The sequence below is a fragment of the Opisthocomus hoazin genome, chromosome 6 (genome assembly GCF_030867145.1).
Source record: "Opisthocomus hoazin isolate bOpiHoa1 chromosome 6, bOpiHoa1.hap1, whole genome shotgun sequence".
NCBI classification, from domain to species: Eukaryota; Metazoa; Chordata; class Aves; order Opisthocomiformes; family Opisthocomidae; genus Opisthocomus; species Opisthocomus hoazin.
The window spans coordinates 31,872,605-31,932,306 of record NC_134419.1 but is presented as its reverse complement, the minus strand read 5'-3'; the positions used below and the strand labels follow the sequence as shown (position 1 = coordinate 31,932,306).

Sequence of the window (59,702 nt, the reverse complement as noted above, 5' to 3'; positions counted from 1 at the left end):
TTCGCCGGGCATCTGGTGCGGGCAGAGGCCGGAGGGAGGGCTGCGGGGCTGCGGTGCGGTGGGAGCGGGGCCGGAGCAACCCTGGGCATCGCTCCGGCCCGGCTGGAGGAGGAGCCGCTCCCTTTCCCTTTTCCCCCTTTCCCCCTTTTTCTTTCCCCCTTTCCCCCTTTTTCTTTCCCCCTTTCCCCCTTTTTCTTTCCCCCTTTCCCCCTTTTTCTTTTCCCCTTTCCCCCCTTTTTTTTCCCCTTTCCCCCCTTTTTTCCCGTTTTCCCTTTCCTCCCTTCCCCCTCCCCTCCCCTCCCAGCGGGGGGCGGCAGGGCCTGCGGAGAGGACGAGGAAAGGGGGGTCCCCAAGCACCCGGGTTCGAGCCCGGTGCCTCCCCGCTGGGGGGTGAGGGGGGTGTCTGTGTGCGTGGGGCGGGGACAGGCGGGCGCGCGGCCGTCGCCCCCTCCCCCCTCCGCAGCCCCCGGTGCGGACAGCCCGGAAGTGAGGTCACGGCTCGTGCTGGCGCGGGGCCGGGGCGTGCGGGCAGCCGGAGCAGCCTCCGCATCCCCCGCCCGGCGCCATGGGCCTCCCGCCCCGCCGGCGCCTGGCCGGCTGCCTCCTGCTGCTGCTGCTGGGGGGCGGCTCGGGGGGCCGGGGGGGGCCGCGGGGCGAGGAGCCGGGCCCCGGGCCGGGGGGGGGGGCGTGGGGCAGGGCTAGGGCCAGGTACGAAGCCGCCAAGAGGCAGCTGGGCGCTGTGGGCGCTCTCTCGCAGCGGTACTGGCAGTACCTGGCGTGCAGGGTCTGGCGGGAGGGCTGCGAGCAGCAGCAGCAGGAGGAGGAGGAGGAGGAAGAAGAGCCCCCTCCCAGGCCAGGTAAGCCCCTTCCTCCTTTCTCTCCTTCTGCCATGCCAAGCCCGACCACCTTGCTGCCCCCAGCCCGGGGCTCGGTGCCCCCAGCCCCTGCCGACGCTGCCCCGAGCATCCCCCTCCTGGCTCGGCGTGCTCCGGCCAGCCACGAACGCGTGTCTCCGTGCCCGACCGCTGCCCAGAGGTCCTTGTTCCCCATCCCGCGTGAGACCCCCTGCACCGGGGAGGGGGCTGCCCGGAGCCGGGCACAGTGGAGCATCCACACAAAACACTAAAAAGACCCTTGCTGGGCCATCTCTGCTCAGACCGTTGGTTTTTCCAGGCTGGAGCTTCCCTCTGGTGGGCCAGGAGTACCTGGAGATCCTCTCTGCCTGGTACTGCAGCTTCAGCAAGTGCTGCACGACTGGAGACTGCAGGATAGTCAACAACGTCACAGGTGGGTGCCAGGCTCTGCTTGGGAGGCTCGTCTCGCTGCCTCTCCTGTTAGCTCTTTCCTTCTTTGTTTGTGGGTTTCTTTTAATTTAAAAAACATGTTTTAGCAAGTGATGTAAGTAAAGGGTGTTTCTGAGCAGGGTGCCGAGCTGGTGGGAAGGCGAGGGGCTGAGCTAAGTCCTGTGTCCCATTATTCCTTTGTAGTTCTGAGACCACAAGAGAGTTTGCTCCTTGCTGTACGGTTTGCCGCGAGCCCTGCCTTCATCCAGTAGATCCCAGGCATGCGCAGTGGGATCCAAACAGGCCCAGTATCCAGGAGGGTGCGCTGGGACCTGCGTGTAAGCCCCACGCAGGTGTCACGGTGTTCTGGCATCTGCACTCTCTGCTGGGAGCCTGCGAGGGCCTGTGGGCTTCAGTGCCCTCCGCAGCCATCGGACACCTCCTCCACTTCCCAAAGGAGAAGAGGAGTCAGCAGAAGATCCGTGCCTTTCTGCGGGGAGGGTACAGGCAGCCTGCCTGGTTAACCCTGTGCCTTTCGTGCCACTTCAGACCCTGCTCAGACAGGCAGCCCCTCCAGCACAGCTGCTGGAGCTCCAGGCCGGCCACGTTATCTCTCTGCAGCTGGGCTTGCAGCTGAGCTCTTGCTCCCTCTCCTGCAGGGCTGGAAGCAGACCTCCACGGGCAGCTCCATGGGCAGCACTTGGCCAAAGAAATCGTCGTCCAGGCGGTGCGAGGGTTCCTGCAGAGCCCACGGCCACAGAAGGCTCTGGTCCTCTCCTTCCATGGCTGGTCTGGCACAGGCAAGAACTTTGTGGCCCGGATGCTGGCCAGTCACCTGTACCAGGACGGGCCAAAGAGCCAGTGTGTCAGGGTGTTCATCTCGCTCTTCCACTTCCCCCATCACAAATACGTGGACTCGTACGAGGTGAGAGCCAGTGACCTGGGGTTGCAGTGGGGATGGGCCGGCGTGCTGGGCCTGGCTGGGGTGGGACTCACAGCAGCCTGGACAGGGCTGCATGTCGGATTTCTGGATAGAACGGCGTTGATGACACACCGGTGGTGTGGCTGCTGCTGAGCAGTGCTTGCACAGCCCCAAGGCTGTCTCCTTCTCCCACTCTGCCCGCCGGTCAGTAGGCTGGGGGTGCGCAAGAAGTTGGGGGAGACGCGCCGGGCAGCTGACCCCAGCTGACCAAGGGGACATCCCCTGCCATTTACCGTCGTGCTCAGCAATAAAAACCAAGCAGAGGGGGCGCTCTGGGGCAGGAAACCATGGCTCATAGACTGGCTGGGCATCAGTGCTAGGTGCGAGTCATAGCCGTGGCATCGCTTGCATTCGTTTCTTTCTTCTTCCTCTCCCCTTTGCTTTTTAAACTATATTTATCTCGACCCAGGTGTTTACTTGCTTTTGCTCTTTGTGTGCTCTGTCCTGTCCTGCCGGGTGGGTGGGAGGGAGCGAGCATGCGGCTGCGCCAGGGCTGACCCACCGCACCCAGGCTCAGCCCCTGCGCCATGGTCTGGGGCAGCAGCTGCTGCTGGGCTCTCACAGCCCTCCCTGCTGCTCCGCAGGCTCAGCTGAAGAAGCAGATCAGCGAGACTGTGCAGCTCTGCAAGCAGTCCCTGTTCATCTTCGACGAGGCAGAGAAACTTCATTTCAGCCTCCTGGACGCCCTCAAGCCCTTCATGGCTCATAGTGCTGATGAGGGCCAGGCAGATTACCGGAGATCCATCTTCCTCTTCCTCAGGTGATTGCTGGGCCCCTAAAGGGATGGGGAGGAACAGGATGATGGAGTCTGTCCCCTGGGGTGTGCGATGCGAGGGGCTCGGGCTGCAGGGGAGGGGACACAGATGTCTGCCTCCTCCAAGAGGTCGCCTGCATGGTTGGTTTCGTTTATCGATTTTGGGCGTCCTCACTGGGTGTGGGGCATTTGCCGGAGGAGCTGAGGTCCAGCTCAGCTGGGGCACCTGAGCCAGCGTCGGGCTTTGAGACAAGGAAGCCGTGAGAGTCGGAGCTGGCGTGGCGTCGCCCTGCCCAGCTGAGCAGGGAGATCTCATGCTCCAGGGAGCAAACCTGCGGCCGCAGCTCCTGGTGGGAAGTCCCTGTGCGATGTGGCACTGTTATGTGGGAGCGGGAGGCGGGGAGTCCCCGCTGCCTGGCTGGGGCTGCAGGCCGAGGTGCCGTCCGTCTGCGAGGGCTGGTCCCGGCGTCGGCTCACCCCATGGTTTAGTGATGGCGGGTTAGTTGTTTTCTCACCCAGGGGGAGAAAGGTTTGTGGCATGTGAGCACCCCAGTGCTGTCCCTGACCCAGGGACACATCTGGGGGGAGAAGTGGGACGTCTCAAAACCGAGGTGGGCGGTAGGAACATGTCTGAATTAGCCGGGGAGAAATGCTGCAGTGGTGGCTTTTCAGTCTTGCCTCCCCTCCGTTTGGGGTCCAGAGCCTCCGATGCTGGAGGAGAGACGGGTGCAGGATCTGTGTCTCCCAGTGCCTCTCTGCTTCCCCCCCTACACAAGCCCTGCAGCCAGCTGGCTCCCAGTATTGCCAGAGGTGGAGGGTGCTGCTGGCTCCTGGTCCTGCCCTGGGAGAGGAAGCAGCTGCCCTGGGGCCTGGGCTGGCGAGACAGAAGCTGGCTGTAAAGATGCCCGTAGCAAGGGGCTCTTTGGAAAGAAAGCTGGTTCCTCCACACGCTGGTATTCCAGATGCTGATCCTACACAGCAAATCCTTCGCAGCTAACGGAATTGTCTGTAGGGGAGGCTGCTGGCAACTCTCAGCAGTTCATCTCTGGGGGCACGGTTGAATGACTTCCCTTCTGTGTCCACAGCAACCTTGGTGGCAGCGCCATCAATGAGGTGGCCCTGGACTTCTGGCGAGCCGGCCGGGCACGGGAGGAGATCTCCATGGAGTTCCTGGAGCAGCGGCTGCGGCTGGAGCTGCAGGAGCCTGCAGGTGAGCACTGGGCCAGCTTGCGGGATGCCATGGGCAGGCTGCCCGCAAACCTCCCATCAAGGCCTTGCCCATGCAGTCCCATCCACCCCGCGCTGCGGAACAAGCCTTCGTTCCAACCCCCCCCGGGGTTAATTGCAGCGTGAGCCCCTTCCTTCGTCTGCATTAGCGCAGCCCCACAAGCACGGCTGCGGCAGCTGCGAGTCCTTCTGGCTCTGAAAATGGCCAGGGTGCGAGAGGCAGCCTGACGCCGCAGGGAAGCACCAAGGCTTCTCTGGGGCCTGGGGCTCCTCTTGGCCCAAGGTGGGCAAGCCGTGGTGACGTTCCGTGGCCAGGCTGAGCACTGGGCAGCTCTTTCCCTCCACGTGTGGCTGGATGAGCCAGGACAGCCCCCCCTGAGAGACAAGCCTCGCCTTGCAGAGGGATGCCAACTAGCAGAGGAAACTCCTGAAGTTTGTTTTGTCTTGTTTATTGCTACAGAGAATGGTTATGCCCGCAGCCACCTCCTCGAAGAGAACCTCATCGATTTCTTCGTGCCGTTCCTGCCCCTGGAGTACCACCACGTGAAGCTCTGTGCGCGGGATGCCTTCCTGGCCCGCGGACTTCCCTACACCGAGGCGGCCCTCGACGAGGTGGCCAGGATGATGGTGTTTGTCCCCAAAGAGGAGAAGCTGTTCTCTGCACAGGGCTGTAAATCTGTATCCCAGCGCATCAATTACTTCCTCCCTTGAGCACCAGGTGGGACCACACCTGTGGTGAAGGTGGTTCTGCACCCCAGGAGTTGCTCTCCTTGCCCAGGTCAGGCAAGCAGACGGCCCGGCCATGCACTTGCGCAGGGACAGAGACTTCACCCCTCGGCACTGCGAGGGCCGCTTCCAGGGAGGAGGTGCACCCTGCCCAGTCTTGCTCCTGGGATGCGGGGACAGCCCGCACCTGGGGGCCTTCAAGGGCTGTCTGGTGTTGTAAAGCCCCTTCTTCCAGCAGGCAGTGACCTGGCGTGGTGATGTCAAGACGCTTTGTTTCACGTGAGTGGCGAGGGCCGAGTCCTTGGTTTGTTACCTTGGACAGGCTGGTCCTGCCCAGACAGCCCAGCAGAAGTCGCGTCCTCCCGCCTCTCCTCTGTCACTTTGCAAGATTGCACAGAACTGTTTTGCTGGAGCTGAGGCTTTTTTTTTTTTCCTCTGTCGCTCTCCTGCATTCACAGTGTGCCCGTTGCCCAGGGACGCGCATGCCAGGGTCGTGGGTTGTGCAGGGAGGCCCTCGCGTCGGGAAAGTGACGGCATGCTCTCCTTTGGAGGTGGCGAATCCATGGCCCCTTGCTTTGGCGTGTCCCCCTCTCGCCGGAGCTTTCCGTTGTGTGGAAGCAGCTGCGGGGATGAGGTGGGCTTCTGCTGAGAGAGTTGTTCTGAGCGGTTTGGTGAAGAGCCCGTTTGCTCCATGGCAGAATGAAAAGGGGGAGACCGATTCCCCTTTGAGGGCAAAGGGCAGCTGAGGAGGATGGTGGCTGAAAGAACAGGCTGTGACTGAATTCGGGTTTGCAGGGATGCAGTACGCTTGGGGTTTTGGTTTTGTGGTTGTTTTTTTTTTTCTCTCTGTGTTGCACGCTGTGGTTTTTTGGCCGGTATCAGCATTACTACACCATGGGGCTGTTTGCTGTCTGGGTGCTTGCCAGGTGATAAGTGTGTTACAGCAGGACCAAAAAAATTTCAACAGCGTTGCGGGAATTGCTTTGTGACCTCCAGGTCAAAACTCCCTTCCAACACCACCGGGCCGGGACGACGAGGTGAGCCAGCGCGCGCCAAGGACAGGGCTGAGCTCCCTGGCCGCCCCGCCAGCGGACCTTTGAGCTGTTCTAAGCCTGGAACCTCTCTGCAGCGCCGGTGACGAGCAGCACGACCTCTGGGGAAAGACTGACCAGACACACTCTGCCACTTGCGCAGACTTTGAGTTTGCGTCTCCCACCGGGCGCGCCGGCTCCGTTATCTGACGAGGCTTCATAGTCCAAGGCGGGGAGACGAGCCAGCCGCTTTCTTCCCACTCAGCTGATGTGAAGTGAGCTTAAACTCGCCTGCTGCCTGCAGATTAGACCTGTGCCAGCGTGCGCTGCTACCGGGCGGTTCTTAACACGGGTTTGTGGTTCATCTCCTTCTTAACCGCAAGCATCGAGCCTCAGGCTGCAGCCTGGGACGGCGCAGAGGGCGATGTGCCCGGGGACGCCAGACACAGCTCGCGTTCTCTTCCATAACCTGGGCGGAAAGTTGAAAAAGCTGGTAGTTAGTTGCTTTGGTATAAGCCAGGATAACCTATGATGTTTTTTCAGAAGAAGATAAGACTTTTCCGCTGTGCAGGTCACCCTGTCACTGATTGAGGGCAGCTGTCAGCCTGATGCTGCAAGACCCTGCGCTCTGCCAGGTCACATGCGTGTGTGTTTGAGAATTGAGCATTTGCTTATGCAGCCCCGGCAGCAAGAACCGCTCTCCTCTGACTGCTGCCCGGCAGCGTGAAGTTTGATTTTAAAGGCATAAATAAAGATACTGCTTTTCTTTGCAATCTGGCAGAATTACAAAATTCCTCTTTTTTAAAAGGGTTATAAATCATCTTGTTTTTTCTACCCAAAATAACAAACTTGCAGTTAGTATTCAGCAGCTTCAAATATTCCTTAAGAACAAAAGGCAGCACGTACTCCAGGTGTTTTTGCCAATAAAATATTGCAACCTTTATTTAAAACAAAATGCAAATTGGCAAAACTTTGTGGAACGACAGGCAAAGAGGCCCTTCAAAGGGCCTTATTTACATCAAGTTTAACACTGTTCGCAGTTCACAGTCAGACGATAGTGAGAGAATTAAATTAGAAAAACAACCAAAATATATTACAATAACAATTAAAAACAAAAACAGTTGACAACACTGGTAGAGTGATTGGTGATTAACGTGTTTCGTTTTAACCCATTCCTGCCCTCGAGGAGTTCCCTACTGACACAGACAGGGCCGAGCCCGTCGGGCTTTACCTCCTGTGCAGAACGGGACGTTTGGCAGCACGGCCTCCTTTGGTGCAGACCTTTCCGACCGTGTGGGCATCGCATGTGACTCAGCGTCCCGACCTCTGTTTCCCATGCCCAGGGAAGGGGCTGAAGGTTTCATTCCACACTGCAGGCTCGTTAGTGCTCCTCACGGCCGGCGATGCCCAAGAGCACCAAGCAGAACGCGGCGCGGCCGCAGGTGCAGCGGCACCAGCTCCAGGGTTGGGATTTCTTTACTCCACGCCTGCCCAGCGCAACCCGTCATGCCTGCTTGCGCGCCCGCCGCCTCGGCGGGAGGGGTAGCGCAGCGGTTTTGATGCAGCTTTGCCCCGCGCTGTGGGGTTTGGTTCCTGCTGCCCGCAGAGCGGCGTGCCATAACACTCTTGCACGAGCAAACCCGACAGGGTGTCAGCATGCGCGTGTGTGACAGCGCCTCGCTGACACAGGGCCAGCGGTGGTCAGGATGAGTGTCCTGTGTAGGGAGCACGGGACCAGAGCCCCCCCCCTTCCCCTCTGCTCTGCAGCAGCAGCGCTGCTCCACTCCTGCTTTCCCAGGGGCTAAATTTGATGTGGTCCCAAGACCCAGACTCTTAATCCAGCTTCACCCCTGTCCGCACTAATGAAAAACTATGGATTAACTCAAGGTGCTGCCAGCCGAGTGCACCTCTTCTGGGGTTAAAGAGGGTGCCCAGTGCACGGAGAGCACTCCCCACAGCAGCTCACTCGCGTGAGCGCATGCTTTGTGCTTGGCATTACCAGGCCCCACGTGATGCCATCCCCTGTTGCGAAGATGACGACTTTATGCCCTAGCCCATCCTAGCGCAAGTGAGCGAGGCCGGCTGCGACTGCATCCTTACTGCACAGGGCCTCCTGACAGCGTTCAGGAAAGGAAACCCAAGAGGAGTTCATGCCTGGTCTTCACCCCACACAGAGGAGCAAGAAGTGCTCTTCACTGGGACAAGCAATGGGGCTCCACCATCCCTGCGTGACTTCAAATGTACTGTGCAAGGCTGAAAGAAGCAGAGAAGCTGCTACAGCAGAGACCTTGAAGGCTGAAGAGAAAGCCAGACCTAGCAAAAGGGAGAAGGAGGAAGAACAACCGCACGGTGAGTCACAGCAGAACCCACTTCCCCAGACAACATCCTTTCGCTGTCCTGCCAGAGGGCAGGGGAGATGTCCAGTTTGGGAATAAAACACTGCTGGGCAGCGGAAGCAATTCTGCAGCCTCCTGTTTAGGGGGGAAAAAACCTCAGTGTTGAGTCCGCACTGCCTCTGCCCCCATCCACCCACCTAAGACGAGAGGCAAGAGCAGAGCAAACGCTCTCTGTAGGAGTCACGATGGGCAAATCCCCGAATTCCACTGTTCTGTGGTTTTCCACCACAGGAGGGGGCACAGTTGAATGGGCTTCCGTGTTGCCCAGAGAGGCTGTGGAGTCTCCATCCTCGAAGACACTCAGAAGCCGTCAGGACATGGTCCTGGGCAGCTGGCTCCAGGTGGTTGGACCAGCCGACCACCTCCAAGGTCCCTCCCAGCCTCAGCCCTTCTGCGACGCTGTGGAAGCGGACAGCTGCTTCGGCCTCGTTACTGCCCACAGCCCATCCCCTCTGCCGTGGGGAGGAGAAACTGGGCGGCAGCTGAGAGGAACTGGGGATGACCAGGGGAGGGGAACCAATCCTTTGTGGGGGCACAGATTGTTTCTTTGGAAGGGTCAGAAAGGGCTGAAAGAGGGGAGTTTGAGTAGTTAGAAATTCCAGGAATTGCTTGCTATTCTATCACTTTTGCTGGAGCTGTTCTGGAAGACTGGCATTCAGGAAAAGAAAAAGGCTTTTTTCAAAATACTCAACAGAACTGGACTAAGATGCTTATAATTTTCTGGTTAAAGTACCTTTCCCCTGAGAACCACTTCAGTTTCAGTCCGTTTTTCCTAGGCCGAGCAGTAGTACAACGATGGAACGACGCAGTTGTCTGCCAGGGCAAACAAGACCTGCCTTTCTGACGCAAAGAAAGCTCCCTCACCTTTCCACCCCTTCTGACTGTTTTAAAAGGCCACGTGAAGCAACACCCCGAGCCGCCTCCCCTCTGCAGGTCACCCTTCCCGAGGCAGCCAGCTCAGTGTGATGCGTGCCGTCAGTAAAGATGACTGAAAGAGATAAGGTAAGCCAGGGAAGCCCTCGGTAAAGTCTAGAAGTGAATGATTTGGGACTCTGCCTTCGGGTCGAGCGTGGCTGTGGTAGAGCAGCGGCCGAGCGGGGGGCTGCAGGGGAGCCTGGGCAAGCTGCGGAACTGGACAGTGGGCTTGGTCCTGCCGAGTCAGCACGAGTCACCCTCACTGTGCTCTGATTTGTCTCCACTTTGGTGCCACCTCCCTGGAGTAAAACTGACTCGTAGGAGTAATGAATTCACTTTAGTGCCTGTTGGTTGGTGTGGAGGGGCTGGGTCCCCCCCATTACATTTACAGTGTAGTTCACGTGGTCCGTTCTACCTTGGCACACTGCTCTACCGGTGCGCGTTCATGCATCGTGACACAACCTTGTTTACCACAGACCAATAATAAAATGAGGATTCCCACACCCCAGCCCATTTTTAAAGATTTTCTGGCTCCTGTCTCGCTATGCTCCGCGAAAAAAACAGGGACGTGCGCCAAGACAACCCAGCCTACTTGCAGGCACCACCGGGGCAATGCTGCTGGGCCCATCTTCTAAATGCACTCCTGTGCCCCAGCTCAAACCTAAATGCTCAAACTAAAAGCAGCACAGTCACACTTTAAAAACAGTTTTAAAAGCATTTTAGCCAAAAAGAAAAGATTTATGGTGCAAAGCAAGCAGGATCCTCTGTCGTCACCAGCAGTGTGAAGTGAGCAGCAGCATGCAGGGTAACGTGTATTTGGAGCCAGGTTTCAGGCCCGTTTTCTTCCTCTCGCAAACTAGCGGTTAGTTGAGGTCTTCCTACTTGCCAGTACATTTACACCTCAGGGAGCTGTGCGTATGCACAGAAGACGGGCTTTGTGAGGCCACAACAGCCTACAAACAGCACCAGGACCAAGCAAGACAACCTCAGCCACACGACTGCTTTCGTTTGGGGATTGTCTGTAGGCGACAGAGACCACAACCCAGCTGCAGCTCCCCAAGGTGGAGCCATAATATCTGTCGTCATGTCTCGGTTCCCTACGCCACAGCATGAGATTCTGGTCTAGCCTTTAAAATACAGGAATAAATTAAAAAAAAATAAAAGATGGCTGCAATTCCCCTGTGTGCTGACGTACCTAGTCACCTTCACATGCAGGGAAGCTGAAAGCCTGCGAGACCGGTAAGCACCAGAACAAATCCCGGGAAGCCACCAGTGTGAAGCGTTAGCGTCAGACCAGGAGTAGGGACTGGTCCAGGGAGCCCTGCAGCAGCGAGGGTGCAGGGCGGGCAGGCGAGGCTGCACTTCCTGGCTCTCCAGCTGGCCCCGCGGGCATGGTGACTGCTAAAGGAATGTGGAGAAGTGCCAGGGGTGGCAGAGGCTCTGCCTTGCCTACCATGGGTCCTCAAGGTGATGAAACTGAACTGGGGAGTCAACGCGGTAACAAGATAGAAACAATCTAGAGCTTAAAAAAAAAAAACCAACACAAAACCGAAAACCAACCCGCCCACCCCCAATAACAACACTGGCAAGTTGTGCAAGAGCCCCAAACTACTCACAAAAGACCATCAAGCAGCACCCGTGGCAGACCACTAGAACTGGGTATCAACGGAGTGCAGGCTGTGTGGCGGGGAAGGGGGTATTCCAGTGGTAAGTCTGCTCAGCATCCCTGACGCTTCCGATACAACGAAGATGAGAACATGTGGTGGATGAGGTGGACAGGAGGGAAAAGGGGTAGGTTCATATATTAACTAATCTTGCAGTTCTCCTTACAGCAGCAACAGCGCTGTGGAAGTAAGCCATCTGGGCTAGTGCATCCACCTCCAGCAGCTCTGAATACTGTCAGTGCATTAGACCTTTCCCACAACCGCACGCGACCTCCCCCTTCAGAGCTCCTCCAGCTCAGCCTGCTCGGCAGTTGGTACCGACGCAGCCCCGGTGCCTTCCCTTTGCCTTGTCGGGGCGGCCGAAGCACACGTCGGTGCAGGCAGGGGAGGATCTGTACGGCCCAGTGGCCTGCAGCCACTCCAGGACGCCAGGTATCGCGTGTCAAACCATCCCTCCCAGAAAGAGACCCTGCCGTCGATTCTCCTGCCTCTCCAAGGGAGGAGCGAGGAACTGCCTGCCCTCGCCATACCAAGCAGATCAGACTGACTAGGTAGGGACAAATACTTGACGTTCTGCCCCTTACAGCTTTAATCTACCCTTTCCATCCCCATTTTTTGAGATGAACCTGTAAACGTGAGGAGAACTCAGTGATCTGAGGTACTTCACATACTCAAGTATCAGTCTTTCCTTTTGAAAGCATCAGTACAGAAAAAAAGTCCCCCCCCCTCCCCTCGTGTATTTCTCTTACCCCAGTTGACAGTAGCTACCTTTGCACCACATCGCTGATTTCTTGGACACATGACAATAAGTTATTAAGGACGAGGTTCGCCCCAGGAACGCTAGCAGCTGTTGAGGACACCTGCAGTTCCTGCAGGCTGAGTTCCAGTTTGCTCACGGCTTCCCGGAAGGCAAACTTGTTGCGCGTGTGCGGGATGCAGTCCACATAGCCTGAGCAGTAATCCAACAGCTGGTGCCCTGTGTCCACCAGCTGGCTGTTCGGTGTCGGCTCGGCGATGGCACTCGAGAGAAGATCCGCGCACTCCAGCAACGCTTCCTTGCTGATTTTGTCTGCAGAGATTTTCTCAGCTGCCTGTTTGGTCTTTCTGAGCGCTACTTTCGCGCCAGCCGTGCCGTTGGCCATTTTCACTGGGGAGGTGGAAGACGATGACAGAGGCACTTGAGGTGGAGGCATCACGGGCCTCCCAGATTTTCCACCAACAGGTGCTGCTGCTGCTGCCGCCTTCTTACTCCCTTCGCTCGATTCTAGTCCGTGCTGCACTCCCGCCGCGTTGCTCAGCTCTTCTGCGGCGTCTGAGCAGGCAGCTGGCTGTTGGAGGAGCCTCATCACTGGTGGTGGAGGTGGAGCACACTTTGGTTTTACCCGCCTGGGCCGGTCCCTGTCGCCGGAGGAAGTGACCTGATGCTCAGATAAGAGCTTAAATTTATTACCCTGAGAGTCTGTGCCAATGAGCTGCACGTCTGCTGGAGTGTGTTTTAGAGTGGGTGAGATTAGGACTGGCACTTTGTGGTTATGAGTGGCTGGAAGTATTGCTGCAGCCTTCACTGGAGATGACCACCCCGGTCTCTCGCCATCCTCAAGGGCCGCTTGCCGCGGGCCACTGTTTTTTTCTTTGCCCTTAGGGGCTGCTGCTAGCCCTGGACCCTCCTTCTCTTCCGATCCGGAGGGGGTTCGGAAAGGGAGTGCTGTGGCACCCCTCGGCAAGAGTTTTGCTTTTGGTCTCTCTCTGGTCAAAGAAGGGCCTTCTTCCAACCTTTTGGGAAGCAGGTCACTGGCCCTCCCCGTGCTCTCATCAGGCTGAGAAGAGGTGGACACTGTCCGTTCCAGCTGGATTTTTGACCTCTGGGAATTTCTGGGAAGGGTCATTGCCATCCTATCCTGCTCTGGAAGCCCTGAGGACATGGAAGATGTAGAGTTTGACCTTGGAAAAGGCTTTGAAGCTTCTTCATTGCCAGTGGGTTTTCCTGCTCGTAAACCCAGTGTCTTTTTAATCAAGCGTGGCGTAAAGAAACCAGTGATGCCCGACCACCCACCACCAGTGTTTACGCCCCCACCACTGCTGGTACCAGTGCCATCATCGTTGTAGAAGGTCCTCGGCACGAAGCCCCCACCATAGCACTTGGGCGGTGCCAGGCTTGTGTCCTGCTGCGTGGGAGCGAAAGAGAACCCATCCACATGCTGTAAGGAAGCAACAGATGAAAAGTTACCCGTCAGCTCGTATTTCTTATGGGGCTGATTCTCCATCTCCCGGAAGGAACTGCTGCGCTTGGGAGGCGTGGGAGCGTTCCTCTTCTTCATAAAGGAGCTGAAGAAGCCGCCTTTTCTGTCCCTGGTGAAAGTGGTCTCTTTGGCATCCTCCAACAGGCTGCTGGGTGACTTGTCCCTCTGCTTGCGAGGCAGGGCGGGAGACCCACTTGCTGGCTGCGTGCTTCGGATAAAACCTAGACAGAAGAAACACGTGTGAGTCTGCAAAATCAATTTCCACTTCCACCTCCCTATCCTGCAGTGGGCTCCATGGGCCTGGCGTAGTTAGCTGCCCAGGTTCTGCAGAGATAGATAGAGAGGAAGATAGCACTTTTATTTTTGTGCGAGGCTGCTGTGCTTTTGATTTTTTTTTTTTTTAACTTTTTTTTTTTTCCCCTTCTGCATGTGTGACTGGGCTGTTGTCTGTACTGAGGCGGCCACTTGGAAGAGCATTCAGGAGAAAGTGACATGGCTCTTTTCTTCCAGTTTCTTATTCTCTTCCTGCGGTTTTTATCTCATCCCCCAAATACCACAAGCGTAAAAGAAATCTCCTGTTGCATTGTCAACTTTAGTTTGGAAGCTGTCATTTAAAAAAAAGCAGCAAAATTAAATTTAAAAGAAAAAAATACAGTAGGATTTACTAAAAGAACATTAAACAAGCTGCAGTGTTTTCTATTTGCTAGTAAATAATCGGGATGCCGAGGTGGCAAACAGCTCTAATGCCCAGCAGCGCAGAACACCTTCCCGTGTCACGGTGTTCCCGTTTCCTCTGTTTCTCTGGCAGTTTACACCAGCAGCAAGCCTCCTCCAGAACGCGTGGCCTCACTGCCACTGTCCCAGTGCCCCTACCTGGTGCTGAGCTGGAAGCCGAGTGCTCCACAGTATCCTGCGTTCCTTCGATGTTCTCCTTGTTCTCCGCCTGTTTCTTCAGTGTTCTAGTCTTGGAGGGAAGGATGGGTAACCGGGGCAAGTAAGGAACTATGGATGAGGAGGAGGCTGTTCTTCCAAGCTCTTCTGCTACCTCTGGAGCAGAGAAAAAAAAAAAAAACAAACAAAAAGGGAATAGTTGGAACAGAGACCAGCAGAGGAAGAGAAAATCTGCGTCTTTACTAGGCAAACCCAGACTGGCAAGAAGAGATACGTGCTCCTGGGATCCCCCAAAAGTTGTGTCCTCTCCTGGATCTAGATCTAAGCTGCACCTCATTAGAAATGAAGACTGCATGTTTCCTTCCCAACATCAACACAAGGTATGTGACTTCAAAAAAACCAAACAAATGGAAAAAAAAAACCCAAAACACACAGAAAAAGCCCACAACCTCCTGGCTACACCCAGGCTGGCACTTGTGTGGGCCACTTGATGTGCCTGTTACAGATCTTCCCTGGTAGAATTCAGTCTGGTGGGTTTTTTTCCTGTAGTCGGGAAGTAGATGGATCAGCTTCATATTAATTTAAAAATTAAGAAGATGCTCAGACATTTTTGCTTGTCCGCTCTCTACTATCACATTTCTCACCAGTTTTTATCCCCTAGTTGATTAAGTCTAAGAGTTGAGTTGCACAGATTCGCTCCTAGAAGTAACTAAGTAGAAAATCCAGAGATTAAGGCACGCTGCTTAAAAATGAAAGGTGACAGAATAATATTTCATGACCTAATTGCTGCAGTCACTAATGGACTGTGATATGCATCAACCTTTCTCTGTCTCTCAGCATCACTTGCTATTCCTTACTCTTCAGCGTGGGAAATAAGAGGCTTCCTCTAATGGAGGAGACAATATTCTTTAACTCTTTGGCAATTTGGTGCTCAATAAATTAATACACTGTCCTCTCCACTGGTATATGTCTCGTTAGTATTTGTGCACCAATTAAGAGCACGTAGTTGCAGACTTACAGTTAAGAAATTAAGTAAGGGACAAGCGTCTCACAACCTCCACAGCTAGCAGAGGAGCCTCAAGAGCCCATCCATAAGACACAGCAATCTGGGGAATAAACTCCAGTTCTGGTTCAGAAACAAAGCAACAGGGACTCTCACCCTCCGAGATGCTCGAGTCGTGGAACATGGTTTCAAAGGCCTGGTGGGTCTCGGCAAAGGAAGGTCGGTCTGGAGGGTTCCACTTCCAGCCTGCAATGTGAGAAAGCAGAGTGAGCCTCAATACCCGAAACAGGTAGGAGATTTTTTTTGCTCTGTCCAAGGAGACAGAAAATCCGTAACCTTTCCCAGCTGCAGTGAGACTCTGATCTCCTACTAGTGAACAGGCTTTAGAGTCATTCATAGATAGCAATTCATAGCAGCAGTCAGTCATCCTACCATCTCCAAACAAACAAGTCTTGAGGGGAAGGAATCAATTCTAAAAGTCCCAGCTCCCTGCCAATTCCACAGCTTTTTCTGATCTCCCCATCCCTTTCCCTCCATTTTTTCGGCGAAGGAGAATTCCACGTTTGCAACCCTGACTGTCTGGACTGAAATCATCTAACCCAGTCGCAAGACAACTCTGCCTGCAAAGCTCCAGGCAACACTCTGCTCTCGACACCGAAATTCAGGCCAAGCCTTCCAAAAGGAGAATGTGTGCACCCTGTGGGGAAAAGGGGAAGAGAATGCATTGATCCAAGATGGAGACTGGAAAGTTATGGAAGGGTATCATGACAAGAAGTATAATTTCTACAGTTAGAAATCTGCCCCAGGGGAATGTATTCTGGAAGCACTCTCTGTTGGTATCACCTGTACTGAGATGAGAGTTGTTGGGAGTGAATTCCTCCCCTAGAGCCCAGACTCATTTTGCATCCGTAACCAGGTATGTTTCAGGTGACGGGGCGTTTTAGACATTAGCTAACAAAACGGCACATTAAGAAGCAAGGACTTACAGTTAACTACAGATTGCTCTCACCCCTCCCAGGCTTTGGCCCCCAAACTGGAAGAAGATACTCACATGCCCTCATCAGTTCGTAAACCTTTGGAGGGCAGCCCTCGGGCTGTTCCATCCGATAGCCCTTTTCCAGCAGATCATACACCTGAGAGAGGTCAATGCCTGGGTATGGTGACATCCCATAGGTAGCAATTTCCCATAACAGCACCCCAAAGGCTGCAAAAGCAGAAAAACAAAATTCCTGGTCATAAGTCTGCCCTCTTCTTGTGTTGCTCGTTACATTGTGGCCTGTACTGCAGCTTGAGGCAGCATCTCTTTCTTGCAGGTATTTCAGGCCAGTCTGGCTGAAGACACGACATGCTAAAAATGCTATTGATTCATGAAGCTGCGGCCTGGCATGTGACTGTCTCCTCCCCACGTGTTTCCGCCCAGGACAGAAAGCAAGTTACTGTCTAGGCTGGCAATGAAAAACAAAATGAAACAGAATAGAACACTGAAGCAGAGTTGTCTTACCCCACACATCTGATTTGATTGAAAAAGTGTTATAGGCCAGGCTCTCGGGAGCAGTCCATTTGATTGGGAACTTGGCTCCAGCGTGAGCTGTGTAGGTATCTCCAGTCATGAGACGACTTAAGCCAAAGTCAGCTACCTTCACCACATGATTCTCTCCAACTAAGCAGTTCCGTGCTGCCAGGTCCCTGTGCAAAGGAAAAAAGCACAGTCCTTTACTGGAGCAAGAGCAAGGCTTTTGTATACACTCTTCTGAGGCAATAACCTCAAGTTGCATCAGGGGAGATTTAGATTAGATATTAGGAAAAATATCTTGACTGAAAGAGTGGTCAGACATTGGAATAGGCTGCTCAGGGAGGTGGTTGAGTCCCCATCCCTGGAGGTGTTCAAAAAACGTGTAGATGTGACACTTCGGGATATGGTTTAGTAGGCATGGTGGTTCTGGGTGGATGGTTGGACTTGATGATCTTAGAGGTCTTTTCCAACCTATGATTCTATGATTCTGATTGCATAACCTGTCCCCTTCTTCTGAACTGGGAAGCACTCTTTTTATACAGCAGGTAAAAAGAATGTGACCTTTGCTCCAAACAGCATCAGAAACTGAGTGGACTTAGGAGCAACAAGGTAAGTCAGGATTAGGGTTCATTCTTTAAATTCTACTAAATCTCCAGTATTGATAGCTGTTACGATGAGAAGTTGATGTTTCCTAAGAACAGGACGAGATCAGCAGCTCATCACACGCTGGTGAGAGCTTTACGGCACTGCTTTATCTGACCAGATTAAAATAGGACTTGGGGCTGACAATGTCTTGCACAAAGTGGGTACATCAGAACAGGACAACACCAACTGTCAAAGCTGTCAGGCAGCTGGGCACGAGACTGTACGTCTGCTATGAAAGCCATGGGGAGAAGGTATTGCAAGACAGTCTTGAAACCGAAACAGCCAATGGATAGCCCAGCAGGAAACCTCACTCTGGAAGAAACCTCCCCAACAGGAAGAATTCCTGGGCCACCGTGCTGGTGGCCCGTTCATGGTTGTAATCTGAGACTGTACCAGCTCCATGTGACTTCACCCACCTGTGAATGAAGTTCTTCTTCTCCAGGTACTCCATAGCAGAGGAGATCTGGGTGGCCATGTAGAGTAGCACAACAGCACTCACTTCCTCCCGGTTGCACTCCCGTAGGTAGTCTAGCAGGTTCCCATACGGCATGTATTCTGTCACGATGTAAAAGGGTGGCTCCAGGGTGCATACACCTAGCAGTGAGGAGAAAGGAGCACGTGAACAGAGCTTCCCTTTCTTCCCTAGCTTACCACTATTCCTGATTTAATATCCATTTGTTGCATTTTGTGCCAGTGATCGTTTCTCTGAAAATTGAAGACTTCCATCTACAAGAACCAGATCAACACAGCCCAACTTAAAATTCAGTGCTTCTGCCTATTTTTTTATTCTTTTGAACACGTATTATTTGCTTTTCTTCCCCTCTTCTCTTTCACAGAGCTCAAGACTGGCCAGCTGGAAGTAGGTACCTGTCAACTGGCGAGATTTCCAGACTGAGATGTCACTGCAGAGTCATGTGAAGCACTCCCATGTGTGCTAGCTGTGTAAGTGACCAGCACGGTGGGACCTGCTCCTAAAGCAGCATTCTTACACATTCCTCAGATGACTACTCACTCCAGTCACTGCAATTATGTACCAAGTATGTATTGGCGGAGGAGGACGGCAACAGGATACTCCTGTCAAATCTTTGTGAACGCCCACTGCAGCACTGCTCAACGCCTGTTTATACCGTTACGCACACACAGGCATGGAACACAACTACGCTGTGCATCAGAAAGAGCAAAAATGCATCACGTTGATCAGAAATCTTTTAGTCTCTGCTCCTGGAACCAGACAGGGCTGGGCAGACACTTCATCTGTGCCCATTTTTTAAATGGGTACAGAATAGTTGCCATTATTATAAGCCTTCACATTCTTCACATTTCTCCTTTCATCCCAGGCTTGGCTTCACAGCTTTGCTCCTGAAAGCAGCGAAAGTCCACAGGCAATTAAAGACTAGTAAAGGTTTAGGGTGACTCCTTAAGAATCTTTGTACATGTAGAATTAACAGCTATGCAGAGTATTTAACAGTGATCATCGTACCATGCATTTGTCAGTGAGACAAACAGGGCACAGCCAAGCTGTAAAGCCTGCAGATTTCTTCCATTCATGTGCTGTTTGATCTGACCTGCATCTCCACTGCCTTGATCTCATGTACTTATTTGGTGATACACAGGGTCTCTTACAACAGCAGCGATCTGGCCGTCTTCCGCTTAATTATGGACTGGTTTTTTCTATTTAGTGCAGCTTTTTTCTATAAATATCTCGATTTGAGAAATATGAAGAATGGTATTTGTTGTGCTTCCAATATAATTTTTTTCTTTCACTTTGAATTTCCTTATAATTTTGTTTTGTTATATCAGAAAAATAAGTCATGGAAAATAATCCTGTAAATCTGATTTAACACAGCAGAAAAGGAATCTGACCCTGATAACTGCACCCTGGAGCGTGTCTAACGCCAAGGGTACAAACTAACAGGAGGCTGATATTGCAAACTTTTATATAACGCACCGTCGTGCCTCAACAACAAAGCTGTCGACTAACGTTAAGTGACTATATTTGATGTTTTATTTAAAATTCGTGTCTCTTAGCTCCAATACTACATAAAGGAGTAAGCTATCAAAAAATACTACCCCATAACCTGACCTGATTCAAAAAGTTATATAAATACAGAAAATCTGCCACTGATTTTAAACAAGACAGGTTTCATTTTGGTGGAAACTCAGGTAAGAACAGAAATAGCAAGGCATTTCACTAACCTAACAACTGCACTAGATTGGGGTGCTTGATCTCCTTCATCACAGCAGCTTCTTTCAAGAACTCTTCCACCTCCATGGTATCTTCCTAGATAAACAGAGAGGCAAAAGAAGGGAAAATCTATCTTCATGACCAAGGTCTGATTAACACCACATATTCGAGCTGAACATAAAAGATGCATCCTTATTTCCATTCTACTGGGTTGGCTTTTAGCAAAGCAAAATGTAAGAAATTGGAAAGCTGGAAAGCTGCCTGGCTGGCCTGCAGCACAGCCAAGTGACAGCTCTGCAGTACCCAGAAAGCGCTCGGCCTTCTTGTTTGGTAGCTATTGTGGCTACCAAAGCAGCTGTGGCTGGCGAGAGGAAGACTCTTGGGATCACTGACTTAGTTCCCCTGCTAGCTATAAAAATTAAGCTTGAAAGCTCTCTTAGGGGATACACAGAATTGTAGCTGTTAATGTTGAAACTAACAGAAGGCTTCGAAAAGGAAGATAAATGGAGAAGCTGAATTTTTCCAGCAGTAGGGGGAGAGGTTGTAGAAGATATTTCCAACACCTTTGATTTCTTAAAGCCTCCACAGTTCTTCTGAGGGAAGGGAGGTGGACTGGGAAACCACTTCTATAGATCTGACTTGGGACACTGCTGCAGGAGCTTGCTGGGCTGAAATCCCAAGCTGTTTCTAAGCCACATGCACTGGTGCAAGTCTGATAAGCCAACTTTGTTCTACAAAGTTACTCTCAAGCATGGATTTTATGCTGATCAGCACACTCCATTTTCTGATATTCCTATCATTAGGAGATGTAACTGAGAACGTTACAATTTCCTTACTCTCATCATAAATGGTGATCAAATGAACAGCGCCTAACAATCTGAAAACGCACCTTTAATGTTTTTACAGCAACCGTGAGATTGTATTTCTTCCAGACACCAACGTACACCTCGCCATACTGCCCTCCCCCAAGTTTGTGCTTCATGGTGATATCAGTCCGCTCCATCTCCCACTTGTCGTGGATGGGGGACACTCCATAGACAGTGGGCTTATTGCACTTGGGTGCTGGGTAATGCAAAGTCGTCACCAATCCATCTGCTACTGTCGAGTGATGGTGCACTAGCTCTGCTAGTGTGCTGAAACGGCTTTCTGCGGTCACATATACCTGTTGGGAACGAAGCAGGAATCTACTTAAATGAAGGCAGCTGCAAGCTTTCAGTAACACTGGACAACAGGTACGATAAAAACATTCTAGCAGGTTTAAAAAAAAATAAAGGTAAGGGAATTAGACTTTACAGTATTTGTTCTCATGTTGTTAGGCAAATTAATATTAATCTGTGGAATTTTTACCTGCAGAAGGCAGCTAGAAATAAGCTATCATCTGACAGCAGTGCTGTCTCTTGCCTCGTGCTTTACAGGACTAGAAACCAGAATTCTTGTAGCCAAGCACAAAACCAGTTATTTCATCATGCGACGCATCATACTGCTATTCAATCAAGGTTTCAAAATGATGATCAAAACTGCCGACTTACTAAAGCTCTGCTTGTTCTGAGTGCATCAATGGAAAGACAGCACATCAAACCACACCTGCTTTGCTCCCTAGCTACTTCCAGCCAGGATAAGTACTGTCCGTGCTTCTTCCAAAGTGGTGTTCAGTGAGTTACCGCCCAACTCTTGGCATACGTGTCCCTTTCTTGACATGAATCAACCAGTGGACCTATTTTCTCTCACACACACCCCTCTCTCAACAGTCTGCAACTTGAGATTCTGTACAGCCTCTTCATCAATATCGTTATTTCCTCTCCCCACAGCATTATCCAGAGATCCTCACCTTTCCATCTGAGGTGGTATTGATCCTGTAGTGGTAAACACGTCCTTCGTACCTGAGCGAGATGGATAGCTGCCCTGGGCTGCTCTCGCTTTCCCGAACCAGGAAGCTGCCATTGATGAGACTGCTCAACAGATACTCTGCTGCACTGCGCGACACTGGCCCGTGGTACCACGAATGCTTTTCCAGGCTGTTCACTGGTGTGATGTAGTTGCTCGGTACCCAGCCCTGCCCGTTCTTCGAACGTACCTCACTCCATTCACCATTCTGGTTGTAACCCAGGACTCGCAACTTCTCACCTGTGACCAGAAAAAAAGAGCAAAATAAGCACAGTGCAATCTCTTTAAGGGAGACACTCGCCATCAGCCGACTAAGCCTGGGTTTGTAGCTTAACAACAAAAATCTGCAGCCGTGATCTCGTAACTAAACTGCTACATATAAAGTATTTATGAAGTAAAGTTTCAGACAGAACACCTAGGATACTGTTACCTAATTTACTGCAGTGTGACTGATGAACTCAAAAAGCTTCCCACAGCCTAGCTTTTTAGACTAGACCTTTTTTTCTTGGAGGGATGAGGTTTGTCTCCGTCTCGAAGCCTCGAACGGCTTGTGATTTAGAACAGTTTTGCAGCAGGTACTGAACAGAAATAGCAACATCTCTGTGCAATTATTCATTTTGCCCCAGTTGAAAGTGCTGAATTCTGTTATCATCAAGAGCATAAAGGTTTTCCTCTGCCCTCCCTAAAACAGGTGCCTCAGCGGGCTGGTGATGTGCGGAGCCTAGAACAGGAACAACTGCAGCTGGGCAGACGGCTTGGCAGCATTGCACAAACCTGTGTCAGTACTGGGAGAACTGCCGGCAGGTGTCTCTCGACACAAGCCAGAGAGAGACCGGCTGCTTGGAATCACCAGTTCAGAGAATAATCTTCTCTAACTGTACTCCCTCCTATTCCTATCCAGGCAAGGATTCTGCTTCCTATTTTCTGTTGCTACGTTTTCAACCTAGTAGCTGCTCTGCGATTCAGACCCTTACCTTTGGTGATGCTGAGCGTGTTGTCACCGCTTGCTACGAAATCGTAAAGTGCAACAAAGAGATTGGGATCGCTCTCAGTTGCTCCAAGCAGGTTCTCCTTGGAGCTCCATCTGATGGCTTCATTCAGTGCCTGGGGTTCAACATCGTAACCGTAGGGGCGGTGCAGGGCCTCTGAAGAAAGAACAGAAGAGGAAATGACTTTGGGTACAATTGTAAATAGCTCAAAACCCAGTGTACAGCAGAGCGGAACTCCTACCGCACAATATGCTCTTTATGGAAAGGGAACACCACATCTGCACAGCTTAGGTCAGCGGTTTTCAATGCCCGCTTTGCTGATGCTTGATTCTATAGGTTACTTCTAACAGGGGCTGGAGAAGGTGATTTACTGCCTATATACCAAGTAGCAAGCTATGTATATAAAATTTCTATTTAAAATTTATTATATTATATATACGTCTATTTCTATACACCTGTATTTGAAAGTATTTAAGCATTCACAGATAAAAAAATGGATAAGAAATTAAAAGTGCTTTTTTTTTTATTATGTGAAGTAGTGAAGGAAACCTTTTGACACTGAAATGCATTTTATGTCTTTATCATTTCTGTGGCTGAAGTAGATAGCTTGGATCTGAAACCAACAGTACAAATACAGGTACGACAGACTGAATTATGGCACACAGGAGATCTATAGGCTGGGACAGTAACTGATTCAGTATTGGCAGGAATGATGGTGCTTTCTGATACATTTCAAGGCTCTGTAAAGAAGAGATGGAAAACTGACTGGGCAGAAAGCAGTACGGATGATGCCAGATATTTACCAGCAGTGTTTCTGAACACCTAGGCAGCTCTGTTTTGCTGTGTCAAAGGACAACTGATGCAAACTTGATAGTATAAGGGAGTGGGGGGAACAATCAGACTTGGTTTATAGACAAAAGAAAAAAGTCCCCACATTCCTGTGATGATGAAAACAACCTAAATATACAAGGTTTTGGAAACAACTGTAGTAAAAAGCAAAACCGTCTGAACGTTTCATGGTCGTGCTATGCCAAGACCATCATTGATTTTCTAACCTACAGAGAGGTTTCCAAGACCATGTTGCAGAATAAATTTCAATATCAAGACTAGAGAAAGAGTAATGATGTAGTTTCATACATGTGGGCTGCTTCAAAAAAATATGAAGGTGTAAAGATGTATTTTCTCTGATGGCACAACGGACGTAAGTTCCTGTCCCAATATATATTTCCAAATTCTCTTGTTGAACTTACTTATGGAAATTCACTATAAAAAGATTTAATTAAATGCATGAAACGCCAAAAGTCCTCTTTAAAAAGTTGGATGCTCTCTTCACTTTACAGTCGTTGCTTTGGCCTGTTTCTGATGGGCCAAGTCAGGCTCAGGATGTTTTTAAGCAGAGCACTGGCAGAGAATGTGTGTATATAATATCCCTCTACCCGCAGTCCCATGAGATTTACATTCATGAGCGAGAGCTAGTCTATAAGGCACTTTAAAAGAGAGAACAAAGAGCTCAAATGCAGTACAGGACAGGAAAACTGGGAAGTCAGCGAGACACAGAACAGGAAGAGGCCTGTGCCAATAGGCAAACACATGCCAAATCTGTGTCACAGGACAGAGCTCCAGCCTGGAAAACCAGGACGTAGGGGGGTTCCCAGCATCTACACGCCATTTTTTGACTGTACTGTAGGTACATGAGAAAGTAAATGGTTGAGGTTTGTTCCGTTTTGTTTTTAAACACGTAGCTAAGTGGCTTTTGAGTGCGTTTCTGGTAATCATTCAGAGTCATACTGCTTGCATAGCCACCTCTCCATCTCCCAAGCCTTGCCGAAGGAGCACCCTATCAAGGTTCTCCCAGCAAGCACAGAAGTGACTAGAGACTAAGCTACCAAAATGTCACTTCTTTGATTTCATTATCTGCAGATACAGTATGTACATATGCTTCTTGTTCCTAACCATCAACTGCCATTAGTTTTACAATATACTAACCCACCAGACCAGGTGCTATCATGAAAAGGAGAGGAAATCCCAATGTCTGCTCAGCTACCTACGCTATAGCATGGCTGCCAACATCCCACTGTAATTTTTTAGGGCTGGGTGTGTGCATATGCATGTCTAGTTGTTAAGCACCAGGAAAGAACACCAGTTCTTAATCCCAGCTCTCTTTATGGAGTACAAAATACATATTTCAATAAATAATACATTCTTCCTGTTCCTACAGTGATTGGTGTTAGAGTGTTTCAGTGCCTTAAGCAAAGTCACTCAGCAAATGTGCTACACGAGAAATCCGACTTGCGCATCTCTGCTAAGGAGCAAACACAAAAGCAGGCAGTATTGCCAAAAAATATTTGACCTTTTAGCTCCAAAATACCTTAATGGTGTTTAAGTAACTTCTTACCTTCACATTTTGGCAGATGCACAATTAAAAGGCTTCAAACAAAAATACATGCATTTGTTCTAAATCAAAGCATGCTTTAAGTTTCTTTCTCAAGCCAGAAACGCTCATGAACTGAGCATCCAAGCCCTGCTTAACAGACAGCACAGCCTTAGGCATCTAACCCTGCACTCAGTGGGTAAGCCCGAAGCAGCTGAGTAGAGCTCGGCTTCAGAGCCACTGCAGCAAAACCCATGACCAGCCAAGCCTGCCTTGGCTGAGCCCAGCAGCGGGCAAAACCAGCAGAAATGCCACCTGCCGCTCAGCGCTGCGCGGCTCTGCCCACATGAAGCCATTTGCGGTGCTGTGCTGGATTGCCAGCCAGGATTCAAAGCAGATGTGGGGCTACTGCCACTTCCTCAGGAACCCCTGGGAGGCTGGCACATGTTCTTAACACCCACTTTACGTACAAAAAAAGCCAGCAGAAGTTAATGTTTGATGAGGAGCTTCAATCACTTAGCTACAGTGCTTACCTAAAAATCACATTACCTAAAAATCAAATGCTTTTAAGAGTTCATGTCTCGCTAACTTCCTTCACTTTCATTTTTAGAGTGGCTTGGATGCTTAAGTAACTGTAAAAGTTACCTGGTATCTACTAAAGGGGAATTTACCAGGATATAAAAGCACCTATTGCAGGTTATTATTACCCAATAACCTATGCTGCTCAGTACAGCGTGGGATCTATACCATCCAACAGGTAAAGATATGGAAGGTCAGTGAAGCGTGATAATCGCATAGACCTCATTAAGGAAACTAAGATAGCCAAAGTGTATCACAAATGATACCCCTCCAACTGAACAGCCTGCAAGCTCTGTTCACGCCAGGAGCAAGGAAATGGGCTGGGAAGTTCTGTTCTGTATCAGCTCCATAACCATAAATCACATATTACCACTTTCATTTCCTATACAATGGAAAACTGACATCATCCTTTAGTGTACAAGTAATATGGGGTCATGCGAGGAGGTTACGCTTCATCCATCTGCTTCCTTTTCTTTCTTCCCACCATACAACCTGCTTCTGTCCGGATATGAATGCTTTTCCTAGTCAGCCAACATGTACGGGTTTGTCCCCAGCCCTGCGCTGCCAACACAACAATTACCAATCTCTTCGGTCCAAGAGCAAGAGGCAGTATGCACTAATCTGAATTTTAAATCACAGCAAGTGCTGAAGTGGTTTCTATTTCTGAACTACTGTGTAACAGCTCCTAAAACTGCATCATTCCAATAATCCTAAAACCCAGATAAAAGCAGGCAATCTCAGCCCTGCCCATGGCTGGTCTCGTACTACAGGACAAAGACAGACTTGAAAGGACCCACATCCACCTTGAAGCACTCGGAGAGATACAGGACGGGGATGGCACAGCATTACATCCCTGAGCATCATACCTGCGAAACCCGACACGCCAGGCTCAGAGGCTCCCTCGCCAACGCAGCAGAGCAGCTTGCCCTCTTTGCCATAGCTGCTAGACTGGAAGAGGACCGTCCCCACAATCATGCTGTGCTTCGCAGCAAGCCAAGAAGTCCTGCGCTGCCACTGCCAGCACAAATGCCACCACACGCATGCGATCGCTGCTCGCAGGGCTGGCGGGCAATGAAAAAGCAAGCGCTGCCGAGCGGGCGGAGGAGAAACTGGGAATATGAAGCTGCGGGTTAACTTGGTTATTAGCTGGAAGTGAGGGTGGAGCTTCCCAGGGAACGCTGAACAAACAGAGGATGTGGGGACTGGACTGCAAGTTGAAACAATTTTGAGATGAGTTATAAAGACAGAGTTTTGTTCCGCTAAGAGTTAGGCAAAAAAGTGTTTGGGAAGAAAGCAAACAGTTTCCTTGGAGAAATTCCTTTGTGCAAATTACAAAACAGATCACCCATTAAGGGGACCGCCCAGATTGATTCATTTTTCCACTCCACATACCACTGCTGGAGCACTATTTACATGAATCAACAGGAAACGATGTTAGTGAAAATACACATTTAAGAGATGTACAAGCACTGAGCAAGTAAACACTCTTGAACATTTCAGGATTTCAGAAAGAAATAGAAAGCAAGGGCAGTACAGTACACCCAGTCTGAGCTGCATTATTTGCCAATTCAGTAAGACTCAGGACAGCTCTCTGAAAGGGCATCATCAAGTTACCTCTCAAAAAACCTAAGATTTGTTGGATGAATTCTTTAAAAGCCCTAGTGTTCTAGCAAAGGCTGTATGGTTTGTGGCAGGACAGGCTTCTCCTAACACAAGGACAAGGAAGGGTTAAAGAGCAAGCAATCCCCGTGGCAGTCTCACACCTGGGAGGGTGGTGGGCCTGCAGAGCGGTATAAAAGGGAGAAGGGAAAGGGAAGTCAGTGGTTTGGCCTTTGCAGGGAGAGAGGAGCTCTTGTGGCCCACCAAGAATAAAAAGCAGCATTTCTACAACCGATGAACTCCACTGCTCTGTAAGAAAGGCAGCTGCACCAGGTGATGAAGACTCAGATCAGACTAAAGGTAAGAAATGAACAACCTCATTTATTACAAGCGTTTGTGGTTTGGAAGGCTGTGGATGTGGAAAAATGGTATATAAAACTGTGGATGTGCTGTGGTGACAAGGAGTTGCTTTTCCCTAAATGGCCTGTGACATGAGTTGCTTCCCCTGCCACCATGACCTAACATATGAGGAAAAAATAACTAGACAAAGAAAATACCTCAGGATACCTGCATACTGTTGTCTTCCCGAAGTTCTGACAAGTGGGCGACCTCTTCTCCTCCTACCCCAAAACCAAGCTCAGTGAATCCTGCAGCACGCTACACAGTAGTTACGAGGTTGAGATACCTTTACTTAAGAGCTCCTAGGCTTTATCTGTCTTCCTCTTTGGTTTTGCCTCCTGCAGTTTATCATGTTCTCCCCTCGTGTGCTGTGACTACTCTTAATTACACCGGTATTTGAACTAACTTAGCTTATCTGTCAATACACAAAGAATAAGCAGAATCTGTAGAGAAAGACAGCACAGCCTCAGAAACGTGTGGATGAGCTTTGTGACAAACACACTTCTCAAGTGGGTCTGAAACAGTACCAGGAAATAGCAAGCTATGCATGGATTTGTAGCTAAATTAGTCTTAGCTGTAATAGTTAATAACCTTAGCTGAAATAACAAATTTACTTGTTAAAATACAACAGATGAGTAATTGGTGTTTGGAACAAAGAAGGATCAGCAGAAAGTTAGGCTGGATAAGTACTGTAACTTGCAAACATACCTACTGGTCCTATCAATTTTAGCCTCTGTCAGAAGATATTCTTAGCCAAAGCCTAATAGTTGTTAACGAGGTCCTGATGGGAGTCAGGTAGTGCCCAGCACTGGCATTATGGGCAAGTAACAGCTTGGCTCTAAGTTTCCTGTAACAGGGCAGTTCTGCCCCCACACCCTTCCAGCCACCCACCCTCCTGAAGGTGTTGCTCAGCAGGAAGGACATGGGGTGTCCCTGCACATGTGTAGCTGTTCATCAGCTCCTCTCAAACAAAATCAGGCATCTTTCTGCATTCTAGACAAGCGTTATTTCTTTTACAACTGATTTTCCTAGATCGTTATTTTACACTGTAGGCCATCACCTTGACATCTGCATCCACCACATCTGCATCCTGTTCCCACTCCCTTCACAGTAACTGCACAATATGAAATCTTAATTCTGGTGTACTCAACTTCCTCCACGGAATAATCCACCTTTCAGGCAAAGCAGCTCTTCCCAGCTCTCTAGACTATTCCTTGCGGTGCCCTTCAAAGCTGTTTCCTGAGAGTGGTTACCCTTCCTGGACAACTTCAGTTACCCATTTAGAAGCATTTCTCTAGTTCTTCCAGTGGTGGGAAAAAGTTGAGTGAAAGGAAATCTTGCTGACTACACTAATTTGAAATGTACAGTTCAGGGAGCTTCTATAAAAATCACTATACTCAGAGTTTCTGAACCAACTGTCAGTGTCTCTTAATCAAACAAAAGAATGCGTAAATGGAAATACTCTGAGAAGGATTTGGTGTTGTTGGCAGCAGGCCGAAGTGACTCGTTTGTCAATGGAAGGGAGAGAGACAAGGAAAGGGTTACAGGGTAAATACTGGTTATTGCACACAGTCTCAGTCCTGTGTCTTAGTACCCTACACCAAAAACCACAGGGTGTATGCGTGTCTATGTACACACGCACGTGTGCAGTGGTCTGGCTTCTCACATGCCTCTCTTTCATGAAAGGACTCTGAATACAAGGCCATCAAGATCCCTGCACGTGCCACATCTTTCACTTCATTTTCACTTTGAGTTTTCCATCTAAATACCACTATGACTATCCATGATGCTATTTTATACACAGACTCATTTTATGTTTGCTTTTAAGAGTACCAAAGAATAGGCACTGGTCAACTTAAGAGGACAGACAGTAGACCATCAAGTAACTAACAACTGGTAATACAATTGGTATTTTTCACTGCATCTTCAAAACGTACATCACTTTACATCACTACACTTCAAGATCTTTAACCAGCTTGCTAGTGGGAGGACTTCTGCCTTAATGAATACAAGGAAACAAAATTGATAACACAGCAGCAAGTGGGTTTCCTATTTTGCTGACACGATTGGAATAGTATCAAGTCCTACAGTAGCTTTGTTTCTGAAGCCAAGTCTCCGCACTTCCTACTAACCAAAAATACTCAAGACAAACTACATACTAAAAAGCAAACCAATGCTGAACAGGCCAAGTTCCTGCTGTCTAATAATGTGGTAGCACAGAAGCAGGCCTATGAACTTTCTTTACCCTGTAACAGACTCAAGCCCTTACCTAAATGGACCACCTAGTCTTTCTGCCGACATACATGTGGCCATGAAAACCAGCAGTTTGAAAGGGTCAGACAGCTCGCATATGGCTTTGGTAAACTGCAGGCAACCCAACTAAATGCCATTCCTAGGTGTTCCTTCCCTGCAAGCAACCAGACTCTTAATAATGTGGTTTGCTTCAGCTATGCACAGATCCATGGTTAGTCTTTGGGCCTCCCACAGAGTGGTGCAAGGTTTAAGTACTGTAAACAACCCACTGAATAAAGCCAAGAAATACAGCTCCAAGCCAAGAACTTGGGATGGGCAAGGAACAGGTTTCTATTTTCAGTACCAGGCTGGGAGAGACAGAATGGGAGGAGACTTCAGAGTCAGTGACAAAATTGCATCATGAACAGCTCACATTACACAAAAAGAAATGTTTCAAGCCAAGCTGGTAGCACTGTCTTGCCTCAATTATCAAAATATATCTGAAATAGGAAAGGTTAAATTAAAAAGTGATTTTTGGCATCAGAGGGGGAAATATATGGAGAAACCTAAAAGCTCTGCATACACTTCACCTCTTAGGTGCAGATTTATTTTGCAACATGATAAACTGCTGCATATGATACTCCTCTGCACTTATCTAATGATTGAAGTGGTGGGTCTTTACCTAGAAGGTGTGCTTTTTAGCTAGCTTGATATAAAAATCCAAGGGAAGACAAGGTTTCGTTTTTTGGTGTTATTGAATTTTAACTGGTAGGAGAGAGATAAATTGATCTCAATTGATTTAGTTACACCACTGTATGAAAAACTCACGACACTGTCTGTCTACCTGAACATTACAAGAGGTTAGCTATGTTAAGATTTAAAAAAACCACCAAACAAACCAATGCTGATAGAAGGAACCACCTGTCTTCTGTTTCACTGGTTCCAGTCATCCTCTCCCTTTGTTACTAATACTATCAAACAAATACAGGTGTCCCTCAGCCCATTTCTTTGCTCTGATGTCAATGACACAGGTATATAATTTCTCCCAGTATCAACCTAATGCAGCACTTCCCCATTTTTCCCTCAACTAATTACTGGTAAAGAAGTATCTTTCTGGTGCAGAATCCAGTGTGAAATAAATCAGGCTTCAGCTCTAAAGTAAAAGTTGAAAATCTCCATTCATTCCTTGTTGAATGCAAGATGCATAAATCTCGTCATAGATCAACAACTGTATGGGCTGTAAGTGACTGAACCTTCTGCTGAAACATTTGGTAGCACTGCTGCTTTAAGAGAGAATTTCAAAGTAGATGAAGTATTGATCATCTTCAGTACAAATGCTGCTAACTCAATAGACTGGTTCTCATTGCCTGTAAGATTTTTCTGTCCTCAAAGAACTCTGGCAGTAAAGTGACCCTGGGATAGACAAAGGCAGCTAGCAAAATGATGCAGGCTTTATAGATGCATTTTAAAAAACACTTTAGGGTGCGTCCCACTCATGTGAGGACAGGAGAGCTGGACCTAACAGTTATTAAAAGGAGCAACGGATGTTTCCTGTCACAGGTACTGGGAATGGTCAGAAGCACCAGAACCCACCCAAAGTACCAATCTGACTTCTTTGAATGTGCCTCTGGGTGAGGAACAAAAACCCAACAGCACAACAGATAATAAGAAAAACACTTTCCTAAAGTGGGAGATGTTAATACAATTAAAATTATATACAAAAAGCACTTTAGAATGAAAAGCTACAAATGTAACCCCTCCGCAAAATCCTGAATACTTTATCAAAGTGCTTGTTACCTTAATTACTCAGGATTAGTTCAGCTCCTAGAAAACTAGTCAGCTTTGCAACTGCTGGTATCTAGAAACGAGCAGAGACACCACCAATTTTAAATGCTCTGTATCACATACCTCTTTCCATTGAGTACTGAGGTGATGAAGTTCCAACCTTCATTCCTCTGAAGCCTGCCTACAGTGGACAGTAACTGCTCCCACAATGACAGTTTCATGGAAAGGAGTGCTATGAAGGGGCACCTGGATTTCAAAGGTAACTGGGAAACTGCATACATGTAGATCAAAAACCTATTTGACATTCTTCCTCTGTCGTGGTAAGTTCCAGTAAACCTCTCCGGTAGGAAGTGTAAGGAGGATTAGGTCACCCAGTCCTTCTCCAGGAAAGGTGGGATGGCCAAACATTATGACAGCTTACAGCAAGTCATTCAGCACTTTTTTTTAACCCAGTACTTTGAGAGAGAAGTTGCTTAATGTGGACCACACTTCAGTCCAACGGAATTCCCAAGGAGTCGTTAATACTGGCCAGATCAAAGTCAAGATATTATCTACATCTAAGCAAATCAAATGCAAAGCTATGTACTCACAGTGTTAAGACAAACATTTGAAGTAAGATCTCTTCTGCAGAAAGACTGCTTGAAAAGACATGGCTCAACCAACCTCTAAGCAAGCCAGAAATATCTGCACTAACAAAGTCTAGCTGGTGAGAGGTTTATTTTGCAGATGTAAAGCACTAACTGATCAGACCTTTGAGCTGACATGACATAAATGTCCAAGCTGCTGTCCAAGTGACATAATTACATCTTATTAGAAGTTTTAGAGTATTAGGTACTCTCCTTAAGATTCAGCACTTTGAAAAATGACCACATTAAACTGTTTCTCAGCTGGCTTTTTGAAATTTATTTTTAGCCTTCCTAGTTAGAGGAAAAAATTGGAAGGAGAGGGTAGAGCCTAACTCACTGACTTGTAACCTCAGGAGTGAAGAAAACATCACTCTAACAGCCCAAATTTGAGCTGATGTCACAGCTTGAGGCCCAGGTAATTCTTCTTGCAAATGCCTTGGACAGGCAGCACTGCTTACCTTTTGGAGGACATTCAGAGGGCAGAGCTCCCCAGGTGAGCTGATACAGCTTCAGTTTCCAGTACATGAGTTTAATTTTTTTAATGCAATCCCAAAATGCTTGTTAGCACAGATGCGACTTCAGTTCCATCCACCCACATTGAATATGCAGCAACTGCCAAAGCTACACAGTACTTCTGCTTTAAAAAAAAATTCTCTAGCTAAAAATAAATCACAAAACTGTCAACCTCATTTGTCAGCAACCAACGTGCTGTTCAAGCCATTGTCCGCAGCCATTTTCTTCTCTTGAACAAAGGAGGGGTTTCCTTTTTAAAATATTTACTTCATTTAACTAAAACACTCTTGTGATCTTGCCTCCTTTGAAATATGTTTGTCTTAGAAAATAAACTAGTGTTTCCTCTCCGCCAAGAAAAGCTGAGCTTTAGCAAGAATACTTGCCCAAAAATTGCATGCCGTCCTGTTAACTTCAGAACCAGGGAAAACTCTTAATGTGGATGCTTGTCAGGAGATCCCCAGAGTCTGACAACCAGCTGAGCCCTGGCAGAGGGAGTTTTAGCTGCCTTGCTCCTTCTCAGCCCCATGGGCTCATTCGCTTTTGCGGGGGGCAGTGTGAACACACACGTATGAAGTCAGAGAAACACATCCATCGCGCTAAACTTAGCTACTGGCTGCTGCGCCGCTTCCCGTTGGCGAAACCCAGACACTTGTCATTGGCTCCGCTGCCCAGACAAGGGGCTCCATTCACCAGCGTCGTCGCCAACAGCTGCTCAATAACAGGGTAACACAAACCCCAGCCTCGGCAGAAGGAGAATTCCGAGCTCAGCGCCGACAGCTTTGCAGCTTCAGGCTGTGTCGCTGCATTTGCTTTCTCAAGTCTACTAACAGCAGTCTTTAGCCCTCGTGTGTCTGAGTCCAGTATTAAGACAAGACTGTACTCACTGAAATAATGTTTTTTGAAAAATCCTTTCTGGGTTATGGCAGAGTTAATACAGCTTTGAAGCAAAAGAGGTAACAGTGAGACTCAGCAAGTTCAATACTCCTAAAAGTAACCAAAGCTACTAAAAGGTCACTGTTGGAATTGCTAGTGTAGTAATAAAATCTGGTTTATTATTAAAGAAGGATAACTGTAAACTAATAGACAAGATTAATAATAAGTTGAGTGGATCTGGATTGAAAACGCTAATACAGTTAGGTAGCTTTGTGACTGATATTATTCAGCAGACATCTGATATTTTTTAACAGAATAATAAAAGAAAGTGTTTTAAAAATAATTACTTGAAGACAGTTAAGACTAGCCAATATATTCAACTTGAAGGAATTTCATGCAACTAAGATACAAATGCATATTTTATGTGTCCGCTACTGCAGTGGTAACATCTATGCACAGTTAGGCATCGAGATTATTTTTTCTTTTTAGGAAGTACAAGTACTTTTTGATTGTTAACATCAAAACTATCGAACATTTAAAGGAAGTACGACAGGAAAAACAAGTCCTGCCTCTCAGATTTAGCAGAACACTTAAGAATGTCAACAGCAAGTCAGCCAGCTGACAACTGGGATGCTTCAGTCACATAACCACCACCATACTGGGTCACTTACAGCCCAGCATCCTGCCGTTACCATTGCCAACAGCAGTTGCCTGGGGAAAGGGTAATGGTAGTGTTCCACAATACTGTCCAAGCCGCCAACGTGTTGCGTCTCAAGGTGCTTCTGAGCCAGAGCTGGCTTTGGAGTTAAACTTCCTAAGAGGCTTCTTCCGTTATTTCGTCCGGTTGCTGTCTGAAGCAATGTAAACTAAACTCATCACATAAACAACATCCCGTTGCAATGTTATCAGCGGCTCAACTGCACATTGTACCATGTGCTCTTATTTCTTTTGAAGATGACATGCTGATTTCATTTGATGTTCCTCAGGCTGTACAGTGGCCAACACTGAATGACCGTGACCTGTTGGTGCCTTCCCTGCCACCTGTGATTTTCACAGGCCTTTCTTATTCTACCTCAGCCATCTCTCTTCCAGGCTAAAGAGTTTTTCTCAGGCACTCTGATGTTGTTGTTGTTGCCTTTAGTCACCATCAAAGAGCCTTCCTTTGAGCGTTTTATAGCTCTACCACGCACCCCGCCATAACTGCATCCAGTATTTAACCTACAGCTTTGTACAGTCACAGAAGTATACACCTATCCTTATGCTCAGCTTTTTGGACTATAATTCTAAATGTTAGCATGATACTGTTTTATTATAGTTCAGAGATTTATTTGTATTATTGTAGTAGTTGGCTCCGAGCTAAATACCTCATATGAAAAGCTAGAATCATTTCTCTCTATATACCACTTTCCACATATTTCCACTGAATTTTTTATCACTCCAGCCTGCAAGATCCTCCTGCAGTTCTTCACTCAACTTTTGTATCTACTGTCTTTAACTTAGTATTATTAGCAACTTTACCATCTTGCTTTTCGCTTTCTTCCTCTTCACATAATTTGTCATAGTGTACTAGCAGCTTTTAAGCAAAAAGGTGAGTTGAAGAAAAGTTAGAAAGTCAAATAAAAGACATTTTCTTTATTCCTGTTCGATAGCTGCTTCATTTCTAGCACCTTATCACTAAAACATTAATGTGTTCCAGCAACTTAGACACTATAATCAGTGCTTAGCACAGTGTACGATCTGGTTAAGTCATCAGATGCTACCATCCTATGGTGAGGAGCATTTAAAAAAAAGGAAAAAAATTACTTTGTATGCACTTGAACGTGTCTGGATGCAACCAGAGCAGAAACATCCTGTAGGCGATGTTTCTTCTACTAACTTGTTTTCAGAGCAGGAAAGAAAACCAAACAAAGTACAACAGCATGGAAACAAGTGACTTAACAATGTTAACCTGAACACAACAGTTTGTTTTTCTGTAGCACTACAAGCACGCCCTCCTTGTGCTGGGGGAAATAAGAAAGACAGAAATAGGTGTATGGATTCACCTAGGATTGTAAAGGGTTTTGAGGCACTCCTAACTAAATGAAATCCTATTTTATTGAAATGGTACCACAAACCCTGCTATCCACCTTGAAAAAGAGGAGATGGACAATGTAAACTATATTGTAAAACAGGCTTTTCAAGACTGAATTATGCACAGTAACTTGAAAGCATGCTAAGACCAACCACGAGAGGGGAAGGGACTAATGCTGCCTTAGCCCCCTCAAAACACAGATGCTCTAAAAACAAAATATAGATAAGTGTTCTTCTAGACTGCTTCATGATGAAGTTCATCTGAGTGTGACTCACCTGACTTTCACCAAATTGAGTCCTCTTACGTTCTGATTTTCATCATGTTGCTTAGAGGTTTTTGAACAGAAATTCAAAATTACAAGGGAATTATTCACTCCCTCCTAAAACAGATCCAGCAGCTAGGAAAAGCAAAAAAAGATTTCATTTTGTCACTCGCCACACAATTACTTGACTGATTTTTCCTGTTCAGAGGGTGAAATAACAACTCAATGTTGACACAGTCAGGGAACAAGACCCACTGCTGGTTATTTAAAGAGTCTTCCTCCCACTTAATACTGGCATCGCTGCCTGAGACATCTCTCCTGCTGCCAGTACTTGTGGTGGTACAACTGGGATGCTCAGAGGATTGGTCAGTATATTGCCAGCTGTTTTTAACTGAGTGCTGCTCTAGCCTCTCTTACTGCTTCTGCCTTTGGGTGCCACCTCCCCCAGTGCTTAATTTACTCTATTTACTATATATATTCAGAGGGAGGAAGGAAGAGGGAAAGGGCTGGAAATTCCCAGTGGGAGTTCTAACATTGCGGCTCACTCAGCAGTTAGTTTCCTCCCACTCTGCAAAGTACTGGTTAGTTCCTAAATCGCATCCTTCTAGAAAATCAGTTTTTGTGGATTTTATGGTGGATAGTAACATGCTTAGCACATCACGAACCAGGAGGATGCATCAATACTACCTTGCCTCTCGTGGCACTGATAAGAGTTTTTACATCTGCAGCAATGGTAGCAGCGACAAGTAGAAATGCACAGAAGCTGCCACTCAAGTTGATGTGAGTCATCACTGATACGTGGCATGCATGAACAAGAAAAATATGGCTTTGTCATACAAATTGGAGAAATCAAGCCATTCATATAGCTCACAGGAATAATTGCAGCCAGCAGGAGGAATGGCATCTGTGCTCTGCTATCACCATCAATCAAAGAATGGGGAAATTAATGAAGTGCATGGTGACATAACCCAACCAGAACATAACATCTTTGGCAAAAGAACATCAGCTGCATTCACTTTCACACCAAGACTTTTGCCAGTTGTGCCATACAGCTTGCTTTGAGGGAGGAATGTAAAACTGCTTCTTAATTTAGGAGTGTTTTATGAAATGTAAATTTTGAACTGAGAGTGAGACCAAAGTCTAACTGTGCCATCCAGAAGGGAACTTGCTTGCAGTATCCCCACATCTTCTGGCTTGAAAGGCCAAGAAAGGTCCCTTTATCTTGTTAAATTTTTTTTTTTTTTTCTAATTCAACGGAGTTCCACTTCATTCCTTCTTCCTCCCACTCACAGAAAAACATTCCCAGTTGTTGCTGGCCTATATAGGCTGTCAGGACAGCTGACTGCTTGGATTATACAGGGCTATATTGTAACCCCTCAAGAACCAGTCACACCAAGTGCTTCCTTTGGGACCAGGGCTCACTACTGGGCTGCACCAGCACACCTGGTGCTGTCTTGAAGTTAGAAATTTGAATACAACAGGCAGTCTTGCAAATGCTCCTCAAATCTTTTTCCCTCTTGAGCCTCTTCAGTACTGTATCTGAGTAACTTAGAGCATGGTGAACTTGTGCTCAGTTCTGACTTAACCTCTTGAAGCAGAGGGACAGAATGACGCCTGCTGCCTTTTGTCCAGGTACTGGAAACTAAAGCAGCTCTGGCTTTTTGTAGCTTGGGAGAAGATGCCTCAGTTACATTTCTACTATTTACCGCAGTTACCTATGACAATCCTGTATTTAAATGTTTTCAGAATAACTGTAGGTCTCCTCCATATAGTAGTTAGAAAGCAGAACGTTTCCCATCCCGTGTAGGTACTGCTTTCAGCCAAGAGCTTCTCTTTTTCATCCTTATGAAGACATCTTATTTAGCACTACTGCAAGACAGCCAATCACTGCCAGCTTCTTGAGATACCACTAAAATCTTGCTTTTTAGGGCATTTCTCTACCAGAATTCCATGCTGTTGTGACATGTTACTTAACTCCCACATTTCTTTGAAAAAGTATCCTTAAGGTAAACTACAACATGTGCCTCAGCTAAAGAACTGCTATTCAGCAAGCCACAGAGCATCCAGAAGCAGCGATGATTAACTTTGGATTGAAAGTTGCTGTACCATGTAGGCTTCAAATGGGTCTTTCAGCTTAGGAAAAACTTTACAGAATCAGAAGCTAACTACTATTTGAAAGTTATTTGAAGGGTCTTTAGAATTAATGACGTTTTACAACATTTCCAGCCACCGTCTTCCCATTGCTTTCAAGCTACTTTAAGCACTTAAAGCCAATATAACTATGTGCTGCATGGGCCGCTTAGAAGTAACAACTTGATGGATAGGTTATAGAACTGAGCAGATGTCAAAACTGTCAAAAACAGTGAAGGAAGTGAGGCAAGGGAAGAGGTTTATATGGGCATATTTTTGCTTTGAGATCTAAGTCTCTTACAATCTAAAATAAACCATATATGCATAACATTATTAAATTTTTATAAAGCCTGCATGGTCAGTCCCCAGTTCCTGAAAAACTGAACCAAGACCTGCAATTCAGGAACCATGAAACACCCAGCGCATTTAAGTTCCTCCAGCAAGGATGCTGAAGCTCCTGGTGAAGCATCAGCAGAAATTCTGGGGCAAACACCCCTTAAGGTCATGCTTACATCATGACCAGCAGACCGCTGGTGCTCCCAAAAAAGGAAAACCTCTGAAGTACCCACAAAGACCAAGTGAAGCACCAACATAGATGAACAGCACACAAATCCATGACACAAATACAAAAAATGAGACCCTGGAGAATATCCAGCAGAGACCTGCATAGAGTACGAAATCTTTTTTTTACTAAAGACCAGTAAATTAAACACGCAGGGTCACACCTCAGGTTCTGAAGCTGGAAAAACTGAGTAATGGCAAACATCAAATTGTCATGATCAAATACAACAAGCAGAATCAGCCCTCAAAAGGACTGACTAATCTAGGTTGGCATGTTCTCTTATTAGTAATGTCAAATGTGACTGGTTAGTAAACCTTCTGCTACATTTTAATCAGACCCAATTTTTTATATAGAAGATTATCATTGTAAGAACTTAATTCCTAATTACTAGAGAAACTAGACTAGCAGATTTATTCGCAGAACTGAGACTCTTGGCAGAAATGCTGGTCAAATAATCCATTTGGTTATCCAGCTTTAAATTCGCACCTAGTTCAGCTTGAAGGACAGCCAGCCTTTTCCTTTAGCTGTCAAGTCTCACCAACTCAATGACAGCAAGAGCTGCTGTTCATGGGCACTGGGTTATCATCAGCTTTTCAAGGCATACATGTGTAGCATGGTAGAAAGCCATTAAGGCCAAGAACTCAACGAACACTGAAGTGAAAGGTATGTTAAAAAAAAAATCCACCCTTAAACCAGATAAACTGTGATTTTATCAGAAATTCACGGAAATAATCTCTTATGAAGAGATACTGCCTTTGACTCTTTAAGCATCTGAGTTGATACACTTCTTAATTTCAAAGATTCTAAAAAGACAAATTTGAGGGGCTCATTTCAGATATCAGCCTTGCTAAAGAGATACAATGATAAGTGTCCATGTATAGCCTGTTAATATTTTTTTTTTAGTAATCCTAAACTGGATTCATCAAGGCTCTTCCCCAGGCACAAGAGACAAACCCACTGAACTATTTTGCTAAGGTTTTGAGGGTGCGGGCTGACCATGTGGCTAAACGAAGCCAGCAGGCAGCTGCTGCCAGATCAGTGGTTGCTTCCCCCGCTGCCAGCTGCCTCCTTTGCTGCCTCCCACATGCTCACACCCGCCTTCATCTGATGTGCAGTAAGCTGGGTCAGGAACCCAAACCAGCAATTCAGGAGTTTTCTGTCGGTTTAGCTGCCTGGACTGGCTCACCACACGGCTAGATGAGAACCAGTATCGGTAAAGAAGCAGTACGGTGATGATGGGGACAAGCTTCTCTTTTGACAAGTTTTCATTAATTCAGCCTTATCGTATTGTAATTCAGGGGACCAGGATGTCCTGTAAAAGTTTAATTCAAGATTAGGTATTTCCTAGATCAACTTATAACCCTCTCCATCGTTGAAAAAAATTAATGCAAGTATTATTTGAAAATTCCTGGTGAATTTTTGTGAAATTATGTATTGTAAAGATTGCAGACAGATTATAACGGAATTCATACTGCTGGTACTGCTACTGTTGGCCCTATTAAGGGGAAATTACATTAGACAAATAGACGCATGCTCTAGCAGCAAGACTGAAACTAAATGACTCACCCAATTAAAACACATGGAATCAAATGATTTGACTTCTAAAGAAAGGGCAGGGCTTTCTACATAATGACAGGTACAACATAATTATGGGAAACCCGACAGTCTTGGCTTTGTTCTTAATACATGAAGGTGGTTGCTGTAATCTAAGACAAATACATAAAATTAAGGTTGTTCCTTTAAACTGGGGAGGAAAAATACTCAGGTCTGGGTGTGGAGGTCTCAAACCAGTTTTATTAGGCACTCTGCCAATGTTATGAAAGCAGTATGTCACGTAAGGGTGGTAGCCTACTCTCCATGAAAAAATACAACTGGAAAAACTGACATGTGGAAAAAAAAAAAAAAGGTGTAACCTGGGCAGGGGAAAACAGGAAGGAGAACTGAGAGAACACTGGTAGAGCACAGAAACACTACGGTCTATATGAGCATTATTTATGTTTAGAGGGACATGGCATCCACACAGGCTCAGACCACCAGAACTCCACCTCTATAAAGAGGTTAGCATTGTCTTGACAACTTGAATGGGGATATGTAGCCCTTACAGCCATCATTAGACACTTATGAAAAGAAACACTTCAAATAATTCCTTACCCTAACTAAGATTCATAAACTGAGCCTTCTGCAGCTGTTGAGATTCATCTCCTGTTATTGTCTGGAGATTTGGGGTGGGGATCATTGTGGAGAGCACAGACCCTGGCAGACATGCATGCTAACTGCGCAGCTGTCTTCGGAGGCACGCTGCTGAAAGGACTCGGCATTCCTTCTCAGAGGCCAGGCCTGAGACACACAGTCGTAATTTTTCAGATTTAAAATTGCATGGGTGCTAACACACAAAATTGAGAGTGAACATGTGTCATCCAGTGATGTGCCTGTTCCTTTACACAAGAGGCAGTCGGGCAAGAGCAGCATGAGTATCTCATCCCAAACAGTGAAGTTTTTCAAAATCTAGGTAATTGCTCTCCCAAGGGTGAGTAGTTCTCCACACTTGTGACAAGATGCAATGATTTTTCCAAAGAGGATACGAATTCTAGTAAGATTTATTTCCAGACTTTCTAGTAGGTAACCATCTAGCCTGCTCAGATGTCTACAAGTGAACAGTAAGATTCACAATTTTAGCTGAAACACTTATAATAATTTAAAAGGAAAAGAGAAAGACGATGCATCAGATCCTAGGCTTCTGCTGAGGCCATACTCGTTTTGTGGGTGACATGTACCATCACTAGTGCTACCCATGCTGTACCCTTCACTAGCAGTAAACACTTATTCTCGCAGGCATTAAATTCACAGCCTACAGAACATTCTCAGTCAGGGCACGCTAATATTATGACTTGATACTACATGGGATATTTTTGTAGCACTTGATATCTAGAGTGCCTCACAGTTTTGATATTTTATTCCCCGACAGCCCTACAGAACAGGGTAAAATTTGTACTATGCAGAAGGAGGTCTAAAGCAAAGAAACAAAGTCGTCTGCAAAATACCAGACTGGAAGCTATGGCAAAGCAGGACTCAAACTGGTGTTGATCAGCCACCCTTCCCACATCGCAATAGAGCTCTTGTGACAAAAGCCTTACAGTGAGTAACACTTTCAATATAAGGACATACAACACTTTGAAAACAGCTACCATCTCTGCTGTTCTCTAAACAAAAACTCCTATGCTTCCTCACACTAATGAAGCAGGATTAAAACAAGTAGCTTTAAGTTCACGCATGAAAAAAGGGAAGAAAATCTATCATGGGGCACAGCACAATAGAAAGCCTCTACCGCCAAACTTGGAAAAGAAAGCCTGGTCCTGTGGAAAGGGCACTGCCTTAGTAGTTCTGCTAGAGAACCTGTTGCATAAACCATTTTGTGTACCCATGCCTCTGACTTATCTGTGTGACAAAACACTGTCTGCCTTTTATTAACTTACTATCCTACCAGTGGAAAAAAAAATTAGCTAACTAAATAGCATAAGCTATTAGAAAATAGTTTTCTTAAATGCAGGGATTTTTGCTCATGTCAATATTTCAGTTTTTTAATATTTAAACAAAGATGGTACCTTCATAGGGAGAAACCATTTTCCTCAATTCCTGCATGCCTGCATTCCTGGTTTTGGCGCTGGCATCCTTTGTCTGCCAGCAAAGGCAAGGAATTGGGGAATAAACTGTTTTACCAAGAGCACAGAGTCAGCTAGGAAGGCACTATGCTAACAGGGCAAGAAGGAAAAGGGCCTACTCAAGAAAGCAATAAACCAGGAGGGAAAACCAAGCAAATTAAGTTATGCAAAGAATAAGAAGGATAGAAAGCACAGAAGAAACAGCAGGTCCTGTACATTGAACAACACAGAAAGGAACTGCAAGGGCAGAAAGTAGGCTTAAAGCAAGGAAAAGTAGAACAGCAGCATATAATAGAAGATCCCCACAGTACAGGGTTGAATGCCACACAGCAAACAGAGCAACAGAAAGACTAGACTAAGCTGCTTTGCTGCAACTTTACCTGTCTCATCTCCAGATCGGGTATGGCTCAAACTAAAGATGGGGCAGCTGAGCAAGAATGCTAATCACTCACAGGAAAAGAAATGGTTGCTCTTCCCAATTTGTCACCAGCACCAATTCCTGGACACTGAATTCTGTTTCCCTTTCAGCTTCAGACAACCTCATTTCACATGGTACTCACCATGGAATGACACTTCCCTGCACACAGGGATCATTGCCTTATTTCTAAAAGCACAAGAGCAATCCCTGGAAGGGGAACTTTCAGTTTGGCGATACGAAGCACTGCTGTACCAGAGCAGTGTATTCCATATACTAAAGCCTCCTTCTCTATTAACAAATCAAGATGCTGCTTCTATAAAAGCTTTTCTGGTTTTAAAAATTACAATCCTACCTCCCTGCAGGCTCAGGGGGCAGAGCATAAGGGGTAACTGTGTGATGAAGAATATTTTAATCTTACTGTGAGAGGAAAGAATGGAGGGGTGGATGTCACAAAGCCAGACGCCAAGGCCCAAAAGGCAAGTAAGATCTCACCACTGTAACAAAAGAAGGGGAAGAAGAAAAGGGCAGCTACAGAATGCCAGAAGTCATGCCTCTGCTTTTACATGATAGTATGCAAGACAAGAAGTCTGTCTTGGTTGCATTTTAAACAGATTTTCATATCTCCTTTCTAGTATTCTGTTTTAGGACTGATTGATGGGTTTCTTTTAGTGTAGCCTTTCAGTGATGAGTATTAAAGGGGATAAGTGATTTTCACAAAAATTTTCCCAATTTAGTGGAAGAACTACCCCACAGCTGAGCAGTCAACAATGAACACAGTAGTGTCAGGTGGCCTTTTTTTTTGTAATTGCATGCCCAAACCCTAAACACCAGGTTTAGGATCTCTTTGCACAGATCCTGTCTCCCAGCCGACAATCTAACTGCATCAATGCTTACTGCAATTCTCTCTTTTGTTTGTATAGATATATATATGTATCTTCATGGATGTTTGTATAGATAATATACAGCAAAGCACAGCTCCAAATCAGGACCAGTCAGACAATTCATACAAACACTAACCTTCTTTCAGACCTGTTATCATGCCACAAGTGGTCTGAAATACAGGCTAGAACCACAACAAACCTGTTTCTCTAACAGCCTGCAGGGTGAGACAAGAGTGCATGGCTGCACACTTAGCCTGCAGACAGCTCTTCTGTGTTTGTTTATGCAAAAGTTAAGTCTAAACATCTCCATAAAACAAGAAAACATTATTGTCATTTTACAGACGAGAAGTGCACAGAAGCAGTAAGAAGTGACTCTTAATTTGAGGGCTCAGATTACCCAGAAGTATCAGATTTAATGTCTCTTCATGCATGAAAGATCGCCTGCATACTTAGACATAAACAAGCTGGAAAACCTCTCTTACTGGCAGATTAAGTTATCTAGGATAAAGCCCAACAGAAACAAAGCGACTAAAAAAGAAGCAGTTCAGCTCTCAAAGGCAGAAGCAAAATAAACACGTATTCCTTTAAATTTTAAGACAGCTACATCTGCCTTCTGTCATGCTGATCTTGCCTGCTTTCATAAACCAACAGCTACTTAACACACTCTTTACTGTAACACAATAATGTTGAAAAAAAAACCCCTCCACTTTTCCTAACAAAAAACCTTTCAGCAATGGATAAATTAAGCCAAAGCATTGTAGCACCCTCTCGTGGTAGGCTGGAAAATAATGTTCTCCATAAGCAGCTGCGATTGATCCTTTTAACTTCTTTAAAAGTCGCCCAGTTTCACTAAAATTCACCCAATTTCACCAAAATTCCCGTGTGCTGCCCAGGCCCCTCAGCTAACGTGGTAGTTCTGCCCAGGGTGAGGCTGTGCTTTCTCCCACTCACCTGCTCCCTGCTGCCAGCGCAGTGCGTGTTTCAAAGCCTGCTTCCCTGCTCAACCACAACAAGGTGAGCTTTGTGCCGAGAGGGGAAGGCTGAAGAAAGGGGACAGGATGTCTAAGAGGCTCCTCCTAGTCAAGTGCTGTTCTTGTTCGGGAGCAAAATACTTACTGGCAATGCCTCCTGCATTTCAGCTGCAGTGGAGCTCTGCGACAGCTGATGCACCACAGAAAACATGCTAGTAATCAGCACCTGGGGATGCCATTACCCCACCTGTAGAGCGAGAAAACCAGCACAGATCACCTGAGTCTAAACAGACTATAACCGTGTCCCCTTAAGGCGTGCCAGTTTCCACAGCCCACAGCACAAGTGGGTATAATACCAGGGCCACGTCCATCCACCTGGGGCTGAGCAGGTACCAAGAGGCCAGCTGAGCATGAGCCTAGAGCTAGGCTGCACCTAGCAGCAGTTATATGCTTTGCCATCACCGCCTAAAATGAGAAAAACATTTTCTTTAGCAGAAACGCTAACAAGGCACCCAGAAAAAGGTCACTGCACCCCCACCATCACGGTGCAAGCTTGTGTGCTGATGGAAAGGACACGCATACCAAGCGTCTCATTCAAATTTAGCTTAACCATTTGACAAAAAAAAATAGATGGAAGCTATACAGACTTGTTCACATCAAAACAAGAAATAACTTCTGTACAAGACTACAGGTGAGCTTAGCTTTGACAGACTGAAGCTTGTAGCCTAGTCCAACTTCTCAAAGCATACCTGTCCTTCTAACTAGGTGCTAAAGTGCAGGAATTACCACGCAACCAAATCACTCCAGTTTAAAGGGCAATGCCCTCTTTAAGCATTTTATCCCTAAAGAAGTTAAATATATTTAATTATGATGATGTAAAAACAGAAGATTAAAATCTTTTCTGACAAAAGAGATTTAGCACTGTGATGACAAAAGCTCTGCTCTCATTTCACAGGATAGCTATGGCAGGCTACTCAAATCTTCATTTGAGCGTCTACAGATTTTGCATACCAATCCTTAACCATCCAATGCACCTCTGAAAGAAAAAAAAAAAATATGAGAAGTGGGCTAGTTGTTCTTCTGTAGTTTATAACAGACTCAAATCTATTAGATTACTCAAAAAATTGATCTCAGTTTCTTCTAACATGAAAAATCAGCTCCTTCCTCACAGCTATGTTGCAAGCCTTAATATCCACATTTTTTTGAGATCCTGCAGAAAACAACCTAAATATAACTTGAAATAGTAACACCACAAGACACTGAATACCATTTTCCTATTTATTCTAAGGATCTTCTCTAGACAAAGCCTTTTTAATCTGATAAAAGTACTGCTGCTTTCTCTGTTTACTCTTGGGATTTTTTTTAAAAAGCCATAAATCAAAATTAAGCAAAATCAACTTATATCATCCTGAATAATAAGCATACAATTTATGATTAGTGGAAAAGTATTTTGCTGTGCTTCACAGGGTAACTGGGCTAGAGCACAGTTTTCACAACGATAATCAATTACAAAATCACCATTCATCCCTCCCCATGCTGTACACATCTTTCTGCCTCAAACGAAGATGACCAAACCTGCTAAAACCCCACTCATCTTCACAGTCAGGAGAAAGCACAAGAATTCTCCAGGGCCTGCACAGACCTGGCTCTCACTATTTATACATGTTACTGCCACAAATGATCAAGCTTATCGTGGCTTACTTAATGCCAATCCAGTCACTAAAAAAGCAGGTCTGAAAACAAACCAGACGGAGTGATATCACCACAAAGTGATCAAAGAAACAACTTTCAGAGTATCTGTTCAAGGTCTTGCCTATACCACAGCCTTTATGCTTTGATCAAGGTGTCATTCTAAGAATACCTTTACCAAGACTCAACTTGATTAATATCAACAATATTCTAAAGAGCACATGTAGGACATTCAGCAATTTAAAGTTCAAGTTTGAAGAACTTGGTTTTTAACTTCAGTATCTAAAATCTAAGCCTGAGAGCTGCCAACTGTTAGACTGAATTTCTTTATTTGCCAGTGTATAAATGAAAAGATGAAAAAACTTCATTTATAGGAGAAAAGGAACCATGAATCGGCTCTCAGACAGAGGACACTGTTTCTCTTTCATTTGTACTGAAGTGGACATAAAGAAAGCTTTACAATTAAAACCTGCGTTCCAAGAAAAAACAGCATTAAACACACACAGTAAGTCCATGCTTATGCAATCCAGCTCAGGCCACTATAAGCTTGAGTTCTGCGGCACCCAGTGACTTAATGGAGGAAGGAACCTATGCCACTAACTATTTCAAAAGATTGTCAAGGTTAATCAGATCTCTAAGAAGAGTGCGTTCCACTCTTCCTAGATGAAAAAACTTGTACCAATTTTTAAAAAGCTTGCAGAAACAGACTTCTTTTATTGCTGAACAGTCACCACGGTTTCATTAATTGGCAAGTGCTGGCATATTAGATTGCTGGACCAGAAAGTACACTTTAAAAGAATTTCTTTTTAAATCCCTTTGAGGCTAATTTAAATAATTTTTCCAGCTTTCTTATACTATTAAGTAAATTTCAGAGGTAACAGTATAGCTGTATCTTGTTCCTACTTCTGCTCTTGGCTTTTGTAAGCAGCAACACAAAATTGATATTCTCATCAGTTGCACAGCCTCCCACAGGTTTCTGAATAGCAGCAGTAAAACTGAACAGTCTTGTTAACTCTGTGACACTGCTGGTTAGCAAAATGAACCCTGAGCAGCAAAGCCTTTAAAATAATCTTGAGAAACTGAGCTGACCCTGTAAGCTAAGGAAGGACTCATTATATTAATTTACACTCCAGCTTGGGTTTGCAGGGTTACCGTCACAATCCAGTGGCTACAAAATTAGAACATACAAACATTTTCCTTTTTCATCCAGAAAACACATTCATGCTCTGTAAACACTGTTTGGACCCCTGATCTTTAGGGTAAATGCCAGAGGTAATACGAATCTACTTGTATATGACAACATTTAAACAAGCTCCTAGGCTAGGCCATGTTGGAGTGTACACAGATCTGTGATAAGGCAGTGTTTCTTCCCTCCGCAATTTCGACATGTTCTGGTGTATCTACAGGCACGCTACTCTCTACAATCTACTTCTCCAAAAATTACGGGTCTAATTGAACACAGAATCTGAAAAGCAGGAACACTTCTTGACCTACGCTACAACTACCACCACAATAGCCAATGTTAATATCATTTCTTTCAACCAGAGGCAAGCCTGACACCTGTTTCAAAATTAGCCATTGTGCTGACCACACGTAACCTGCAACAAAAGTGATGATTGGTATCTTATGCCAACTCACTGTAAATTCCAGGTGTGAACTAAAGAGTCTATATCTGTATTCGCTATTCCAACTATACTTTATTCTACATCTGGCTAGAAGGGAACAGGAGGAGGAGATCTTGTTAGTGGGTTTTTGCTTCCCAAAACAGAGTCCTGCAAATTAACATTCAGTTGCGCTCCAGGAGCTGAGAACTCATCTTTTTGTCATCAGCTACGTGGGGAAAGCCCCCAACCAGTACGCTGCCCATTATGGGGACCTCGGTCAGCAATCCACTTCTAACTTGCCACAGATCAGTTTAGAAAGGCTCACCTGTCTCACTCTACCAGTGTTAAGTATACCCAAGATTGTATTTTAAAAGCATTATCTCTGAAGCTGAATAGCTGAAATAAAATCTCCAGTGTACTTAAATGCACTACTAGGGAGAAGCTGCAAGATCATCTTTTACCTTTTTCTCTTCCAGTCTTTACTCATTCCTGTTCCTTCCTCTCCCCCATTATCTGTCTTTATGGAGATACTCTTCTCCATAGCTGTTCATTCTACTTATCCTAGTTGAGATGTCAACAAACAGGAACAACAGAGAGACACTTCATGCTTTGCGGTTGGGTTTATTATAGGAGAAAGGAAAGAGAAATAGACTGGCAGCTGTATAGGGTCACAAATCCAGAATGTTCTCATCCTCCTCTCTTCTAATTTGATTCCTAATTTGTGTCCAACAGCAGCAGGAGATGGTTCATATGCCTTTGCCATATACAGCTTATAACAAGAAGACGCTTAAGTTTCACTTAAGTATCAAATAACAACAAAAACAAGCTAGCAACAGAGAAGAGATAAAAATCTAAACCAGTAACATTATCAAATTAAAGGATGAGGGGATGCAGAACTGTTCTACAGAAAATGATGTTTCCTTCACGAAAGAGCTACTTTTCTTACATAACGGTTGTCCCAGTTCTCACATCACTATTGTCATAGAATACTTTCAAACCAACATAAGTGAAGCTCCAAGTTTATTAACACGTAATTATCTTTAATGGAAGTATTATAGTAAGATTAAGATCCTAAAGACAATGTTCAGGCGGGAGAGACAGGAGAAGAAGAAAGGAATTTCTTGAAAAAGTTCAGTCTTAAATATGTTTAAATGGCCTTTAAAGAGAAGTAGAAGACTGAAATAAAACCAATTCAATTCTTAGTGAAGTATTTCTGTGCATCTTTGTCTCCCCCTCAAAAAAGGCAGCTATTTTTGGACTATTTTTTGAAATTCCTGTGCTAATTTATCTAATACTGAAAGCCACCTATTAAAAAGTTAATTTATACACAGTTTCAGATAAGCAATCGCAATTGGGAGATGTACATGTCTTTATAGAAAGCCCATAAAGCACATGAAACTTCCTAAGCAGATAGGGGTAATAAAACTAAGCTTTGTTGTTGTGGTTTACAGGGTTACCGACAGGAAGCCTCAATGGTTTTGTAACAGTCACTTGTTCTAGAGAGAATAATGTCTATGGATAATACCAAGATCAGCCTTTAAAACAAAGTATTTCATAACCACCAAACCAGAGAAATGTCAGGGATGATGCAGTAACGGTGAGAGAACCGTTACTTTGGACCGAGCCAGTCAACTGTGTTACCCCACTCAGCACAAGCTTTTTTTTCTTTCCTGCTGTGTCGAGGGAAAGAGAGACTGCTGGTGGTCTAAACAACTATGAGAAGTACTTCTTTACCAGTAAATACTCTTCTGAAAGCTGTTAAGAAGGAATCTGTATGGCTACTTTGCAGGCTCACCTGCTAAGCCAGTCAAGGGGCCATTCGCACTACAGTTACCAAGCTTTGCATCATTGATAATTACACACTGTAACTACTAACTGTTTGGCAAGCAGGGATATCGGATTCTGAAACAGTTACAATGTAGGGGACGATTTAGTCTGCGGTACTCCATCCCTGGCTTTTTGAAATACAACCCAGCGAAAATTCACTCAGCAGGTCACTAAACAAAACCCAACTGTATTACTTTTAATAACTTTCACACACATCCCTATTGGAATAAGTATAAACGGCTGTTTCTTGTTTTATGTTAGTTGGATCTTAACATAGTTTCTTAGGAGTGTGAACTAGTCAGCTGTCAGCAGTATTTAGAAGACAGTTTACAGATAGTAAGTGTACTGGAAACATGAAGTTGTGACAACTAAGAGAAACGGGCTGGAATAAATCACATTAAAGATCATCTAGCTTTACCTATACAACAAAGATCTAAAATCATGATTTGATTTCAGCAAGGCCTGGCCTGCCTTAGGAATAAACAAACATGACGTATGCTGAAGTAAGGGGGTCACAGAACAGGTCACTTCTGAACACCAGTGAACACATTGATTTCAAGCCTACTGTCCCAGAATCTGTAATTAGCACCAGCCATAAAATCCTCCTGAAGCCAAGCCTGCTACAGCATCCCTAGGAGACGGCTCAACTATCTTCCAACTCTAATTATGTGAGCTGTCAGTCCCACTAGATTTAAAAAGATGATTTAAGCCACTTGTGACACCTTGCTTTTGTGTCCAATTGCTTACACGTTTACTTTCCACCGGTTTCTTCACTTGGCCATGTCCCTGTTTCCAAAAAAAATCCCACAATTTTTTTTTTTCTTGCAAAACATTGCACTTGCAAGCAATAGCAAGTTTGTGAAATATTACTAGAACAACTTGTACCACACCATCTGCTACATGTGGAGAACCGAGAAAGTGGAGATCTGTCTGGGCTTTGAAATCTGATTTTCAAGTTAGAACTAACATCTTTTGAAGGAACTTCATTTCAGGCTTACCTTCTTCAGAGTGTGTTCCCCTGTCTATGAGAAAAGTGCACACGAAATATACACACATCAGGAAATACAACAGATCCGTAGTCTGTATTGTATTGTCCCTCCTATCGAGTTGGTAGAGTCCTCTCATTTGTGAGACACGGTATGCAAAAATCCCAACTTAAGACGAGGTATAAAAATGAGTGTTGAATGCAGCTGAATCCACAGGAATAATTTCGGTATCATGGAGCATGCTCAAATGAAGAACGCGCCTATAATTTCATGTTCTACAGGAGATGTTCCTCTAGACACTTAACTGAACTGTCCTTTATTCCCCAAATAATTGCTTGAGTTATTTATACATTACGGTCCCACAAGATTTCTGATTTACAGTACAAAGAGTCAGGCACTGAATACAGTGATTATATTCCATCTGCACAGGGCATTTACTGACAGGAAAGTCTGCGGGCCAGTAGTGCTGGCCCGAGCTTGCTGCATTTCACTGGGATGAAAAATAAAGAGCATTTTAGGCGGCCCACAAAGTGCAGTTGTTAAACTGACCCTATTTTCTCTCCTTCTTTCCATTTTCCTGTATCCAGCCCTTCAGTTTCACTGAATTTCAAAGGGATAGTGTTATTTACGCTTCCTTCTATTTTAGAATGTTTTTATCATACATTTTATCAGTGTTTTTATAGCACTCCAACTGCCTTAGGGGAGCTTTAATGATAATTTTATTTTTAAAAGTATACGCTTATCTTGCCTGACCTTGATGCACATAGTAAAAGGTTGCTAAACTCCTCCTCTAGAAAGCAAAACAGGGAACAAATGTCCTGCGTCTGCTGTATCAAAAGCTCAAGTGTGGCAGAGCCTTCGCTACCCCAAAATATATCACCAAGGCAACTGTGGCAGTACTGCCAACAGGTATCGCAAAGGCTTCCTAGCCAGGATTTAAATAATCTGATTTTCCTGAAGTATGTTTTCTACAACACTCAGCAGGTCTTTCTGGAGATGAAAAGCATGCTAACACCATTCCAAACAGTATCTTAGTACAGTAGGCAGCTATCACCGCTCTTCAGAAAGACAGAGCATGTCACTGTTCGAAGGTCACACGAGGAGCCGAGTAGAGCCCACGCAACTTGGAAGTTGTTGTCATCTGCTGTACGCCTTCCCTCAAACAAACTACGGAAAGGATAAGGAGATAACCTGCTTCCCTGTTCTCTCCCCTGTCCCTTCTCTGAAAGAGAAAGCAAGCTCATCCTGTAATGGCACCAAGTACTACTTATCTTTACTGGTTGCACTGAAATGTAAGAATTTGATTATAACTAGTGTTCACTACAGCTTCTGCCTCTTGAGTGGTTGTCCCTGTGGTACCAGTTAGCTCTGCCACAGTGTAGACAGGAACACTAGTGTTTGAGTACTCCTTCTGTTTGCACTCTTCCTTTCTAACACATTACTAGCAACCAACATGCTTGATGATCTACTGCTTGCTTTTGTAAGTCACAGATTACCTGCTAGGAATGCTGGCAATGGGGCACTCTGAAGGGCTAGCTGCAAAATCCACAAATATCTTCTGCATCTTGGAGAACTCCACTCCACGGCTAACAAATCACATCAGTGTATCAGCTCTCCTAGGACTTTTCTGCTCAACTTCACAGCAGCGCTCGCAGAATTCAATACTACGATGACCTGAAGCCCCCAGGAGTCTAGGTGTCTGTTCTCATGGACAGAAGAGTGGGATGCCACAGTACAGACTGCCCTGTTCTCTCCATAAAGCAGAAAACATCTTCAAATTCCTTGCTTCTTCCAAAAGCATATCCTGAAGTATGTAGTACCTGTACACCTGCAGGGCTTCTCCTACACTACTGTAACACAGCAAACACGCTTGGGACAACTACACCTCAAGTTAGTTGCCTAAAAATGCTCTTATCTCAGTTTTCATTAGACTAGCATAAGAGACTTTGCACTTTATCGATTTGACAAAGTGTAAATTTCTTCTCTGATTTCTTCAAAATCCTGTAGCAAAATGGGTCTGAGGCTGAAAACACTGGTTACTTCCACCCTTTTCATAAACAATCCAGAAGAAGCAACCCCTCAAAATGAACTTTGGCAAGAGTACTGAGTAAGGCTCACGTCACTCCTGGCACAGTATAGCACGAAATCTGCCAACATGAGCTAAGGCAGGGACTTATACCTGCAAAGGTCTAGCACAGTCGACAGGCTGTCCTCCTCACACCCATGAATGTACCAAGGAAAGCCAAGCCGGGCAGATAATCCAGGCTCTCGCCCTTAGACTGGCTGGTTTAATCACTGGTCCTAGAGTCCCAGCCCATAATCCTGTGCTTTTTGCATCATTTTTCATACACTGTGAATATATGTCCTAGAGACAAGATGGGAGGTTCAGAAAGAAATTACTAGAAAAGAGGAGTATGGATCAAGTAATATCACCAGCAACCACAGTTTCTCAGCAAAAGAAGCGTAGCACTTAAAGAAAGCTAGCAGCAGGCCAGGTTAAGTACAACAGGAGAACAAGGTCAGTAAATGAAAAATAAGATTAGAAGTTGAGAGAAAAAAACTTCTCTCAGACAAGAGAGGTCAGGATTTCAAGAAAACAATTTTTCTGGGAAATGAAGTGAAATCCAGATCCAGGAACATGACAAAAACCTTTGGTTATTGCCCAAGGCAAGTATTTAAATAGATAACCAATTTGACCAGCATTTGGTACAGATTATTAATAGCGACTTGTTGACTTATTTCTAGTAAAAGGTGCATGGACTCAGGGAACAATTTAATATGGCTGAGGTATTCACCACAATGGGACAGGAGTTTGAAGCCTGCCCTGAAACTCTCAAAAACTGGATTGCCAAAATTCCCCGCCCCTTTTACATAATCTAAAAGGATAAAAAGCTGTATCTTATTTTCAAGACACATCTTCCTTTACAGCCTGCAAAGAAAATAACAGAAACAACAAAAACCTAAAGTATCCATTACCTCAGCGCTGAAGCAGATAACCTAAGCAATAGTAATTATATTAAAAGATACAATTGCAGTTATCACAGAGAAATGCTCTTTTTATATGCCACTAAAGTTTTACTCAGAAGCGTGTTGGCCTTCTCGGCTCATTCTTGTTTCTAGCTCCATGAACGACAGAGCAGCAGGGCTGGCAGAGCACATAATTTATCTTCTTGGTGTGCACGCATGCTTAAGAAAGTTTTCTCTCTCCATTTCCCTGCCACTACATGTAAATAACCCTCTCTATCTTCTACCTTAAAATTTAGTAGGGCAGAAGGAGGAACTAGAAGGATCTGTTCAGGATGCTGAACTAAATTACTACTAAAACATGCAGCAATAAATGCAAAGATGCGCTTGAGTCAGTCTCAGCTGTGTTATTCTGAAGTAACTACACATCCCCATATGCTGTACTGTACTTCCCACAAACGCCCCTTCTGTCCTTGTCTTGCAAGAGCAAGAACCAAGTGGTCATCACGGTACCAAAACATGAAAAGACAGTTTGTCATTAGCAGGAGTGCTCTCACCTGCTAAGTCACACTTAGCAGCCCATACGCAATTCTGCCCCGCTACTAAAGACTAAGACCTCAGTGTACTGAAAGAAGCATGGTAGGTGCGTAACTTCCGAGATCTGCTCCTAAGATCGTGACTTTACAGTATTAGTCTATTTTATGGTAATTTTTCTGCCAAAGTGCCTTTTACAGTACAAAAGTACAAAGATGCAGTAAAATAGTAATCCTTAGTCTTAACTGTAGTAACAGCAGGCCAAGCATTTCAGCAAGCACAGAGTTCTATTTTGGTTTTAATGGTGATACTGCTCCCTGACCTCAAAAGCTGTGGTAGCACTGAGATTTTAAGAACCAGATTTAGTGCTGCACTCGTTTTGATAGATACTTACGCGTCAGCAGTCAGAGCAGATGATATTTACATTTAGACTACTGGTTGCATGTTCCTTCATCTTTTTTGCCTATGCTCATTCTACTGAGCAAAAGAAAAACATGTGTTGTCAGAAGCAGCCTTGCCCTATAAACACTGACATGTCCCTCCACCTAGAGCGAAACCAGCCAAGCTCTCCAGAGCAGATTCAGTTCTTTACGATTAGAGATGCATCCACGCACCTATTCCCAACACACTTGTCAAGGCAGACAGGTTTCAGTTGATAACACTTTCCAAAACCTGTGTGTTATATTAAGATGTTGCCAAACGGCTATAATAAATAAAAAAGCACAGTTACAAAGGGGGACTTGAAGTTGCGGGCTCCTGCTAAGACAGACTGCAGAAACTAATCATGTTGCATTAAACGCTTCCGGTATCAGTTTACAGCAATAAGAACAGAAGTGGGGAGGCAAAAACTTCAGCCGAGAACCAGGCAGCGGCTCTAATGCCCCGGACAAAACAAAACCGTTCGCTCTGCCAGCAGCTACATAGCAACGGAGACTTATAGATCCAGCAGGGCAAGTTACCAGCACCTCGGCAGACAGACAGACAGACACACAAAGCACATGTAGCGTTCACCTTTATAAATAAAACCAGAGCCGGGACCCGCCGCACTGACAGCCCCCGAGCGCCCCAGCTTTGATTCCCGGCGGGGGGGGGGGGGGGGGGGGGGGGGGCCGTGCCCAGCCCCGGGGGAGGCCGCTCCGGCCCCCAGCTCGCTGCCAGGCCCCGGGCTGGGCCGAGCCCGGCGTCCCCCGGGACGTGGCGGCGCCAGGGACTGCCCCGCTCTCCCCGCCTGCTCCCGGCGCCTCTCCTCACCCCGGCAACCCCCAGGGCAACAAAAGCGGGAGGGGCGGGAGGGCGATCCCGTCCCTCTCCCCCCGGCCCCTCACCGTGCTGGGCGAAGACGTTGAAGCCTCCTCCCTCGGCGGCGCGCCCGGCCGCCTCCCGCCGTCGGCCCGCCGGCCTGGCCGCGCTGCTCCCCCGCAGTCCCCGCGGCTGCTGCTGAGGCGGCGGCTGGTGCTGGAGCCCGGCGCCCGGCTCCCCGACGCGGCCCACCTGCTGCCCCATCGCCGCGGCCCAGCCTTCACATGCCGCCGCCGCTCCCCGGCCCGGCGAGGCGGCCTCCCGCTCCTCCCCCCGGCGCGGCCCGCCGGCGCCCGCCCGCCTCGCCGCCCCCGCGGCGCTCCGGCCTGGGACTCACGGACTCGCCCCCTCAGCCCCCGCCGCCATCTTTAAACCACAGAGCGCCGGCAGAGAGGGGGCAGAGCGGCTCCCACAGCCGCCTCCGGTCCTCCCAGGGAGGCCGCGCGCCCCGCCCCGCCGCGGTCACGCGTGGCCGGGCACGGCGAGGGAGCGGGCGGGGGTTGGGGGGCGAGAACCCGGGCGACCCGAGCGAAGGCCCCAGGGCCGCGCTGCTCATGGCGGAGCTGAGCCCCGGCCCCATCACAGAATCACAGAATGTTCGGGGTTGGCAGGGACCTCTGTGGGTCACCCAGCCCAAGCCCCCTGCCGAAGCAGGGTCACCCAGAGCAGGCTGCACAGCATCGCATCCAGGCGGGGCTTGAAGATCTCCAGAGAAGGAGACTCCGCAGCCTCCCTGGGCAGCCTGGGCCAGGGCTCCGTCACCCTCAGAGGGAAGAAGTTCTTCCTCATGTTCAGCTGGAACTTCCTCTGCTTCAATTTGTGCCCGTTGCCCCTTGTCCTGTTGCTGGGCACCGCTGGAAAGAGTCTGGTTCCATCCTCGTGACACCCACCCTACAGATAGGTGTGGAGCTGGGGTGCCAGAGAGCGGTGGGGGGCCTGTCCCCTCCACCGTGGCTCCGCAGGTGAGCTCCCCAGGCTCCACTGGCCTGGCCGAGGGTGCGAGGAAGAGGAAGGCACGGCCGCGTGATGAACGCCGGGCATGCTGGTGGCCTGGCGCAGGCGGCAGCAGCATCCCCTCATCGGGCGGCCAAACACGCACCCTGTTCTGCAGCTAATTGGGGTGAACTCTTGCCTTTCCGCGGCTGTAATGCTAGCACACGGCTCTCTGAAGCAGAAGCGGGGAGGTTTCACCCCAAAAGTGTGGTGCCCGGTGCAAGTCAGAGGACCCAGGTGCCTGTGGAAGCGTTGTGCCCCCCAGGCTGGCCCGTATTTCAGCAACGCTTTGGCAGTGTTGCCTCGTCGTGGGTGAGCCACGGTGCGTGTCCGTCTCGAATGCCCTAACTGCATCGCCGAGAAGTGACGTGACGGTGACAGGTTGGCTTGGCGGGACTCGGGAGCCGGCCAGCCTCCACGGAGCGGCAGCAGCCTGTGGCTGTGCTGGGGTGGGAAGGTGAGGAGAAGCTCCTCTCTCAGCTCCGTGAAAGTCGGCTTTCTTGCGTGAAATTCCTGGCGACAGGAATCCTAAGGTTGTGTTCTACCTTCCCGGGGTCAGGAGTTGCTACCGAAATGCTGTCACGTGCACTCAGACTGCGCCCTGCTGCAATAATAATGCTGCCTGAAATAGGGGTGGCCCGTCCAGCTGGGCCGGTGTGTGCTCTGACACAGGCTGGAGTAAGTGGGGGTGAGGAGCATGTGGAGCCAGAAATGCCTTAACTCACTAAATTAATGGACTAAGAACGTTGGGGAGATCAGGAATTACAGGCAGACTTGTTAATAACACACAACAAAACGGTTCTTAAAATAGCACTGGGAACACCTGGGGTGTAGCAGAGGGTACGCATTGCCAAGTCCGGGACGTTGGATGGGCACGGTTGTGTCTGTGTGGGCAGAGGGTGGCCCTGCAGGATGGGCTGTCTGGGGCAGAGTGGGCCCACATGGGTAAACCCTGCAGTGGAGATATTTCCTGGTCTCATTCCAGGCAGAATTTGCAGGGTTTGGCATTTATAAATGGCTTGCCTTGTAAACAAAATATATGTTCTCTGGAGACTGTAGAGAGACAACAAACATAGAACTCCCTTGTGCCAGTTGCAGTTGCCGTGTAGGCTAGAACCACTCTTTAAAAACCATCAGAAACAGTATTTTTCTTTCCTAATGCCTTTTACCGCTGATCCTAAAGAACTATCCAGAGGAAGGCCATTAGCATTTTGAAAGAAGATGCCAGTGTCAAGGGACTGTTCTACATAAGTGCACTAAGGAGAATTGGGTTTAAACACTGCTGTTCTTCCTCAGGCCTCATGAAATCCCTCATTCTCCGTGCCAGCAGCTGGTGCACGTGTAGCAGCCTTAACGTCCGACTGCGTGAAACCTGTCTGACACACAGAAACATCTTAACTGGGGATGAAGTCAGGCAGGGGCTTTCTGAAAAGGCCTGTTGAGAGGGGAAGAGGGCTGCAGCACGGTTGCTGTTTGCTGTCATGTAATAGTATCTTAAGATTATGCCATACCCTATTAAAAAAGCTTCAAAACCAGTGCCCCGGCTATTGCTGGTTCTGTGCTAAACAAGCCCTGCCCTCAGACTGTAGCACACTCGGTCCTCTCAACCACGTCGTTTAGATGGTATCGTACAAGCGGGGGATGCCGAGCCCTGGTTGGTGACCGCTCTTCTGGAGTGCCTGCTGGGAGAGCAACGGGGATATAAACAAGAAACTCCCCAAACTGAAAATGACTCCATGCTTCTGAGTCACCGATGACACTGAGCCACGCCATTCCTTCTGGTTAAAATGGGGGCTAATAAGTATTTACTTCACAGAGTGTTACGGTTATTAACCATGCAAAGATTACAAAGTGCTTTGAAGAGGTAAAATCTGTATCAATGCTACCCATTATTATCAGCTGTGATGTTATCAGCCTCGTGTATCAGGAATAGGTTGTTTTTCAGAAGGTAACTTCTTTTGAAGAGGTCTGGCACGGTGCATTAATGAGGCATCAGTAACAGTTACTGTCGTCCTGGCGACTTCAGGCTTCCAGTCAATCTGCCATCTCATGAGCTGTTTGGGGAAGGGATGAAAAGGACCAAGGAACAAAGGCAGCATTGAGGTTACAATAATGTGCCTGACGAGAAATGTGATATTTCTAGAAACGCTTCTGAACTGACTTTAAATATTCACCATATATCCATTTCTTGAGGCTTCTTCTAAGCGCTGACAATGCATCGCTCCACACCCACAGCGTGCTCCAAAAATCACGCAATCAAATAATTGCTGGCTGAGCAGTCTTACGTGCTCTGCATTACGTGTCACGAGCGTGCTGCTGTCGTCTGCCTGAAATGCGGGTTCTGTGCCAGAAGCAGCCTGTGGACAAATTGTAGACTCCTGAGCCGAAGTGTTGAGTCAACTGGGCCGTTTCTGTTTGTAACTTAGGAAAAATTAACTAGCAGTACTCTGTCGGTGGCTTGAAAATTAATTCTAGGAGTAATCTTTGCCCTTCTTCCGGCTCATATACCTTCTGTGTATCAAAGCTACACAGAGAAACAGATTTGTGTTAAAACATTTGGCTGGTATTTAGGGCATGGATGGCATTAGTTAAGGTATTTGCTAAATGCCTGGAACAGCAGAGGCCTGACTGAGGCGTTTGGAGAGTTCTCAAGAGTAAGGGATATGTGTGCATAACATGTCAGGATTTTCATGCTTTTCTTGCAATAGCAGAACAAGTTGTGGAGTTCAGGACAGCTGGAACTCCGCTGGGCGTTGTGCACAGGCAGTGTGTGGTGGCCCCGGGCACTGCTGCCCAGCACCCCGTAACACCCCGGACCTTACCTGCATGAGAAACAGGCAGCCGCCTCTTAGCCTTAATAGAGCGGTTCTGGGGAAAGACATTTAAAAAAAAAAAAAAAAACAGAAAACAGAAAAATTTTAAAATCTGATAAAGGCTTCATGACGCAAGGTTACTTACTCTGCAATAAACATTGGAAGCTTGCAAGTGCTGAGCCATTTCAAAGGCGAATGTCGTTTCTTGGTGCAACACGTACAAGCACTCATCCTTCCGTCTCTGATTGACAGCTCTGAAAATGCACCGTCCGCACAGATCTTTCATGGCACAATAGGTAGGGTTTCAGCATTGTCTTAAAAGTTATTTTGAATGGTTACTCTGATTTAAAATTGAATTTCTGTGCAGTGCATGCAAGATAGCTTGGGATACTCACAGGCCTGTTCAGTGAGGGTCTGTGAACATAAAACTTCCTGGGGAAATATGGTTTTCTAACAGATTTTGCCCAACAGCACAGAAAGGTTCACATGCAGCCCTTGACAGATTAAATTTATTTTGTTAATAACTGTTCTTTCTTCCACCATAGCCAAAATAAAAACCCCACACCGCACTATCCCTCCCCCAAACGCTGCATCCCACCACCCAACTCAGCCCTTTCCTCCGGGCGACCAAGCTCTTGTGTCTCTTTGATGCTGCTTCAGCATTATCCTCACTCTGACCACTCTTCTGAGGCTGCCAGCTACCAGTCTAAACATTGACGCCTACTGCGAGAGCG

At 46.8% G+C, this 59,702-nt stretch overlaps 2 protein-coding genes across 5 annotated transcripts; one reads left to right on the top strand and one right to left on the bottom strand.

Annotated features, from left to right (window-relative positions):
* The first annotated feature begins 522 nt into the window (after positions 1-522).
* On the top strand, positions 523-6,943 carry TOR3A (torsin family 3 member A). Of its 2 annotated transcripts, XR_012764209.1 has the most exons (7): positions 523-857; positions 1,174-1,287; positions 1,943-2,208; positions 2,850-3,025; positions 4,105-4,229; positions 4,707-6,009; positions 6,102-6,943. XR_012764209.1 is itself a non-coding variant. In XM_075422561.1 (6 exons), the coding sequence occupies exons 1-6, from the start codon at positions 566-568 to the stop codon at positions 4,955-4,957; spliced, it is 1,224 nt and encodes a 407-aa protein (XP_075278676.1). In that variant the 5' UTR covers positions 523-565; the 3' UTR covers positions 4,958-6,943. The 2 variants fall into 2 exon arrangements, 1 of the variants encoding a protein (XP_075278676.1); XM_075422561.1 differs by having other exon boundaries at positions 4,707-6,943.
* Positions 6,944-8,230: 1,287 nt separating this feature from the next.
* ABL2 (ABL proto-oncogene 2, non-receptor tyrosine kinase) lies at positions 8,231-55,397 on the bottom strand. Of its 3 annotated transcripts, XM_075422560.1 has the most exons (13): positions 55,189-55,397; positions 22,314-22,484; positions 21,284-21,579; positions 20,345-20,617; positions 19,467-19,551; positions 17,687-17,864; positions 16,614-16,798; positions 16,164-16,316; positions 15,269-15,358; positions 14,092-14,265; positions 13,206-13,439; positions 11,728-12,890; positions 8,231-8,316 (listed from the first exon to the last, which is right to left on the bottom strand). In XM_075422560.1, exons 1-12 carry the CDS (start codon positions 55,364-55,366, stop codon positions 11,743-11,745), a joined length of 3,165 nt encoding a protein of 1,054 aa, XP_075278675.1. In that variant the 5' UTR covers positions 55,367-55,397; the 3' UTR covers positions 8,231-8,316; positions 11,728-11,742. The 3 variants fall into 3 exon arrangements, with proteins under 3 accessions (XP_075278675.1, XP_075278673.1, XP_075278674.1); XM_075422558.1 differs by having other exon boundaries at positions 11,728-13,439; XM_075422559.1 differs by lacking the exon at positions 55,189-55,397 and adding an exon at positions 31,417-31,482 and having other exon boundaries at positions 11,728-13,439.
* Positions 55,398-59,702: the final 4,305 nt, after the last annotated feature.

Coding starts and splice junctions, on each gene's coding strand:
- TOR3A (XM_075422561.1), top strand. CDS start 566: ATGGGCCTCCCGCCCCGCCGGCGCCTGGCCGGCTGCCTCCTGCTGCTG. Junction 2,209..2,849: donor AATACGTGGACTCGTACGAG/GTGAGAGCCAGT, acceptor GCTGCTCCGCAG/GCTCAGCTGAAGAAGCAGAT. Junction 3,026..4,104: donor TCCATCTTCCTCTTCCTCAG/GTGATTGCTGGG, acceptor CTGTGTCCACAG/CAACCTTGGTGGCAGCGCCA.
- ABL2 (XM_075422558.1), bottom strand. CDS start 55,366: ATGGGGCAGCAGGTGGGCCGCGTCGGGGAGCCGGGCGCCGGGCTCCAG. Junction 17,865..19,466: donor CAATCTAGTGCAGTTGTTAG/GTTAGTGAAATG, acceptor CCTCACTGCTAG/GTGTATGCACCCTGGAGCCA. Junction 13,440..14,091: donor GGCTTCCAGCTCAGCACCAG/GTAGGGGCACTG, acceptor TCTTCTGTCTAG/GTTTTATCCGAAGCACGCAG.